The sequence below is a fragment of the Brachycentrus maculatus genome, unplaced genomic scaffold (genome assembly GCF_059751285.1).
Source record: "Brachycentrus maculatus isolate JH-2025_06_01 unplaced genomic scaffold, ASM5975128v1 h1tg000475l, whole genome shotgun sequence".
NCBI classification, from domain to species: Eukaryota; Metazoa; Arthropoda; class Insecta; order Trichoptera; family Brachycentridae; genus Brachycentrus; species Brachycentrus maculatus.
In genome coordinates, this window is record NW_028281222.1 from 1,478,488 (window position 1) to 1,538,178 (window position 59,691).

General features: G+C 36.3%; 1 protein-coding gene across 2 annotated transcripts; it reads right to left on the reverse strand.

The window, feature by feature from the left end:
* Positions 1-6,587: 6,587 nt before the first annotated feature.
* On the reverse strand, positions 6,588-57,985 carry hppy (MAP4K3-like protein hppy). 2 transcript variants are annotated; one of them, XM_088272095.1, is made up of 20 exons: positions 57,673-57,934; positions 52,881-53,188; positions 51,189-51,327; positions 50,279-50,351; positions 48,990-49,180; positions 48,167-48,277; positions 45,851-46,022; positions 44,594-44,705; positions 33,041-33,079; positions 21,033-21,979; positions 18,675-18,823; positions 17,570-17,651; positions 16,030-16,152; positions 14,707-14,850; positions 12,392-12,516; positions 11,685-11,817; positions 11,098-11,216; positions 10,273-10,426; positions 8,195-8,327; positions 6,588-7,399 (listed from the first exon to the last, which is right to left on the reverse strand). In XM_088272095.1, the coding sequence occupies exons 1-20, from the start codon at positions 57,778-57,780 to the stop codon at positions 7,300-7,302; spliced, it is 3,462 nt and encodes a 1,153-aa protein (XP_088128221.1). In that variant the 5' UTR covers positions 57,781-57,934; the 3' UTR covers positions 6,588-7,299. The 2 variants fall into 2 exon arrangements, with proteins under 2 accessions (XP_088128221.1, XP_088128222.1); XM_088272096.1 differs by lacking the exon at positions 33,041-33,079 and having other exon boundaries at positions 57,673-57,985.
* Between the last annotated feature and the right edge of the window lie 1,706 nt (positions 57,986-59,691).

Consider the following 59,691-nt stretch of genomic DNA (forward strand, 5'->3'; position numbering starts at 1 on the left):
TAAAATAATCAAAACCTGGTTTTATGTTTATTATTTGATTATAATCATTCAATGAAAATCATCTAAAAATAGGTATATTATACATTACTGGCTCCTACAACAGTATACAAAACCACACATAAAATTTTGTTTTTCAGTTTTTGTCATATCGTAGATTTATTATGTGGCCTTGCGGAGCCCCAGGGCTCTGAGAAGCACACTTCGAGAACCGCTGGCATAACACAAAAATATATATTTGAAAAAAAAAAAAGTTATTTAAGTTTTACAGATCCATTTAAAAAAGTTTAATAGTAATCATTACGAAGAGTATTTTGATGGCAGGAAATAATTTCTTTACTTCATATATTCTAATAAAATGCACCAATTTTTTTTTACATCCACTAGGCAGAACTGATATATATTACATCAACCGCAAATATCTCAGGTATCACTGTTAGATTAATAATAATTTATATACATAACTAGTTGATTTTTTTTTGTATTAAATATTTTCGTGATAAGTCACACCTAAGTTACTTTGCGGAAGACTTTCAAATATCTAACTTGAAAAATACTAGTATAATCATGTAATATGTTCAAATCATTATTTTACGTATTTGTACACATTTCAACTCGCTTCCAGAATTACGGGAGGAGACGCACGCGCTGTTTGTACAACCATAAGAGTCTAGAATATACATTAAATACACTGAACTCCCTTTTAACGCGTTCTTGAATTAACACGGCGGAAAAAAAGATAAAAATTCGAATATTCAGGTAACGCAAACAAACTAAAATGTCAATAAATGCAAAAATTACCAAACATAAAATAAAACTAATTTCTTTGGGATTATGATAAAGTAATATTCCTCTGATCTTGTAAAAGAAAAACACTTGTTTTTTACCACTTGAGTTTATTTTATTATAACGACTAGTTTCAGAAGCTATGCTTCCATCTTCAGGTCTAAATACAAACTGGAATAAATATAATTTATATTTAGACCTGAAGATGGAAGCATAGCTTCCGAAACTAGTCTTCTTCTTCTTCCTTTTCTAGATCCTAAGGATCTGTTTGTGCCTCCGCTTGTAGCTCTTGGGATGTTGACTCCCAGCCGTCTTTCCACCTTTTTGAAGGTCTGCCTGGGGGTCTGCATCCTTCATGGAAGTCTGTCTTCTGACATTCCAGTATCGCCTTCGTTGTTGCCCCCACCTCACGATATCCTCCGTCTTATACATGCTCCGGATGTCGGTATTTCTTACTCAGTCTCGCAATGTGTTTCCGGTTATGGATCGGAGAGTCTTCATCTCGGAGGTTCCAAGTCGAGATTTTGTTCTAGAAGTATCTGCTCTTGCCTCAATCCCATAAGTGGCTATTGGTCGAACACATGTTTTGTATATTTTCATTTTACTTTCTATTTTCATGTGTTTGTTCCTCCACACCGAGTTTCTTAAACTAGTCATTATAATAAAATAAACTCAAGTGGTAAAAAACCAGTGTTTTTTTTTTACAATTTCATCATATCTTACCACAAGTTGAATGTCGAAACAATAAATAAATTCCTCTGATCCATTTTTTACGTTTAAAGCATGACATACGCAAAGACTTGTATACAAGTCATCCGTGTTTCCAAAGAGAAATCTTAAATGACTTGATTGCGAGCCATCTAGAACTACGAAAAAAATCTAACTTGACACATATTACAATAATTATTTGATATAAACAAAGTCGGTACTAGCACATACAGTCCAGCACGGTAGCTGAATGCGCCAGCCATATCACTACGGAGGCGGACAAACTTCAGCGTGCGCAACGGACATTGAAACGTGGAAAAATACCCCAGAAAAACGCAAGTCGGATGATATCGATAAAAAATTATGTTATACATACAAAAAACTTAATCGAGCTTATCATTACGAAACAAAATATAATTAATTAATACAAGTTCACTAACTTTTGACACACTTTTCGATAATAATGTAAAATCCATTTCGACGGCGTACCTAATTATTATATTAAATAGATTAATTACACAATGACATGTTATTTTTTCACGATAATTGTAATTGCGCTACGTTCTCGTTTCAAACGAATTTCTATCTAAATCCATCAAAATGTCTATAACCTTTAAAAAGTAACACAAACAAAATGCGAATCGGTAAAATTTACGCACTGAAAAAAAAGTATAACCGATGGGCTGAACACTTGGTTACATGCTGGTGTTCTCGCGGTTTTGTGCGTTTAAAAATTGTTAAAATTTCCAAATAATCGCTTATTTTTTTTAGCTCTGAGGGTTGGCCAATCATCATGGCAACTTTAGCTCTGTCTGCAGACGCTTTAAACAGCGATTTGGTGCGACCACTCTTCCGTGTTCTTAAACAATGATATGAGTAGTCCACTTGCAAACCATGTTACGTTAAAAAATCAAGTTTTTTAGCCAATGGCGGCAATCGATAGAATATTAAATCTTCTGACGATTTGAGTTTTTTTGAGAGATTTTAGAAAGTTAACGGTCGATCGGGATAGCAAGTCTTGCAAGAGTATTGATTTTTCTATTCCACTTTATTCCCGACTTAAAAAGTTTTGGCAGATTAAGTTAAATATTTCTTACTCGGTCTCGCAATGTGTTTCCGGTTATGGATCGGGACCGAGACCGAGTGAGAAATACATTCGAAGCATGTGTAAGACGGAGGATATCGTGAGGTGGAGGAACATATAAACATAATGTCAGAAGACAGACTTCCACGTATCGCCCTCCAAGGCAACCCTGAAGGACGCAGACCCCCGGGAAGACCTCCGAAAAGATGGAAAGACAGCTGGGAGTCGACATACCAAGAGCGACATGCGGAGGCACTAACAGATCCCTAGGATCAACAAAAAGATAAAGAAGAAGAAGCTAAATATGGACGTTAATATTTTGAATTTTCTACCAATTGGCGCCATTAGCTAAAAAAAACTTAATTTTTTAACATAACGTGGTTTGCAAAGTGGACTACTCATATATTGTCTTCTTCTTGAGCTGTCTTAACCCTGCGGTCCTCAATCTGTCAATTTCGGATGCTGCCAACACTTCATAGCTTGAAAAATTGTAGGATATGTTGTACAATTTAATTTGAAAAGAAAAACTTGATTAAAGAAATGTAAATTAACACATTGTTGTCGGAACACGTATAATATCGTTTTTTTTTCTTAGTTGTGCATAGGAAGCGGGTCACGTATAAATACGTTTTTTTCAGAATCGTCTTGTTAGTTGTTTGCGGGGCATGTATATATGCGATTTTGAATGTAGGCGCAAAATAGCACATCAAAACTAATGATTCATGTGGTAACTTCAAGTGGAAACACTCTACACTATGCAGGGTCAGGTATCACACTCTCAACAGTGTCATAAATATTGAAGCTCAAAGGGGTAGTCAAATTTCATTATCATTTGAAGCTTAATTGCTTTGTTGGTTATTTAGTTATTTTAGTGTGATGTTGGTTGTCTTGCATGTTGGATGTTTTATCTTTTAAATTGCTGGGGCTATACATATTTTAAATTAATAGTTAATAATAATAAAACCCTTATCCGCACCCCAATGGAGCAAAGGGCACTGCGTCATATAAACGCAGTGTAATCTTGATCGTTTACGCATGAAGGAAAGGTGATCAGCTTACCGCTTCAGGTACCAGTCCAGGGTAATATTGAATAAATATAACAGTGAAAAAATCACTTATATTTATTTTACCCCCCTTGGGAATCGAACCCGGGACCTCCAGAACGGTAGCCGAGCGTGCTGACCATTACACTACGGAGGCGGACGGAAAATTATAGTTACATTGTTTTATTTTTAAACAAAAAAGGTTCCGGAACTCATTTTATATTTTTACTAAAAATATATATTCAAATCTCATTTAAATATTCATAACAATACCGTATTTTATCATTTTGACGAATCATATAAATATATTATTCATTGATTTGGCGTTTAATTTATAGGACTCCATTTTAATTTTTTTTCGAAAAAAGCAGATTTTTTGAGTATACTACTAAGTTGTATTTTATTAAAAAAACACAAAAATTTATATTGTGACAATTGTTTCGCCTAGTTATGTCATTTTCAAAAGAACATTCGTTTGAAAATGCCATAACTAGGCGAATCAATTGTCACAATATTAATTTTTGTGTTTTTTAATAAAATACAACTTAGTAGCCTCAAAAAATCTGTGTTTGATTTAAAATTAATACATAATTATATAAATATACATTGTGATTGTGTAAGCACAAACAATGTTTCGTCTAATTGATTTTGAAAATTAAATAAGAATATGTTATCCGTGAAAAAGGGTACCGGAACGCCGTTCCACCACGTTTTACATAGGAAAAAAATCCCTGGTTATATTTGAATTTGATAATAATAATAATAATAAAACACTTATCTGCACCCCAATGGTGCATAGGGCACTGTGTCATATTAACGCAGTGTTATCTTAATCGTTTACACATGAAGGAAAGGTGATCAGCCCTCCGCTTCAGGTACCAGTCCATGGTAATATTGAATACAGTGAAAAAATCACTTATATTTATTTTACCCCCCTTAGGAATCGAACCCGGGACCTCCAGAACGGTAGCCGAGCGTGCTGACCATTACACTACGGAGGCGGACAATAAACTTTGATAAACTATGAGTTTAATATTTTTTTGTATTTTATGAATAAATTTTCAATACATGTATCTAAAAAAAGGTATATTATACGCTACTAGATATGATGAATACTAGACAGAAACTTTCAACATGAAATATCAATATTTTCAAAGATATGATGATTGATACATAATTTTTGAAAAATACGTATAAAACGCCCGCTTCTGGCTCTAAATAGCGTGCAAATCCGCCCGACAACAATGTGTTAATATGTGAAATCAAACATGAATCAAAACGCTTTGAATATAAAACGATACAGATATATCTTTTTTCTAGTTCTAAAATCCACACATTGAGCAAATATTGAATATGAACTCTTGACCGAGGAAATGCCGCATGCGGAATTTTTAAGGTTACTTTAAAAATCTTTAAATTTCTTCCATTTGTAACCTTATGAATAAAAAATGAATGCTGAAATGCAGAGTATGAAAAATTAATCTAATTTAACTTTTACCGGGATGTGAAGCGAACCGACTGGGACACCAGGATTTTGACTAAAATCCGGGACTGTCTCGGTCAAATCGGGACGTCTAGCAAGCACAGTTATAGTGGATTGTCACACATTTACAGGAATGAAATACACATTATACTACAGTCAAAAGGAAGAAATATGCACGGTCATGCTTAAGTATAGGAGAGGAATTTATGGCGGGGTCATCTCAATTGAATTTTTTTTTTTTAATAACTCTTATCCGCACCTAATGGTGCATAGGGCACTGCATCAAATTGACGCAGTGTTATCTTGATCATTACTTACATGAAGGCAAGGTGATCACTCTTGCGCTTCAGGAACCAGTCTAGGGTAATATTAAATAAATATTAATAAAATAATAATAAAACCCTTATCCGCACCCCAATGGTGCATAGGGCACTGCTTCATATAAACGCAGTGTTATCTTGATCGTTTACACATGAAGGAAAAGTGATCGGCCCACCGCTTCAAGTACCAGTCCAGGGTAATATTGAATAAATATTACAGTGAAAAAATCACTTATATTTATTTGACCCCCGGGACCTCCAGAACGGCAGCCGAGCGTGCTGACCATTACACTACGGAGGCGGACATTACAGTGTTAAATCACTAATATTTATTTTCACCTCCCCCCCCTGGGAATCGAACCCGGGAACTCCAGCACGGTAGCTAAACACGCTGACCATTACACCACGGAGGCGGACAATTGAAAATTTACAATGTTTTTTCAAAAACAAAAATGGCACTTCACAATTTTCATCCAGTAGAAGACAGCTTGTTTTTTTATTATACTATTCATTAACCCTAGAATACTAAACTATCGTAATAATTACGCCGGCGAAATGATGATTCTCTCAGAAGAATGTGCGACAAAACGATGTATGATAGATGTGCGAATAGTGAAATAAGGAAGGAATGCAAAGCTGAGATAAGCATTATCGATAAAATTAAGAAAGGTGCGTTGAGATGGTTTGGACATGTAGAACGAATGAGTGAGGAAAGAACGGTAAAACAAATTTATGAGGCGAATGTTAGTGGGAAAAGAAGCAGAGGAAGACCGAGAAAAACATGGCACGATCAGGTATGCCAAATACTTGAAAGTGGTCAGGTTAGGAGTCGTAACAATCGGCGGGTATGTATGAGGACATGCATGAACGTGGAAGAGGCGAAGAATGTTTGCAAGGACAGAGTGGTGTGGCGCTCTATTCTCTCTGCCTACCCCTGCGGAGAAGCGGCGTGATGGTTAGTTAGTTGGTTAGTTAAATGATGATTCCCGGAAAAAACAATGATCGAGTCATTATATTATCCCGTACTTCACGGTACCTTCCTAATGTACCATTATTTTATTTTTATTTTAACGTGACCTCTTATTCCCAAAGAATGTAAGTATTACTTCTAAAATAATAAAAGTATTTGATTATCTTACTTATTCCTGTTTTATTTCTATGTCGTATTTTTTACAAATGTTTAGTAACATCCGCCTTCATAGTGTAGTGGCTAGCGCGCTAGGCTACCATGCTGAAGGTCCCGGGTTTGATTCCCAAGAAGGTCAAAATAAATATTAGTCATTTTTCAGTCTAATATTTATTGCATATGACTCTCGACTGGTACCTGAAGCAGAAGGACGATCACCTTTCCTTCGTGCATTTAACGATTAAGATAACACTGCTCCTATACGATGCAGTGCCCTATGCACCATTTGGTGTGGATAAGGGTTAGAATATGTTTAGTAACAACGTCACTTGTAGGATAGTTAAGTAATCTAGGGTTGAATTTGATCGCATTAAATTTGAAACCTCAGTTAAGTACGTAAAAGGCAAGACAGAGGGTCGACGATGTGTGGGCAGAAGGCAGATCTCCTGGCTCCGGAATATACGCGATTGGACGGGGATCAGGACTGTCGAGGCGCTGTGTAGAGCTGCCCGAGACAAGGACAATTACTCTCAAGTGATAGTCGACGACGCCAGGGGAACCAGACATGACACGACAGAAGAAGAAAAAGAAGTTAAGTACGTGGAAGATCTAAAAAACGAAGAGTGTCTAAAAAAAATTACAATTTGTTTGTGCGGTCACTTCCGGACAAGAGCTCAGTCGTATTTATTATACATACAATTGTTTTGGAACGCAAATAATTTAAAAATCCCTAAAATTATCGACGATTGGGGTTAGTAAGAGGCCTCGTGGCCCGCCAAGATGTAGAGATCATTGCCGTCCTCTCCCACCAGCGTGCCCGTCCTGAGGATGTGGGACTCCAGCGCGACCACTCTGCAAAGTAATCAAACAAAACATTAATTTTTTTTTTAATATTATTTTTTGATATCTCATCAAAGATGAAGAAGAATGTGGAAGTCTGGGCATTTACGGGGCTGACGACCGTCATAGGCTGGTGACCGTCATAGGCTGGTTTAAGTGATCACTTTACACACGTGTAACATTCACCAATTCTACCCATTATTGACAACCACACTACTAAAATTCTTGGAAGTTCTATATTATGTGAACCAATTTTGAAACATTAAATGTAACAAAATTAAACAGTAAATGCCCAGACTACCACATTCTTCTTCATCTTTGACGAGATGTCAAAAAATAATATGAAAATAACTCCTGTAATAAGAGATAATCCAGATTTTGTGTACAAGTATTTGGACACACTCAAAATGTTGTGATTAAAAATATGGACTGTAATCAAACAAAACATTAGAAATCTGGAGAGTAATTAAACAAAACATTAGAAATGTGAATGGTAATAAAACAAAACATAAAAAATATGGAAATTAATTAAACAAAACAAAAAATAACATTTTTATTTTCATTTAAATAACTATCCATAACACATACTAGGAATGGGCTAGATGTCATATTTCTTTATTATATTATTATTATTATTATAGTTATATTTCTACCTTTTCTTGATCCTTTACCGGGGCAAATGTTACAGACGCGGGTAAACTGCTCCAAACATTTTGTTTACTAAGTAACGACTTAATTTAAATAAGCCTATTTTTAATACGATCAGCCTTGTCTGATTGGGATACTAAACGAATGAAGTAGACTCACTTGTCGTGTCCGAGGAGGCGATAATTCTTGGAAGGGTCGCTGATCTCTTGCGTTATGGAACCATCTCGGAGCGACCTCCCCTGGACGCCGTGCGCGTGGAACGCCAACACGCTATCTCCACTCGTTGGGACCACTGAAAAAAAGGGACAAACATTAACATTTAAATTTTTTTCCAGTATTTTACAAAGATGGTGCTATATAAATTATCCAAAATCATTATAATTATTATTGACGTAGAAATGGGGAATTCAGTGAACACGAATTTCAACAATGCATTGGTAGGGTACTGGGTACTGGGTGCTGATAGCAGCCCAATATGGTTTACCAGATTCCATTACAAAGATATTAACGTAGAGAAACGTACTCCGCCATTTTGGCTACAATAAATACGACAGATCTTTTCCAATTTGATATTATTTTGCAAAAAAATTTGGATATTTCAAACGCTTTTTTAAAAACATAAAAATTAATTGAAAAATTAGTTGATTTTTATATTCTAATTCAACGCCCTTTTCAGGTAAGCCTAAATGTCTAATTCTCAACGATCAAAAGTCAAAAAACAGTGGGAACATAGCAATAGGGGGGAGGCTTTAGTCATTGTCATATTTTCAATAAGTTCCAAGGCATGGGACTCTTAATCTTTCCCTTACGATGCTAAAAATTTCCCCTTTACAACGGTGGTTTCGGCCAAAATCTGTGTATTTATCAGAATAATTTATGTATTAAAATAGTATTGATAAATGTACGCGAGAAGAACAAAGAGACGCAGATCATCGACTAATATTTTGTTTATAATATTGTCCCCACCACGTGTAGCTCCTTTAAAATCGTATATAAGGGGTGGCGGACAAAATTTTGTGTGCTCAGATTAAATAATATTCAAAACGTGTATACGCCGCGCTCGCTCTGTTTTTATATTGGTGTCGCTTTGTTCTTCTCGCCCTTGTGTTTGGTAATTTTTGATGTATTGGTGTAATTTTGTTATTTTCACATTTATAACTTTGTAATTTTTAATAAATAAAAGATTGTCTTCATTTGCGCGTTTCCGTCTTCCTAATTAAAAGTGTTCCAGTACTGTTAGCAGTAACAACGGTGATATGTATTTTGTACACCATATGAAAATGTGATTTAAAAATGTGAATATTCCTAAATGTTGCTTTTATTGACCATAGTTGAAGTTGAAATGTGACAATTTTGTAATGTTAGCTCTGGTAAGTATCTGAAAATGCGAAATGAGAAAAAACATTGCAAGTTGCTTATAATGGTTTGGTAGCTATGGCAGCTTGCGTATGGTAAAGGATGCCAATGTGATGCATGCGGATCATATGATGTTTATTGGCGTCTCCCATGCTCTACCAAAAGTAAGCAAATATAACTCTTTTAACCGGATCCACGCGACTCGCATAACCGTATGTGTTTTAATAAAACATGCCCCATACGCGGCTGACATAACCGTATGTGTTTTTACTTTGCTCCAAGTTTCGAACATCAGTTCAACTTGGAGGGATTTTTTCATGGTGTGGAACTTTGGATAAAATAATACGTCAATCCTTGGCCTTATGACATCTGTTGAAATATCTGACTAATAATTTGTAACATCACAAGGATAAATAAAAGAACAGATCTCTGATTTTTCTTGCGGTCGGTAATTAGTCCGCGCCATAATCATGCCCTTATCTGTCTCACTCTCGACGCTACGCATCACCAGTGGGTAAGAGTGACACACGATGCGTGCTTTGATTTATTTATGTTACGATCTTATTTGTTTATATTACGATATATTTCAAGAATAATGTGACACAAGTGTATTATAGAGTATCAAAAAGGAACAATGAATCCCATTGAACGTTTTTGTTTAGGAAAATAAATCGTTTCTTAACTAAATACGTGATAAAAGTAATCATTTTAAAAACGGCGAAATACCGCGTACGGGCATCTCTCAGGAAAAAAGTTGACGCGGTTAAAAGGTTAAGCATCTCCCACTTTCAACAACTCTACCAACAGTATGTTAAAGACGCTTTTCAGCATTTCCCGCAAACAATGTGGTAACTGAATAGAGTGTGGACGGCTATACCAACCGATGCTCTGGATGGTGAAGGGGAACTCCACCCTTTGCAGCAGCTGCCGGTGCCTCTTGGGCTTGGAGATCAGGTCCGCGGTGGGCCGGTTGGCCTCCCCGCTTATCGCGAGAGGGTTCACCATCTCTACTAGGTTGTCATGGCACACCAACACCTTCGAAACATTTAAATTTTTTAATTATTTCATATACACTCAGACCTGGTAGAGAAAGTCCAAAAGAAGTTTCTCAGGTATCTCTACATGAGAGAGTACGGCTATTATCCTCGGCTCTACCCGACCCAGTTTCTCCAGGGTATGCTTGGCTACAATAGTTTAGAGACTAGAAGGAATGTGTATTTAATTACGTATTTTTATCGATTGTTGCGCGGTATGATCGATAATCCTGAAATTATCCGGAGCATTGGTCTGTATGTTCCCGATAGTTACCTAAGACAGCGTCGGCATAGATTGTTTCACATTCCTATACACAGGACCAACCTGCCGATGGTTATGCCTGTAGGAAGAGCTACCGCTATGTTGAACAATATCACATTGGATATTGATCTGTTCCATGTGTCCGAAGGAGTTTTCCGAAGCGGGATTCTTCTACACCTTTAAGTCTTCTTGCTTACTTTTAATTTTAATATATACGCCTTGAATATTGTTTGTTATGTATATATTATTTTTTTTATTGAATAAATTGAATTGAATTTAGAGACTAGAAGGGATGTGTATTTGATTAGGTATTTTATCCATTGTTGCGCTTATGTATACGCTTTAAATTTAAAGTTTGTAATATATATGTTAATTGTAAATAAATTGAATTGAATAATATATGTACTCACGGCATCCTTCTCCAACTGTTTGATGCACACTATCTCGTGTAGCTTCTCTGCCCGGGGAATGACAGTCGAAGTTCCACTCATGTTGGGGTCCAGCTCGTCCGAGTGGAACCACGACGCACCTATGGCAAAAAACATATTAATATACAATATTTTGAGTGTGTGAACCCAACGTTAGAACCTTGAAAGTTTTGATGCGAATACCGAGTGTAAAGTGGTACGACTTTGTCAAAAATTAAGAGAAAAACCCAACAGCCCCTCATACTGGAAGTCCTGAAGAGGAGAAGGTGGACATGGTTGGGAAATGTCCTTAGAATGCCATCTGAGAGCATTAACCCTTTATATCTCTTCTTCCAACCCCGAGGATTCCGGCACCCCGGAAGGCCGCTGACGACCATTCACCGACTATACTCAGCGGAACTTGGAGATGCCGATATGACCTGGGAGGAAGCCAAGGAAATGGCATGTGACAGAGTGACTTGCAGATCTCTCGTGCTGGTCATATGCTCCGCCTAGGGAGCGAACATGGAAAAAGAAGAAGGAGAACCCCATATTACCAAGATCTGTTTAGTAAAAATGAATTTCCTTACCTGAATTCATATTTAAAAGATCCAATTTGAGAGGTTTTCTACCGGCTCCCACGCACACCAGCGGATACTCCTGCTCCGGAGTGATGATCATCTCAAACACCTTCAGCGGAGAAGGCAGGACACATTCTAGATGCTGAAATTACAAACAAACAATTCAAACATACAAATAGACAGATATCTGATAAAATTATCAATAGAACATACTAATAGACCTCACATACTAATACAAGAGTTTCTGCTTAGTAAAAAGCTTCTTTACATCTCACCAATAGATGTCTCTAGTGAAGTTCTAGTGATTCAAGAACAAGGTTTCTAAATTGGTTCATATATACAGAACTTCCAAGAATTTGAGTAGTGTGGTTGTCAATAATGGGTAGAATTGGTGAATGTCACACGTGTGTAAAGTGATCACTTAAACCAGCCTATGACGGTCGTCAGCCCCGTAAAAAATGCCCAGACTTCCATATTCTTCTTCATCTTTGATGAGATGTCAAAAAATAATATGAAAATTATCAATTTTTAATTCAAGTTTTCCTCGGTAAATACCGCTATTTCTTAAAATCCATTGTGACACGTGTTTTCATGCGTTCCGCATCATTTTCAAACACCGTATTTGAAGCTAAGTATGCATGGGGAGATGCGTGAATGTGGAAGAGGCGAAGATTGTTTGCAAAGACAGATTGGTGTGGCGTTCTATTGGTACATACCTTGAGCAACATGAACTTGTGAAGGGGGTCGTACCACTGCATCAGGAACAGCCCTTGGACCGTAGCACCGCATAAATATTTATACCCGTTGTAAGGGTTCCTACCCACTGCGCACTTTATACAACCTTGAAAATAAATATACATCATAATTTATCACCCCATTACATGATTTATCACAGCTTACTTTTTGTGGAAACAAAATTGGTTTATTTCCTTGTTTCTCTTTAAGTATTTTTCTAACTTAAATTTTTATAATAATAAAATAAAACCCTTACCGCACCCCAATGGTGCATAGGGCACTGTGTCATATAAACGCAGTGTTATCTTGATCGTTTTTTACACATGAAGGAAAGGTGATCGGCCCTCCGCTTCAGGTACCAGTCCATGGTAATGTTGAATAAATATTACAGTGAAAAAATCACTTATATTTATTTTACCCCCCTTGGGAATCGAACCCGGGACCTCCAGAACGGTAGCCGAGCGTGCTGACCATTACACTACGGAGGCGGACAAGATACATCATAATTTATCATAATTTATCACCCCATTACATGATTCATCACAGATTACTTTTTGTGGAAACAAAATTGGTTTATTGTGTTTTTTCTCGTTTCTCTTAAAGTTGTAACTTAAATTTTTATAATATTATAACTAATTGTAAGATATAAATGTATGAATGGAGGATAACGAAACGCCAATCCACATTCTCTATAATTGTGACGCACTCGCTCGCAAACCAAGTCACATCCTCGGAGGACCTCTACTGGACCCCGAGAAGGTGAAGCTCCTACCGCCAAGACAGGTTGTGAGCTACATGACTCACGTAGGTCTTGGAAGTGAGCTGCGATACAGAGGGAGGTCACAATAGACCTAATATGGTCGCAGTGACATAAGGGATGCAAGATCCCTTGATCTCAAAAAAAATATATATTTATAAATGATCTTCACTTCTAATATCGATGAATAACTATTGAAGAAGAAAAAAACATAATATGCATCGAAATTTTCTGCACAACCTTGAAGGAATCCCTAACATACCTTCCAAAATTAATCTGATACTTTTATAAATGACCTCAGAGATCCGACGAATCCGGTATTTCTCGCTAGAGCAGTGTTTCGCGGCACACTAGTGTACCGTGGTGATTAGCTGGTGTGTCGCGAAAAAAAGTCTACTTTTGTGAAGATAACACACCTAGAAATAGCTGAAAGCTATACGAGCGAGGCGCTTTGTTGCGCGAAGAGCGTGCAAATTGGGATTTTTGACTCTGGCTACTATTAACACATTAGTTACGGCAATGTTTTGATAAAACTGTATCTTGAGGCGGGCGACATGAGACAGCTGTTTTATTATAATACAAGAATGCTCTGAGGTTGAACTCGAAAACAATACAAAAACGGTTTAATGGTCTCTAACGTCTCAAAATAAAATCATGTTAGTCCACAAATCACAAAAGTAAAAAAAATGTTAAAAACACTAATCAAATATTAGAAAATAACAACACAGTTTAACAACCGCCGAAAACTCAAAATCTGCGAATAAAAAATGATTGATGGGCTTTCCCCACACGCGTTTATTGCTTTGTAAGTACCAACTGCCGACTTAAGTAAAGGACAATGATCTTTGTATTTTATTTCATTTTAGGACAAAGAAAAAAACGCACCGTCTGTATCCATTGTTTAAAGTTAATTTGTAACATTTCCTTCAAAACAGATTACGACCATTAGCTATGTTTTGAACCAGTAAATATCAGTATTATTTTTTATATTACAACGACATCTATCCACTACACAACAAAAGCAAAAAGGCCAAGAGATTAGAAGTTTATGACGTGTTTTTTGTATACTAAATTGAAGGTAGCCGAAATGCACAAAAATGTGCACCCCGCCACCACACAAGGTTTCTGAAACGCACAAATATGTGCACACCGTACACAATGTGTTAAATAAATAAAAAAAGAAGAAGCCTGAGGACGATCAACGAAGAGGTGAGAGCAACCTTATCAACAACTGCTCCAAATTTTTATCGCCTGTGCTAAGCTAGCAGGCTCACATTTCGCATTAAACATCATATGTTATATATGTTTTCGGATGATATTATTTTAATAATAAATCAATATTATATTAACTTTGTTTTTTTATGGTATACCTCTAAAATGTCTTTGGCAGGTGTACCTTGAACAGAAAAAGTTTGCGGAACACTGTGCTAGAGTATCGAAAGATTATGTATCTGATTTTGGTAGTCAAAGGGTTAATGGTGCTGTTAGAGTGTCGCCTCTGTTGGTGACTTCTCTCGAGTGACAATAGCATACACATACCTTTGGTATCAGGCACGCGTGTGGTGAGGGCAAACTTGCGTGGCACGAGCCGCTCCGGCATACGTTGCACGCGCAAGCTGAACCTGTTGGCGTGGCGGCCCTGGAGGGCTAGCAAGTCGTGCCGGTATAGCTGCTGACTTTTACCTGCAAGCAAATCCAGCTCGTCAATCGCCATTCAGCAAGACCTCTTCTTAGGCAAAAATAAATAAATAAAAATTCAGTATGTATTAAAAATTATATTTTGCTTTTTAGAATATATTATATATTCTAAAAAATAAAACACAAATTTCAATAAATATTAAAAAAAAAATTGGGCATTGCTGAACGTAGACTGAATTTTGTGATTGCGAGTAAGGCCTTAATTAATTCACTTTGTGGTAAATCTATCAATTTTTAATTTGGGTTTTACTCGATAAATACCACTATTTCTTCAAATCTAGGTGTTTGAAAATGATGCATAATGCATTGAAATAGTGGTATTTACTAAGTGTAACTTAAATTAATAAGGAAACGCCAGGATAAGGGAATATGCGAGATCGAATATGTCGTTAAGTGGGGAAGGTAACGAAGGAGACAATGGTATGTGAGGAGAATGGAACCATTCAGACTTGGGGGAGTCTGAATGGTTCCATTCTTGCACTGCATTGGACTCCCGGGCAGACCACCAAAGAGATGGATCGACAGCTGGGAATGGACATCGCAGGAGACTAATCCCTCTTAAAAACAGGTCACAAGGCCTACACCAAGAAGAAGAAGAACTTTTCAATTTCAATTCAAACCCTTATCCGCACCCCAATGGTGCATAGGGCACTACATTATACAAACACAGTGTTATCTTGATCGTTAACACACGAAAGAAATGTGATTAGCCCTCCGCTTCAGGTGCCAGTCCAGGGTAATATTGAATAAATATTAGAGTGAAAAAAATCACTTATATTTATTTACCCCCCCTGGGAATCGAACCCGGGACCTCCAGAACGGTAGCCGAGCGTGCTGACCATTACACTACGGAGGCGGACACCAAGAAGAGGAAGAAGAACTTAAATTAAAAAATAAATATTGTTGATGGCATGAAGAGATTCTGGAGAGACAATGAAGAAGATCCATCTGCACGCCACCAGTTTTTTTCTTCTTTAAACCTTTATCCGCACACCAATGGTGCATAGGGCACTGTATCATATAAACGAAGTGTTATCTTGATCGTTAACACATGAAGGAAAGGTGATCAGCCCTCCGTAGTAGTACTCCACCAGTAGTAGCCTCATAATGAGGTCGGATCTCTTCATAAGTCTCCTGATGCAAGTAGTAGGGGGTGATTCTCACCAGACAGGGACATGAGGACATCCTTGATGACGTGCATCCACACGGTTCTCCTGGGACACAGTTGCTCCATGGCCGTCTCGTGAAGCTCGTTCAGATTCAGCGTGTAGATGCCCTCCTCCGCACCTACAAAACATTCACCGATACAAAACTCTATTATAGGTTCTAGTTGAATACCTACTTAAATTAACAGAAGGGAAGCAAGATGAAAGCGGATTAATTTTAACACAGATTTATTTGGTTCTAGGAAATGACAGTCAAGAAATATTTAACGTAATCGCGTGAATCTAATGTAAGTGCGCTGCTGGAGGGGGGCGTGTTGATCACTGGGCGAGCGGTAGCGGAATGTGTCGCTCCAATGTTTGTTCGCACCGGGCTCGGCTTCGTTCGGCATTCCTCGGGTGCGTGTTCGGTTATGTTCGTTTGTTGTGTGTTGCCACACTATCAACATTTTGAATGAATCCAAAAATCCTCCGCTGCAAATCTGGGTTTGTCCACTAAGGAGTTATTATCTATTACAGTGGAACCTCTCATAAGGAGCATAATTCGTTTCAGAATCTTATTCGTTAAGCGAAACACTCATGTGAAATATTTTTTCCCATTGATAAATAATAAAATAAAACCCTTATCCGCACCCCAATGGTGCATAGGGCACTGCGTCATATAAACACAGTGTTATCTTGATCGTTTACACATAAAGGAAAGGTGATCAGCCCTCCGCTTCAGGTACCAGTCCAGGGTAATATTGAATAAATATGACAGTGAAAAAATCACTCATATTTATTTTACCCCCCTTGGTAATCGAACCCGGGACCTGCAGAACGGTAGCCGAGCGTGCTGACCATTACACTACGGAGGCGGACAAAATTTTCCCATTGAAATCAATGTAAAATACGATAATGCGTTCCATGCTGAGAGAATACTCAATTATTTGTTTTGACTGGCGCTGAAGTCCCAGCTCACGGGAAAAAGGTTGTCGTGAAAAAGGGACCTGCCCTTTCGTTAGGAGAGGTTTCACTGTAAATATTTCAACATAGATGAAGAAGAATACAAAATGAAGCGCATTAGACCACAGCCTTTTAGGCAACGTTAAGTACTGCATGTGTTTTTTAATAGATTTATATTATTCACTGACACTTCGTGATGGAATTGCATTTTTAATATGTTACATATTAGATTAAAACCCATATTTTTAGCTTTTCCACTTTATTTTTATTTGACCAGCGACCGGGTTTTGTCGTTACCGACATCATCAGACTGGTGGGAGGCTATACAAATTGTTATGTTATATATAAAACAAGGCAGGAGTTGATAACCATGATTTGATATAATTTATTGAGAAATTAATTTAATTTGAGTGAATTTAAGTATTGTATGATATTATAAATATTTTTTATAAAAGTTTTTTGGTATTGAGAGCACGATTTTATATAAAGTAATTTTTAATCTAATAACATATTACTGCATGTGTTACTGTTGCATTCAACAGATGGCGCTGCCGCTGCGGTAAAAAAGAAATATTTTCACCAATTATTTTACTCACCAATGAGTAGGTGCTGATCTCTCGTGTCGGGGTGTATCCAGGAGGCTGTGCAGTGTATCCTGAGCGGACATCCATTGAACACCTTCAACAAAATGTCAAACAGTAATTAAAGTGATCACTTAAACCAGCCAGTGACAGACTTCTACATTTCAACCGTCAATAGACTTATTCAGCCGTGTAGATATATCAATAAATAAAAAAATCCAAAAATTTTCTGGTTTAAAATTGTTACAATTATGTTATAGGTCTGTCACAACTTGCGGCGATGTATCCATCGTGTTTAATCAAAAGAAGATACAGCCAAACTCGGTTATTACGAGGAAGATGGGGCCGACTGCTTTTGCTCGTTAGCGTTACTCGTTTTATCAGAGAATAGGTAACAAGATGGTCCAATGACATTAGGAAAGTGGCGGGCCTGCACTGGAAAAGAGTCGCGTCCAACAGACAACTGTGCAAGTCCAAGAGGGAGACCTTTACCTTTGTTCAATACTGGACATGAGAAGAATGCTGAAGTAAGTATCTAGACCTCTCTTGCAGAGTTAATTGCATGCTTTTCCCAACTGCCTATTACAGCGCTTCATCGGTTGGAAATCTGTATAGTTCACTGATCTAAGGGTGAAGACTGACCGGAGCATTTCGTCGAAATGTAACATGTTACGATGCGAGCATTCAGGCAGTCAGTACAGCGAGCTGAGCTGCTCGCCGCTCGTTCTGAAGCAATTTTTAGTCAGTACCAGGGTTGCCAATCTGTGGGAAATATCCCAAACAGCGTGGATTTTTTTTTCTCCATCTGAAGAAAGCTGTAATTTATTAAAATCACATCTTCGTCGTCCGACATTTCAACTACGAATGCAAAATTGCGAAGATTCATACAGATTTTGGGTTATTGATTCTATACAAATTTAACACAGATTTCTAGACTGTAACTCAGATTTTTCGGTGTGACATGTGGCAACATTGAGCACAAGGCCACAAACGAGCACTGATCGCAGACAGTCAGCAATGCCGTAAGGTCATAATGTAACATGCTCACCGCGAGCGATGTTACGACGAAACGCTCCGGTCAGTCTTCACCCTAAGAATGCGTGTGTGCGAGTGAATTCACCTTGGAGAAGCAGGCGCCCATGTGGACCTTGGGCGTTGGGGGCAGGCCGTTGGTGTTGGGCCGCGGGGGGGTGAGCGCTCGCGTGCGGTGCCCGCGGTGCGACCGGCGCGGCGGCACGGGCGGCGATATCACGTCGGGCGCCTCGCCTCCTGGGAAACAACCGTACATTGTGCAATAGCTGGTAAGAAAAAAGGTAAAGCTTCCTGCTTCCATCATCCGTAAAGTCATTTAATTACAACATTTTGAGTGTGTCCAGATAGATTGTGCTTGAATCACTAGAATCTTACTAGAGACATCTATTGGTGAGATGAAAGAAGCTTTTTATTGAGCAGAAACTCATTTGTATGTGACATCCGAATCTTGGATTTTCATCACATACATGAGAAACGCTAGAAAATATAATTTTCATTTGATTATTTTAGCTTATACTTTGACTAGATAATTTATTTACAACATTTTGAGTGTGTCCAATTACTTTCTAAAATTAAACAACTTTGTTTTAACCACTTTTTATTATTATTAGTACACTTTAACCTAATGGTTTCGACAAGAACCTTGTCATCATTAGGGTTTATTAAATTCTAAAACATTAAAATACTCAATTACAATTAAGTTTATAAAATGTGCCACATAGTATCTGCGAAAAACATTCGAGAAATGTCCAAATACTTGTTCACAAACCCGGATTTTTTTAAATTTTATGAGATAATTTTCATATATTTTTTTTTGACATCTCAATTTGAAGAAAAATATGGAAGTCTGGGTATTCTTATTATTTAATGAGTCATTCATTTAGACCCTTATCATGATGATGATAAGGGTTTTAATATACAAAGTAAATATATTTTGTATATAAAAAGCATTAATAACTTTGTGTATGGTAATAAAACACTTTCCTTATCATCCATTGTTCACTTTGTGTAATACCACTTAATGGTGCTCTGAAATCAGTTATAGCAAATAAAAATCTATCAGCGAAAGCTAAACTGGCAGTGCACAACGGAGTCCTGGTTCCAACTCTAATGTACGGAAGTGAAACATGGAGTTGGCAAAAGAAGGATGAAAGTAGAGTGAATGCAGTCGAAATGCGATCTCTCAGAAGAATGTGCGACAAAACGATGTATGATAGATGTACGAATAGTGAAATAAGGAAGGAATGCAAAGCTGAGATAAGCATTATCGATAAAATTAAGAAAGGTGTGTTGAGATGGTTTGGACATGTAGAACGAATGAGTGAGGAAAGAACGGTAAAACAAATTTATGAGGCGAATGTTAGCGGGAAAAGAAGCAGAGGAAGACCGACAAAAACATGGCACGATCAGGTATGCCAAATACTTGAAAGTGGTCAGGTTAGGAGTTGTAACAATCGGCGGGTATGTATGAGGAGATGCATGAACGTGGAAGAGGCGAAGAATGTTTGCAAGGACAGAGTGGTGTGGCGCTCTATTCTCTCTGCCTACCCCTGCGGAGAAGCGGCGTGATGGTTAGTTAGTTAGTTAAACACTTATTCGTGACTGCCGGTTTCGGAAAATCATTCCATGATCGGGTCATTAAAATAAAATTATTTCGATTCGACATTTCGCTCACTCCTTTAAACAGTTTTTTTTAGTTGTGCACGTTTTCGGAATGCCCAGAAAATGTACTATATCCCAGCAAAAGCGGCATATTTTAAACTTAATATTTACCCGCTACAGGGCATAAAGTGTTGTTTTTGCATTTTGAAGAAAAGGTATTGTTTGATTATTTTTTTAAATATACAAAATTTTTTCAAATGGAGAAAAAACACTAAGGTTTTAACACCTGAAAAGATCTGTTGCACGATTAAAAGTTCAATAAGTGGCTTGATATTTATTTTAAATACATTTCATTATATTTAAACTTAAAAATGATCTCCTGAAAAATTAAGTTTTTTCATATTTGACGTTGTTGAAAGGAGTGAGCGATTTGTGGAAATATTTGATTGGCTTTTATCATTGTCAATCTAACTATGTTTTATGTACAAGCTGTATAATTCTCAAATAAATTAAATGAATAAGCCCTGTAAATACCAAATCTCATCTCTGTTGAGGATCTCGAAAAATCTACGTTTATTTCCATAATGGAGGGTATGAGGGGACAAACTCTAGGGGACGCCCACGCCGAGAGTACCTGGAGGACCTGTGCTGAGACTAGGACGTGCCCTGCTCATCATATGCACATTTCAAAAGAGCCGCACAAGACAGGGAAGAATGGAAGAGAATAAAAGAAGAAATTGCTGCAAACCAATCCCAGGATTGAAACCAGAGAAGAAGAAGGCTTCCAACACCCTGTGCATTATGAAAATATTTCATTCTAAATTTTAACAGTAATTTTTCTCACCGTTGCTTTCAGTCTTAGCTTTGTCCCTCTGACTATCCGAGAGGCTTCTCTGCCTCTGGCCGCTGCCGTCCAGGCGCTCCCTGCCCCGCCCGTGGACCTCCGCGGGGTGGGAGGCGCGGCTGCCCGGCACGCCCGCCTCGGGCAGGCTGAACATCTCGTCCGCCTCCCGCTCCACCTCGCACACGCAGAACTGGCTCAGGTCCACGCAGGCCATGCTGGAGCTGGCGGAATGCCGGTCGAAGGCCGAGTCGGAGCTGTGCCGCCCGTGCTTCTTGACCGCCGCGCTGCGGACGCGCCGATCGCCCTCGCTGTCCACGTTCAGCGAGCGGTCTATCCGCTTGCACAGATCGTCGTCGTAATTATGATTAGATTCGTTTCGGCTCTTGTCCGCTATGTGCAAGCTGTTGGCGATCTGCAGCGCCCGGAAGTTGGACATGGAGATCTTTTGCTTCTTGCAGGCGGCGCAGAACACGATCCCGGAGCTGCTGTCGTCTTTCGCCCCGTTCCGGCCGTCCGTGCCGCGTTTACACCCGACGCAAGCGCACCGCTTATCCGAAACCGATTGCTGCAGATCCGAAAGGCCTAAATTTGCATCAAATGATCGATTGGAGTTGGGATCTTTCGCGGGGCACTGACCGCAGTTGCAACCGTTTTCTATAGTCTTTATTTTGGATACTGACGGGGAGTTCACTATCACTTCGCTGCCTTGATCGGCGAACATGATGTCCGTGCCGTAGCTTGTCATCTTGGAGGCGAGGGGGTCGCCGCCGGAGACCGCGGACTCAGAGAGGTCTCTGGGCAGCTGGGCGCGGCTTTCCGCGGGCCCAGCGTGCAGGTAGTCGTGCTTGAGCTTGATGCACTGAGAGAGATGGCGATCGTAGAGGCTGTTGATTGGGGCCTGGTCGTTCTTCACCGACGGAGAGTCGCTCGTCAGCGGCAGGGTCGCTCTGGAAACCAAACAAAACAAAATGAGCATTGACCATTAAAAAATTGATTCGGCAGTCACTCTATGGTAAAATCTATCCATTTTTAATTGAATTTTCACTTGGTAAATACGAAAATTTCTTAAAATCTAGTACTTTGATGTCTTTTCGTGTCTTCTTCATCTTCAAACCCTCATCCGCACCTAATGGTGCATAGGGCACTGCATCATATAAAAGCAGTGTTATCTTGATCGTTAACACATGAAGGAAAGGTGATCAGCCCTCCGCTTCAGGTACCAGTCCAGGGTAATATTGAATAAATATTAGAGTGAAAAAATCACTTATATTTATTTGACCCCCTCCTCTGGGAATCGAACCCGGGACCTTTAGTATGGTATCCGAGCATGCTGACCATTACACACATTACATGTCTCTACATGTCATGTCTAACAAAGGTTTGACAAAACAAATGTGTTGTTGAAAACAAACTCCTTCGAGCACAGTCGTCCCTCAGTATTCGCGGTTATCCGAATTTGCAGACGATATATTTTAAAACACTGTTTGAAAACCTTCGTTTACAGTGCTATGAACATTATAGTATATTTTAGAGTGTCCCAATCCTTGTTCACAAATCTCATAATCATAATTGTCTCTGCTAAATAAAAGGGTTATAATACTTCACATACAGTGTGCATGATGACAAAATGATGCGGAATGCATCGAAACACAATGTGTCACAATGGATTTAAGAAATAGTGGTATTTACCAAGTAAAACTTAAATTAAAAAAGCATTAACAGTCGAATTTTGGCGGAAAATTTGATGGTGCAAGAAATCGTCACCAACAAGTGGAAACAAGACTGCCCGAACACCGCTCGGGTTAGTCAATAAAAACAGATACATAAATATATTTGGCTCGGGCAAATCAATGAGGAGAAGTCGGAATACGATTTTCCCGAACAGCACTCGGGCTTAATGTAAACTCACAACATTTTGAGTGTGTCCAAATACTTGTTCACAAAATCTGGATTATCTCCAATTACAGGAGTTATTTTCATATTATTTTTTGACATCTCATCAAAGATGAAGAAGAATATGCAAGTCTGGGCATTTGCGGGGCTGACGACCGTCATAGGATGGTTTAAGTGATCACTTTACACACGTGTAACATTCACCAATTCTACCCATTATTGACAACCACACTACTCAAATTCTTGGAAGTTCTATATATATGAACCAATTTAGAAACCTTGTTGTTCTTGAATCACTAGAACTTCACTAGAGACATCTATTGGTGAGATGTAACGATAACGGTCGTCAGCCTTGTAAATGCCCAGACTTCTATATTCTTCTTCATCTTTGATGAGATGTCAAAAAATAATATTAATATAAACTCCTTGGCCGAGTCACACTCGGACTAAACTGGGTACTGGTTCAAAAGAAACCATTTTCAACAGCATACAATTATATTCTTGGTGTCTCGGAGTGTTTTAAATGAATTCTTTCAAAAAAATATATTTAATGCCCTCAAAAAATTGAGTTCAGACCTCAAAAAGCGCACAAAACACATGAAATTAAGTTAAATTGTGTTGTGAGAGTGAAAAAAAATTGTGAAATGAAGTGCATATTCTCGGCAAACCTATTAGTCAATCTGCGGTTGATTTGATTTTGGATCATTTGGAATGCGAGGAAAACTACTGTACTTAAGTCTAAAATAAGGATATGTAAAGATATCGCTCACTCCTTTCAAGAACGTCATAAATCAAAAATCGACAATTTTCAGTTGTGCATGTTTTCGGAGTGCCCAGAAAATGTACTTTATCCCAGCAAAAGAGGCATATTTTTAACTTGATATTTACCCGCTACAGGGCACAAAGTGTTGTTTTTGCATTTTGAAGAAAAGGTATTGTTTAATTATTTTTTAAAATATTCTAAATATTTTTCAAATGGAGAAAAAACCTTCAAGTTTTACCTAAAAAGATCTGTTGCACGTTGCACAGTAAAAAGTTCAGTAAGTTGCTTGATATTTCTTTTTAATACATTGTATTATATTTTTAAACTTTAAAAACGATCTCCTGAAAAATCAAGTTTTTTGATTTTTGACGTTCTTGAAAGGAGTGAGCAATATGTAATATATAGTAATGTATTGCAAGTGGAATTAGCAAATATATATATATATATATATATATATATATATATATATATATATATATATTATATATATATATATATATATATATATATATATATATATATATATATATATATATATATATATATACACACACTTTAAGTAATGTATAAAAGAGGAGTATCATTTTATTCATCTTGACCTTTCAACTGCTAGTTTATTTTATGTATTAATTTTAAATCAAATACAGATTTTTTGAGTCTACTAAGTTGTATTTTATTAGCAAAAACACATAAAAAACTAATTTTGCGACAATTGTTTCGCCTAGTCATGGCATTTTCAAACGAATGTGATGATCAAATGGACTGACGGTCCTTATGTAGCTATACAAGTGACAGTTTTAACATGTGCAGTCACCTAGCTGCCAGTTATAGTGAAAATGGCAATTTTTAGTACACCATTATTACCCCGAGTGATGTCTCTGCATGTCATGTCCGGAATTAACACAGTTGCGGCAGTTTTAAGGTCAACCAAGACAAAAAAATCTTTCAAGCACAGCTGTCCCTCAGTATTCGCGGCTATCCGAATTCGCAGATGATATGTTTTAAAACGCTGTTTGAATCCTTCATTTACAGTGCTGTGAACATTCTTCTTCTTCAAACCCTTATCCGCACCCCGATGGTGCATAGGGCACTGCGTAATATAAACACAGTGTTATCTTGATCGTTAACATATGAAGGAAAGGTGATCAGCCCTCCGCTTCAGGTACCAGTCCAGGCTAATATTGAATAAATATTAGAGTGAAAAAAATCACTTATATTCATTTGACCCCCCCGGGGAATCAAACCCGGGACCTCCAGAACGGTAGCCGAGCGTGCTGACCATTACACTACGGAGGCAGACAGTGCTGTGAACATTATAGTCTTTAAAAACAAATTTTTGAGTGTGTCGTAATCTTTATTATAAATCTCATAATCATAAATGTTTGCTAAATAAAGAGCTTACTCGACTCAACCATAGATGCGGCCGAGAGCTCACACATGAACATGTCAAGTATAAGGTACATTAAAAAAAAATTAAACTCCTGCATGTATCATTAATCTCATGGCGCTGTACGTGTGGATTCACTAGAGCCATCTACTATTGGATTGGGAAAGCTTTTATTTAGCAGAGACCCTTTTACTTAGATGTAAGCAATGTACAGCGTCATTGTCAATAATGGGTAGAATGGGAAATGTTACATGTGTACAAAGTGAACACTTAAACCAGCCTGTGACAGGTTGTAGTCCCCGTAGATACCCGGGCTTCCATATTCTTCTTCATCTATGTAGAGATGTCAAAAAATGGAAATGAACCAATTAGTTTAATAAATTAATTTAGTTTTACTATTTACCTGTCGATGAAAACAATTGTAGTTTTCGAAACTAGTGAAATAAAACTCAATAAGTGGTATTGTACGAATGTGTAATTTTGTCAAATAATGTGGTATTAATGCTGTTTTCTATTTGAATATTTCCAATATACGAACATTCTGCGAGTCGTTGGCCAATGTTGGCTGATACCGGATCGTAACCGGTACTGAGGGATCGCTGTGCGCGAAAAGAAGGTTGAATCCGAACAGTGTACAAATAAAATAAATTATTACTAGGGAGTGACTACTTTTCTGGTGTATGTTGAGAATATGGATAGTGGTTGGTATATGTTGCTATATTAATAAGGGAACAAGCGTACATGGGAATGTGAGTGAATGACATTCGGTATTAGCACAAATTTAATATACGGAGGATTTATGTATTGTAAAACAGATCAGATAACTCACTCAACACATTTCGGTGTTTTTTACGCCTGCGGCCGCTGGCGCCGGGATTTGATAATTGTGTATATACAATTCGCTCACTCCTTTCAACAACGTAATAAATCAAAAATTGTAAATTTTCAGTTATGCATGTTTTTTGGAATGCCCAGAAAATGTACTATATCCCAGCAAAAGCGGCATATTTCAAACTTAATATTTACCCACTACAGGGCAGAAAGTGTAGTTTTTGCATTTTGAAGAAAAGGTATTGTTTAATTATTTTTTTAAATATACTAAATATTTTTCAAATGGAGAAAAAACATTCAGGTTCTACCTAAAAAGATCTGTTGCACAGTAAAAAGTTCAATAAGTGGCTTGATATTTATTTTTAATACATTGTATTATATTTTTAAACTTTAAAAACGTTCTCCTGAAAAATCAAGTTTTTTGATTTATGACGTTCTTGAAAGGAGTGAGCGAATTTAGACCTTAACCTTCCCCTCCCAGTGATATGTATTTACTACAATTCGACTTATTAAAAATTAGAATATCAATATGAAATATAAAAGATACGGGCTCATAATTTTGATATTCCTCCATAGTACAATTACGTGTTACATAAAAGTATATATGTATAAAGTTATTAATTTGCAGCGACGGAAATAAATTGTAAAAAAAATCGGAGATAGAATTACCAATACACAAACGTTTCTCAGTGTATGCGTGTGTGTCGCACTTTACGTGATCCAATGGTCAGAGGGTTTTTCAATGACAATTTATTTATTTCACTCCAACTACTGTGCGCCACAACCGCGTGAAAGCCATATTATTATTACGCACAATGTTTGTATGTATAGGACGCATAATTTTACTTTAGGTGAGAAATGGTTACAATTTAGGGGGTCTATTTTGCCCAACACACACAAAAACGCAGTAATAGATTTAAAGATGGATAAATCAGTTACAGAAAATAAAAACACAGTTTTAAGATTGATTCAAACAAGTAAGAGAAATACATTTTTAAAAAAAAGAGAAATGCTTCATTATTTTTTTTCTCCAATTATTAGCAAGCTTACACAATAAAAAAAGCTCTCACAAGGCGAAACAGCTGTCACAGTGTGGACATAACTAATAAAGTAATTTTTTTAGTCATGTCCAGTTGAGATGGTATGGGCACATAGGACGCAGAAAACCTGATCATATTATGAACTAAGATATCGCCATGGATCTTCCTTGAAAGGCATCTAGACGAAGACCAAAGAATTCATGAATGCTACAGTAAGAAAACGTGATTTGAAGGCATGGCCTAGGTGACGTTGTATATGGTAGAAGGACCTACAACCTGAGGACGAAGAGGATACCACGATCTAAATATTTTCTTGTACTGGGCTTAAGTAACACATCAAAGTTCAATTAGCCCCCTTCTACGGTAGTGATAATATAAAAGGGTATTTCGTAAGTCCGCCTCCGTAGTGTAATGGTCAGCACGCTTGGCTACCGTTCTGGAGGTCCCGGGTTTGATTCCCAAGGGGGGTAAAATAAATATAAGTGATTTTTTCACTGTCATATTTATTCAATATTACCCTGGACTGGTAGCTGAAGCGGAGGGCTGATCACTTTTCCTTCATGTGTAAACGATCAAGATAACACCGCGTTTATATGACGCAGTGCCCTATGCACCATTGGGGTGCGGATAAGGGTTTATTATTATTATTATTTCGTAAGTTATAAAATGGAAAAATCACAAAATTAGTGCTTCAAATATTGAGAATGCCAAAATGGTTATTTAACACAGTTCGACAATTAGAATGACAGTTTTTGTTATAGACTGCAGTAAAAACTCACTACTTTTCATTTCTGTATTTCTCATCCAACAAACGTTATTCATTTCCACAAAACTTAATGTATTTCCACAAAACATTCACAATGATTTACGATTTAAATGTAAAAACAAGAAAGAATTTTCTAACAGCGTGTCACTTACATTAATTGTGATACGAGCATTATTAGAGACCTCATATAGAGAGTGTTGCTTTTACGTAATATGTAATACAGTGGAATCCCGTAAATCCGAAGTGATTGGGGCTGTAGCCTGTTCGGATTAGCCGAGTTATTTGCAAATTTTTATATTTCAATCTACTATTACAGTATTTATTGATTTGGCGTTTAAATTGTAGAACTCCATTTTAATTTATGAATTAATTCTTAAATCAACCACAGATTTTTCAAGTCTACTAAGTTGTACTTTATTAAAAACATATAAAAATGAATTCTGTGATAATTGTTTCGCCTAGTTATGGCATTTCAAACGAATGTAAAGATAAAATAGACTGATGGTCCTTATGTAGCTATACAATTCTAGGTACGTCAGTCCATTTAATCTTCATGTGTTACTTGAGCCCAGTATAAAAAAAATTAAATCTGCATTTGGTCTACAATAATGAACGTATCGTCATGATTCATTGTTTCCCTGGCAGGTGACACTTATTGTCAAGATACTTCCATCGATACCACAATCTAAATATTTTTTTTGTACTGGGCTCAAGTGACATATCAAAGTTCAAGTAGCTCCGTACAGGAGTGATAATATAAAATGGTATTTCGTAAGTTTTAAAATGGAAAAATCACAAAATTAGTGCTTCAAATATTGAGAATGCCAAAATGGTTATTTAACACAGTTCGACTATTATAATGACAGTTTTTGTTATAGACTGCAGTAAAAACTCACTACTTTTCATTTCTGTATTTCTCATCGAACAAATGTAATTCATTTCCACAAAACTTAATGTATTTCCACAAAACTCACAATGATTTACGATTTAAATGTAAAAACAAGAAAGAAATTTCTAACAGCGTGTCACTTATATTAATTGTGATACGAGCATTATTAGAGACCTCATATAGAGAGTGTTGCTTTTACGTAATATGTAATACAGAGGAATCCCGTAAATCTGAAGTAATTGGGGCTGTAGCCTGTTCGGATTAGCCGAGTTATTTGCAAATTTTTATATTTCAATCTACTATTACAGTATTTATTGATTTGGCGTTTAATGTGTAGAACTCCATTTTAATTTATGAATTAATTTTTAAATCAACCACAGACTTTTTGAGTTTTACTTTATTAAAAACATATAAAAATGAATATTGTGACAATTGTTTCGCCTAGTTATGGCATTTCAAACGAATGTAAAGATAAAATAGACTGATGGTCCTTATGTAGCTATACAATTCTAGTTACGTCAGTCTATTTAATCTTCACATTTGTTTGAAAATGCCATAACTAGGCGAAACAATTATCACAATATTAATTTTTATGTGTTTTTAATAAAATACAACTAAGTAGACTCAAAAAATCTGTGTTTGATTTAAAAATTAATTCAAAAATACTATTACAGTTCTCAAGTAGCAATACAGGTACAGTACTGTACACTTTATTAACTAAGTAAATAACTGACTATCACGCTGGTTCCCCGCGGGGGTAGGCAGAGAGAATAGAATAGAACGCTACACCACTCTGCCTTTGCAAACATTCTTCGCCTCTTCCACACGGAAGACCCAAAAGAGATGGTCCGACGACATAGTCGCTGTGGGAGGTAGAAGCTGGCTGCAAGCAGCAACCGAAGAGATACGGAAGAGGCCTTAGAAGAAGAATGATGGAATGCCTGGTGCACCATCGAATGCAGATAAAGATCAGAAGAGGAGTTGCAGGGAATGAAACACCCTGTATTGGATAAACAATGGTTGACTGCGTACGAGTTGTGGTCTCTTGTGTTCAAATCAGATGAATTGATATTAATTGGTGCAACAGCGATTCTCAAAGTTTTCTGCGTTTATTTAACCCTTTCCCGTCCCCCAAAATAAAAAAAAACTAGGTAGACAGTTACATTCCAATTGGAAAAATATCTTTTATATATCCATATATATACATATATGTATATGTGTATATATATATGCACCATTAGGGTGCGGATAGGGGTTTTATTATTTTATTATTATTTATATATATCTTAGCTTCACCTGAAGCCGCCGCTTCACCGGAGGGAGAGGCAGAGCGAATAGAACGCCACACCGATCTGTATTTGCAAACAATCTTCATCTCTTCCACATTCATGCATCTCCTCATACATACCCGCTGATTATTCCGACTCCCGACCTGACCACGTCCAAGTATTTGAAATACTTGATCATGCCAAGTTCGTCTAACACCTCCTAGCGCTTAAAGGGTTAAGAATGAAATATGAACAGACTTTAAATATATTCTTGCTACAGTCAAGTTTCAGAACCATTTGATTCCTAGACTGTCAATGGCCACAATTACGATACATCCATTTTTGAATGACAAAATTATTTAAAATGTAGAATGAATGAAACAAGTGTTTCTTTACAACATTTTGAGTGTGTCCAAATACTTGTTCACAAAATCTGGATTATCTCCAATTACAGGAGTTATTTTCATATTATTTTGTAACATCTCATCAAAGATGAAGAAGAATATGGAAGTCTGGGCATTTACGGGGCTGACGACCGTCATCGGCTGGTTTAAGTGATCACTTTACACACGTGTAACATTAGTGTGATTATAATCCAGGATTCGGACCTCACATACTAATATAAGAGTTTCTGCTTAATAAAGCTTCTTTACATCTCACCAATAGATGTCTCTAATGAAGTTCTAGTGATTCAAGAACAAGGTTTCTAAAATGGTTCATATATATAGAACTTCCGAGAATTTGAGTAGTGTGGTTGTCAATAATGGGTAGAATTGGTGAATGTTACACGTGTGTAAAGTGGTCACTTAAACCAGCCGATGACGGTCGTCAGCCCCGTAAATGCCCAGACTTCCATATGTTTCTTTAATCATTCTAGAATGAATAAAACACTCTCCTTACCATCCATTGTTTACTTTGTGTAATACCACTTTTCTAAACACTTATTGGTGATGATAGAACGATTTTTCCGAAACCGGAAGTCACAAATAAGTTTTTATTTTTTATTTGTATATATTTATTTGAATCACAATTTATACATATTTAGAACTTTTTTTTTTGCGGAGACCCACCAAGCCACCTTGTGTGTCTTGTCGGTGGAGTTCTTTTTTAATACATTTTTTTATTGTGTTTAACGATTTTAACCTAATATAGACACAAAAAAGAGAAAAAAAATTAAGAATATAAACATTTTACAATTTCCGTAAAATTAACTCTTGATCATTTACCCATTCCTTTATTTTGCCTTTGTTCCGTATTTTATTTTGACCTCTAACATCCGTCGGCAACAAATTAAAAATGTTCGGAAAGACATATTGCAGTGTTCGACTCCCATATTTATTGTTAATTCTTGATTGAAAAAAGTGGTATTACACAAAGTAAACAATGGATGGTAAGGAGAGTGTTTTATTACCATACCACAAAGTTATCAATGCTTTTAATATACAGAATGTAGAATGAATATTTGATTCATTTTCTACCCATGTAGTGTAGTGGATAGCATGGCTGACTAGCGTGCAAAAGGACGCCGGGTTTGTCATCCAATTTGATACAAATCTCATCTTCTAACCACCGTCTTTTGTCCGCCTCCGTAGTGTAATGGTCAGCACGCTCGGCTACCGTTCTGGAGGTCCCGGGTTCGATTCCCAGGGGGGGTCAAATAAATATAAGTGATTTTTCCACTCTAATATTTATTCTATATTACCCTGGACTGGTACCTGAAGCGGAGGGCTGATCACCTTTCCTTCGTGTGTTAATGATCAAGATAACACTGCGTTTGTATGATGCAGTGCCCTATGCACCAGTGGGGTGCGGATAAGGGTTTGAATGAATCTTCTAACCATCCTAATCACTCCTCTTCAATTTTTAATTTGTTACCGGCAAAAGTAAGAGGGCAAAAAAAATAGACCAAAGACAAAATAAAGAAATGGGTAAATGATTAATGTCCGCCTCCGTGGTAGTGTAATGGTCAGCAAGCTCGGCAACCGTACTGGAGGTACCGGGTTCGATTCCCAGTTGGGTTGAATAAATAAAAGTGATTTTCACTCTAATATTTAATCAATATTACCCCGGACTAGTACCTGAGGCGGAGGGCTGATCACACTGCGTTTATATGATGCAGTGCCCTATGCACCATCGGGTACGGATGAGGATTTGAAGAAGAGAAGAAGAAGAAACGATCAAGAGTTAAAATTGTAAAAGTTTTTAAAAAGTTCATGTTTTTTTATAAATGATGTAAAAATAGATAAATATATTTTTTATATATTTTTTGGTACCATAGAATAGGGCTACTTAAACTTTGATGTGTTACTTGAGCCCAGTACAAAAAAATATTCAAATCTGTATTTGGTCTAAAACAGAGGTTCCCAAACTCTTTTATCTCGTAGACCCCTTGCCTTACATGATATTGATTTTTATCAAATTCATTAACTTCAAATGTATTTTGTCAGCCGGTATATGTAGTGTTACTCACTTTGAACCACACATGTTAGGTTTTATACATTTATATTTTAAATTCAAATTAAAACATAGACCCCTTGCAAGTTGTCATAGACCCCTGGGGGTCGATATAGACCACTTTGGGAATCATTGGTCTACAATAATGAATGTATCGTGACAATTAGTGTCACCTGTGAGGGAAACAATGAATCATGTCGATATGTTCATTATTGTAGACCAAATACAGATCTAAATATTTTTTGTACCGGACTCAAGTAACACATCAAAGTTCAAGTAGCCCCGTTCTACAGTGTGTGAATAGAATTTTACCAACAAGACACATAATGTGGCTTGGTGGGTCTCCGCAAAAAAATAATATATGATAATTATGTACATCCGAGTGTGATTATTTTTTTCTATGTATCAACTATAGTTGACCCCCCTGTACTATAACAGGGGGGTTTGAAAGTGAATGATATATCATTAACGGCACGTTTCCGAAACATAATTCCTCACGTTATCAAAACGTAGCTGTAAAAACACACAGGCTTAATGCATACCCAGACGACAGCACCTACTGCATTGCATATAAATAGATTTTGTAAAACGAAAAGTAAGCGAAAACCCAACACCAAAATGTTAGTGATTCATGCAAAAGGACGGCATGCATAAAAGTACAGTAAAAAAAAATTATATAAATAATATACAAAAAAAATTACACAAAATCAAGATTACCTTAGCATCAATTCTTCGTCTATATATTGCAAAAGACTCCTAAAAAAATACAGAAAACCACAGATGACATATCTCAAACAACCAGAGACAATAGACATACCATAGATAATAATAATAATAATGATAAAATAAAATGACACTGGGCGGCGCCTTCTACTTTATGGTCCAATATCTTAACCGGGGATTGTAGTAATGGCGGATGCTCCCATTTGTCAATTTTTTCAATGAATACCATAATTTGACCCTTCAGGCAAATAAGCATATTGAAAAATATCAAGACATATGGCAATTTAAAATATATATATATATCGAAGGCAATGTAAGAAAGTGTTTTTTTTTTGTAAAAAGTGAAATATTCGTGTTTTTATTATTTACACAAATATTTCAATTTCATACTATTTCTGTGAGCCTAAGCGGCTCATAATTAGAAATAGGTATCAAATTGTGGTAGAGTGGGTTCGAACAGAGAAACTCTGACCTAAGAGTCACTAGCGACACTAACCACGGGACCACAACCCGACACTTAAAATGTAAACTTACGACTGACTAATATTATTTAATTAATGTGCCGTAAGGTTACAATGTGGCATTAGATATCACCTAGCCTAGCCTTCTTCTTCTGGCCCAAATGGTGCATAGGGAACCGCTTCAGAATGATGCAGACAGCTAATTGAACCTAACCTAACATAACCTCAACAGCTGTTTGAAATTTCTCTTTTGGCAATATCAACATAACTTTCAAAGTCTCGTACTTACGTAAGTCAGTTAATTATTTAGTAATGATAATGGATACGAGATAAGGAACATCAGGATAAGAGAAATATGCGTGTGTGAGGAGAAAGGAACCATTCAGACTCCCCCAAATTACACTGCACAACCAACCCCAAGGTAGACGAAATCAAAGGTAGCTGAGAATCGATGTCACAAGAGGCTAATTATAATCCCTCTTGAAAACAGGCCACAAGGCCTAAACCAAAGAGAAGATCTCTTCTTCTTCTTTTTGTGGATCGTAAGGATCTGTTTGTGCCTCCGCTTGTCCCTCTTGGTATGTTGACTCCCAGCTGTCTTTCCACCTTTTCGGAGGTCTGCCTGAGGTTCTACGTCCTTCAGGGTTTCCTTGAGTAAGTTTAAGCTGAAGTTGATGCTATTAAAACTTGTAAAATAACTATTTCATTTCGTCGATTCCCGCTCCTAGTACTATATACTTAGAACAGAGACCACAAGTTATGTTGTAGAAGCAGAGTAAAGAGGTGATTCTTGAGAGCTTCCACTCTTATACCCCCGAGCTAAGATATTAGACCTTCAACCCTACAGTGATGCACATATAAATCCAGAACATTTTAGCTTAGTATTTTTGTATCAGGGAATAATGTATTTAAAAATTTTCCATACTTTGAAACAATGTAGATATAATAAAAGAACAAATTTATAGCTTTTTCCGCTTTTATTATTTTTTTTTAATTTAAAAAAAGTTAAATATTTGTGTTTTTACTATTTACACAAATATTTCAATTTCATACTATTTCTGTGAGCCTAAGCGGCTCATTATTAGAAATAGGTATCAAATGTGTGGTAGAGTGGGTTCGAACCGAGAAACTCTTGACATGAGAGTCCGCGACACTAACCACGGGACCACAACCCGACAGTTTTGACCAGTGACCGGGTTTCACTGTTACCTATAACATCAGATTGGTGTTGGTAATGACAAATTCTGGTCACACAGTCATATAGTTGTCGTTTCATTATATAAAATGCAGTTCCACCAAGAAATGTCAGTACAAAACTAAAAACATAGGTCTGATAGACAGAAATTTTGTAAGAATGACATCCAAAGATATTGTTTGTGAAAAAGAATGGATTAAAATATTATATTTTGGTTTATTTATTCATAATAAATGAATTTAAAAACTTAAAAATTGTAATTTAATATTAATATTTTTTTTTTAAATAAATATATATATATACATATTTGTCCGCCTCCGTAGTGTAATGGTCAGCACGCTTGGCTACCGTACTGGAGGTCCCGGGTTCGATTCCCAGGAGGGGTCAAATAAATATAAGTGATTTTTTCACTCTAATATTTATTCAATATTACCCTGGACTGGTACCCGAAACAGAGGGCTGATCACCTTTCCTTCATGTGTTAACGATCAAGATAACACTGCGTTTATATGATGCAGTGCCCTATGCACCATTGAGGTGCGGATAAGGGTTTAAAAAAAAAATAAAAAAAAAAAAAAAAAAAAATATATATATATATATATATATATATATATATATATATATATATATATATATATATATATATATATATATATATATATATTCTTAACACATTTTTGTCGGGCAGTTTTTTTCATCAATCCCGATCGTAATTATACTCAGACAGTCTGCAGCCCGACCCTCAGTATACCAATCACAAGTAGCCGCAACACCCAATTCCCATCTGTACAATGTTTGCAGGCGTCTCTCGCGCTCTACCAAAAGTAAGCAAATAGAACGCTTATAAGCATCTCCCGCTCTCTACCAACAGTATGTAAAAGACGCTTTTAAGCGTTTCCCGCAAACAATGTGTTAAATAAGAAAAAGGAATAAAATTATTATATATATTAAAAAATCTATAAGTTATCTAAAAAAATAATTAAAAGAAAAGGAAAAAAAAATTACTGGTAAAAAAAGAATTAATATCTAATATCGCTCACTCCTTTCAAGAACGTCATAAATCAAAATTTGTCAATTTTCAGTTGTGCATGTTTTCGGAATGCTCAGAAAATATACTTTATCCCAGCAAAAGCGACATATTTTAAACTTAATATTTACCCGCTACAGGGCAGGAAGTGTTGTTTTTGCATTTTGAAGAAAAGGTACTGTTTAATTATTTTTTCAAAAATACTAAATATTTTTCAAATGGAGAAAAAATCTTCAGGTTTCACCTGAAAAGATCTGTTGTACAATAAAAAGTTCAATAAGTGGCTTGATATTTATTTTTAATACATTGTATTATATTATTGAACTTTAAAAACGTTCTCCTGAAAAATCAATTTTTTTGATTTATGACGTTCTTGAAAGGAGTGGGCGATATGTAAAAAAGCATGATATGTTGTAATGTCAACTAGTAACCAAATGACGATGATTGATGATGATGTTGTTTTTTTTGTTAATGATGAAGAATTACCCAGACCAGAACTTATCCAGAACATCCATTATCCTGATTGACCGGGAATACATGGCAAAACATCAACATAATGGACGAGGAAAGAAGGGAATCTATAATTAACCATTTTTATTGGAATATAACCTCACATGCCCATTCGTGCGTTACACGCTTGTACTTCCAGCTGTTGTAAGCGTCACTTTTGAGAAATTTAACTTGTGAATAGTTCTCAATATATTGTATTGTTCGCCTCCGTAGTGTAATAGTCAGCATGTTCGCCTACCATTCTGGAGGTCCCGGGTTCGATTCCCAGGGGAGGGTGAAATAAATATAAGTGATTTTTTAAATCTAATATTTATTCAATATTACCCTGAACTGGTACCTGAAGCGGAGGGCTAATCACCTTTCCTTCGTGTGTTAACGATCAAGATAACACTGCGTTTATATGAAGCAGTGCCCTATGCACCATTGGGGTGCGGATAAGGGTTTGAATGAAAAAAATTTTTTTGTTCACAAATTCTGGATTATCTACACTTATTACTGGACCTATTTATATCAAGTTATTTATAATATATTATTAGATTGAAACCAATATTTTTAGCTTTTCCACCTTATTTTTATTTTTCAGCGACCGGGTTTCGCCGTGACCGACCGGGTTTCGTCGTGACTAGTCTGATGATGTCGGTCACGACGAAACCCGGTCGCTGGTCAAATAAAAATAAAGTGGAAAAGCTAAAAATATTGGTTTTAATCTAATAATATATTAAAAATGCAATTCCATCACGAAGTGTCAGTGGATAATATAAATCTATTAAAAGGTTATTTATATCAAGTTTTTTCTCTCTCTTTTTTATCTCTACCATAGATGAAGAAGAATATAGAAGTATAGGCATTTACAGGGTTCCGATCAGTCAAAGACTAGTTTAAGTGTCACTTCATATATCTGAGATATCTCTACATGAGAGAGTGCGGGTATTATCCTTGGCTCTACAGCCAAGTAGAGTTTCTCCAGGGTATGCTTGGCTACAATACTTTAGACATGTGTATTTGATAACGCGTTTTTAAGATTGTTGCACGGTATGATGGATAATCCTGAAATTGTTGGGTAATATATCCAAAATAAAACAAGGTTTGTTGGATTGAATTCTACATTTATTTATGTATATGTAAATATGTGACGCGTTTCGTCTTCTTAGGACATTATCAAACACTCCTTGAGTGTTTGATAATGTCCTAATAGAAGACAAAACGTGTCACGTATTAACATATACATAAATAAATGTAGAATTCAATCCAACAAACCTTGTTTTATTTTGGATATAACACCCAACAATTCAATATGGAATTCTACCAGCTGTCGGCAGTTACAATAAATAATCCTGAAATTATCCGGAGCATTGGTCTGTATGCTCCCGTTAGTTAGCTGAGACAGCGTCGACATAGATTGTTTCACATTCCTATATACAGGACCAACCTGCCGATGGTTGTGCCTGTAGGAAGAGCTACCGCTATACTGAACAATATCACGCCAGATATTTATCTGTTCCCTGTGTGTGAGGGGGTATTCCGAAGCGGGATTCTTCTACTACTTTGACAAGAGTCTTTCTACATTTATTTATGATTGTAATTTATGTAAATAATATGTACGCCTTGAGTGTAAGTTTGTTTTTTTTTTTTAATTATTTATTGAATAAATAAATTGATATTGGAATAATATGTGCAACATTCACCACAAGGCGAATACAATAGGTTTTTACAAAAAACACATCTCCATTTTTACCTAATAGCTAAATAGTATTTATATATAATTTATATTTGAAGCAATAACTTTGTGATTTTCCATTTTATAATAAAAATGTAACTTTGTTTTAAAATCACTATAAATATTTTATTAATTATAATGTCTACCAGTTTCGAACCGTATTAATCAATCTTGATAAAGAAGCGGTTAGCTTCGAAACCGGTAGACATTATAATTAAGTTATAATAAAATATTTATAGTGATTTTAAAACAAACTTACATTTTAACTATAAATAGTATTTGATTAAAAAAGGTCTTTATAAAGTAATTGAACCGCGTAGAATTCCTCGTTCCCCATTTCAATGCATGATTTGCCAATTACACAGATTCCCCATATGTTAATATTATATAACTAATTTCAAGAAGTGAATATGAGATAGGATGATGATGGGATGAATCAAACATGACACAAATACATTGTGGGGTAATTACTACAACAAGTTAACTTCGTAAAATCTGAAAATTTTCAAGTAAGCTACTAAAAATATCACTTTATTTTCTGATCTGTATATGGACCAAAGATGGACGACATAGTCGCTGTGGGGGTAGAAACTGGCTGCAAGCAGCAAATATTTATTTGATATTACCCTGGACTGGTCCCTGAAGCGCAGGAGTGATCACCTTGCCTTCATGTAAGTAACGATTCAGATAAAACGATGCAGTGCCCTATGCACCATTGGGTCCGGATAAGGGTTACGAGAAAATTAAGGTGCATCTTATGGTCTGTAGCATCTTATAGCCCGTGAAATACGGTGACACAAAAAGATTTAAAAAAAATAATAAAAATTATAAAATTACATTTATCAAACTTCTCACAACTTCATGTTGGGTTGTGGTCCCGTGGTCAGTGTCGCGGACTCTTGAGTCAGAGTTTCTGGGTTCGAACCCACTCTATCACAGTTCGATACTTATTTTTAATAATGAGCCACTAAGGCTTACGGAAATAGTACGAAATTGAAGTATTTTTGTAAATAATAAAAAACACAAAAATATCTCTTTTTAAATATTATTTTAAACAAATATTTAAACTTCCTATGAGATCTTATCGAAGAGTTACCTAATTGTATTAATTACCACACGATTTGAAAAAAAATCTACAAAATGAACACAAAAACAGTCAGCAAATGCAAGATAATAGTTCCACTGTTACATGACCAAAATTACTACACATAGAAACTCAACATGCACACAATATAAAACAAACAAAACAAAACAAAAAAAAAAAAATGATACATGGAAAAAATATGTATAAAACACAAAATGAGTATTTCGAATCATTCAAATAAATTTTTCGCATACAGTCTTCTCATTTTTGTGCTACTCTATGTAGTGGCGTGCATAGAATTTTTAATCGGGGTAGGCAGTAGTTTGTCCGCCTCCGTAGTGTAATGGTCAGCACGCTCGGCCACCATTCTGTAGGTTCCGGGATCGAGTTTTTCAACTTTTTCACATTTTTTTGCCCATTATGCGAGTTGTTAGTTCTGAGAGGTTCCACTGCATATACAATGATATAAAATGTGACGCGTTTCGCCTTATCAAGACATTATCAAACTGACTTAAATATTTGTAAAATGTCCTTATATACTAACAATAATTGCTATTATTCAATATTATTAGATAATATTTAATAATAGCTGTAATAATACTATGTGTAACATTCACCAATTCTACCCATGAAAGAGTAGAATTAGTGAATTTTACACATGTTTAAAGTCATCATTTAAACCAGCCTATGACGGTTGTAAGCCCAGACATCCATATTCTTTTTCATCTATATAGAGATGTCAAAAAAAAAAACGTAACTATATATTGATATATCATCCATAGGGTGAGTAATTTAGTACCTGGTAGAATAAACAATAAAAAGTAATCTAATATTAATTAAAAACTATGTAATGCAGAAGCGCTGAAATGCCAGCTTGCTCTTGTGAGATTAATGATCAATTTAACACTATGCTGATTCGATGCAGTACCCTATGCACCATTGGATTCGGAAGGCTTTTTTTTAGATGGGAATTGCATTTATTATTTACCTTGCACAATGTACAAGGTTTATAGATCATTGACCTTTCCAGGAGTACAATAATTGATGTCCGACTTTCTCTGAGGAGTGGATTTTTTTACATTAAATATGTATTTTTTTTTAAATCTTTGAATCGTGAAGATAGAAAATATGTAAAAATAATTTAAATAAAAAATAAAGCTCTTATGAGGAGAAAAAAGGTTTTATTTTATGACAAAGTTAAGTACAAATATCCACAGATGTCGTTACTATGTATATAAATTACACCATACCAACTGACAGATAGACTTCGACGTTCGTTAAAGTCGATACTCCTTTGAGGAAAATTCGCACCGACGTTCATTTATGTCCATACTCCCGGAAAGGTTAAGTGGATTTTTGTTTCTTCTAACTAAATAAAGATATTTTATTTAAATCTGTGTTGGGAACAGGAGAGCTAATCTAGTGGCCTTCTCAGCATTTGCTCATTGCTGAGAGGGAACCACGTTGCACTCCTCAGGAGAAGGCGGACTGTTGACTGTCGTCAGCAGACCTTCCGTTCCGCTAGAAGAGGGTTCGGCATTTTAGGAGAAAAGGCTGTATACGAAAATACGACTGAACCTTCCTGCCAACCTTATACTAAATGTAATAAAACACGCATGCAGTAAACTGATGACGAGGTAAGATAAACCCATTCAAAAACATGTTATGTCAATAAGTCGTTTTAAATTTCACACGGTTACAGACAAACGAAAAGGTTTGAGGGATGCCTCGTTAGATGGACGCGAAAATGTCCTCTATAACGATTATACCTTAGGCTCATTTTCATAATTTGTTCGCCGGTAATGGCGCACTCCCTAACACGCTGTCTCACTCTAAAATAAGAGAAGAATAGTGCGATGAAAGGAGTGGAAAACATAAGAAGGAAACAGTGCAAAAAAAGGGAGAAAATTGTGTGGTTTATACTCAATTTTACAAAACGATTCAAGGATTACAGTAAAAGCTCATTAATAAGAGCAAAGATGATTAGATTTTTTGAATAATTAAAAAAAATATTGTATGATTTCAATCCCTCATTTTTCGTAGAAAATTAGATTTTTTCCATGATTTGAAAAATATTGAATGACTTCAATCCCTCATTTATCAGAGATAATTAGATTTTTGCCATGATTTGAAAAATATCGCATGACTTCAATCCCTCATTTATCAGAGATAATTAGATTTTTGCCATGATTTGAAAAATATCGCATGACTTCAATCCCTCATTTATCAGAGATAATTAGATTTTTGCCATGATTTGAAAAATATTACATGACTTCAATCCCTCATTTATCAGAGATAATTAGATTTTTGCCATGATTTGAAAAATATTGCATGACTTCAATCCCTCATTTATCAGAGATAATTAGATTTTTGCCATGATTTGAAAAATATTGCATGACTTCAATCCCTCATTTATCAGAGATAATTAGATTTTTGCCATGATTTGAAAAATATTGCATGACTTCAATCCCTCATTTATCAGAGATAATTAGATTTTTGCCATGATTTGAAAAATATTGCATGACTTCAATCCCTCATTTATCAGAGATAATTAGATTTTTGCCATGATTTGAAAAATATTGCATGACTTCAATCCCTCATTTTTCATAGAAAATTTAATTTTTGCCATGATTTGCAAAATATTGTACAATTTTAATCCCTCATTTTTCATTTTAAAATATCGTCAATTTTATGATGGAAAATATACGTAATTTGAAAAAAAAACAGTTACAAAAAAAAACATTTTACCTGAAATTCAAATGAAATGGATAAAAACACATTTAAAAAAAAGAAATTCAAAACAAGTTTTAATCATTTTGTATACATAATAATGGATGTTTTTTTCTTTTTCAAAATGTGTATTTTGATTCCTTCAACTTTTGATTAACAAGCTTTTACTGCAGTTGATAATTGAGAAAAAAATTGTGTCAATATGTACATACATGGTTTTTCTGTTATTGCAAAAAATGTACTTTTTGAATGGTCTAAAATTAGACACTGGATTACCTCAATGTAACTGATGATACAAAATATCACTGCATTATTATATGAAGGCAGTGCCAATATACTATTGTATGTATGTGAAAAGTGAGTATGGATAGTAATGTATGTAAAAACAAATAAATAATAATAATAATAAAACCCTTATCCGCACCCCAATGGTGCATAGGGCACTGCGTCATATAAACGCAGTGTTATCTTGATCGTTTACACATGAAGGAAAGGTGATCAGCCCTCCGCTTCAGGTACCAGTCCAGGGTAATATTGAATAATTATGACAGTGAAAAAATCACTTATATTTATTTTACCCCCCTTGGGAATCGAACCCGGGACCTCCAGAACGGTAGCCGAGCGTGCTGACCATTACACTACGGAGGCGGAAAAACAAATAATAAAACAAAAAAAAATTAATAATAAAACCAGTAAAATAGGATTTTTCAATATAAAATAATTAGTACATTTTTATTATTTTATTTTTAACATCAAAAGTGTTTAGTAACCACCATTAAAAAATTAAAATGCAATATTTTGAGTGTGTCCAAATACTTGTTCACAAAATCTGGATTATCTCCAATTACAGGAGTTATTTTCATATAATTTTTTGACATCTCAAATCAGCCCCGTAAATGCCCAGACTTTCATATTCTTCTTCATCTTTGATGAGATGTCAAAAAATTATATAAAAAAATAAAATATTATAATGGTTTTGTTTGTGTTTCCGTACGGCGTCAGGCCTCATACTCTTTTGGGAATCTATTTAAATGATATGTATTTATCTTAAAATACAATATTGTTGACCCGAGTAGTGTAAAACTCCAATTACAATTCAATGAAATAAAACAAAAAGGTACATTTATTTGTGTTAGTAGGTGTAAGTCTAAAAGCAAACATCAGCCCTCGAATTGATAATCATTGATGGTCATTGAGCGGTCAGGATATTAGTTATTTTATTAAAATTAAACATTTGAATATACCACTTTAATGAGTTTTATTTTATTAACGACTAGTTTCGAAAACGCCATATCGCTCACTCCTTTCAAGAACGTCATGAATCAAAAATCGTCAATTTTCAGTTGTGCATGATTTTGGAATGCCCATGAAATGTACTACATATATCCCAGCAAAAGCGGCATATTTTTAACTTAACATTTACCCGCTACAGGGCAGAAAGTGTTGTTTTTGCATTTTGAAGAAAAGGTATTGTTTAATTATTTTTTTATATGTACTAAATATTTTTCAAATGGAGAAAAATCATTCAGGTTTTACCTAAAAAGATCTGTTGCATAGTAAAAAGTTCAATAAGTGGCTTGATATTTATTTTTTATACATTGTATTATATTTTCAAACTTTAAAAACGTTCTCCTGAACAATTAAGTTTTTTGATTTATGACGTTCTTGAAAGGAGTGAGCGATATGTTTTCATCTTCTGGTACAAATTAAAACAAATTAAGCTTAAATTTGTACCAGAAGATGAAAACATCTGTCGTTTTCGAAACTAGTCGTAAATAAAATAAAACGCATTAAAGTGGTATAGTCAAGTGTTTAATTTTAATAAAATAATCATGTCATTCCACAAAGTTAATGCTGAATCAATAAATAATATAGGATTTTAGTTGTTAAAATTCAGAATGATGATTTTCATTAACCGGTATTTTAGCTGTCAAGCTTTTGAGTTACATGTTTTGAGAATTTAGCTGATTTTTTGTGAGGTTTTGAACCGAGGTTTTGCATACTCACATTTTATTTACAACATTTTGAGTGTGTCCAAATACTTGTTCACAAAATCTGGATTATCTCCAATTACAGGAGTTATTTTCATATTATTTTTTGACATTTCATCAAAGATGAAGAAGAATATGGAAGTCTGGGCATTTACGGGGCTTACGACCGTCATAGGCTGGTTTGAGTGATCACTTTACACACGTGTAACATTCACCAATTCTACCCATTATTGACAACCACACTACTCAAATTCTTCGAAGTTCTATATATATGAACCAATTTAGAAACTTTGTTCTAAATAATAATAATATATTTATAATCCGGGATTCGGATCTCACATACTAATATAAGAGTTTCTGCTTAATAAAAAAGCTTCTTTACATCTCACCAATAGATGTCTCTAGTGAAGTTCTAGTGATTCAAGAACAAAGTTTCTAAATTGGTTCATATATATAGAACTTCGAAGAATTTGAGTAGTGTGGTTGTCAATAATGGGTAGAATTGGTGAATGTTACACGTGTGTAAAGTGATCACTCAAACCAGCCTATGACGGTCGTAAGCCCCGTAAATGCCCAGACTTCCATATTCTTCTTCATCTTTGATGAAATGTCAAAAAATAATACACATTTTATTTAGTGGCTTATTACCTTATTAGCTTTAGTGGCAATTGGGCAAGATCCAGCTGACAAAGCTTTGACTATTGGGAGTTTATGTGAAGAAATTTTGAGTTATAGCATAAGTGTACGGGTGATGATGAATGATTATCAAGACGAAGGCAAGCCACGGGTTATACTTTGGTCAAATGTGAATGAAACGGAAGAGCGTACTTACTTTTCGTTTGGTAGAGTGTCGGGAGGAACAGGACACGAAGCCTGGACTCCGCTTAACAAGTCAAGCATGTCCCATCCCGCGTCTTCGGACCGATGTGCGCAACAAGGCTTCACTGTAGGAAAGAAAAATGATATCATTGATCGATTCAGCAGTCACTTTGTGGTAAAATCCATCCATTTTTAATTGGTAAATATGTATGTTTGTCCGCCTCCGTAGTGTAATGGTCAGCACGTTCGGCTACCGTACTGGAGGTCCCGGGTTCGGTTCCCAGGGAGGAGTGAAAATAAATATTAGTGATTTTACACTCTAAGCCCAGAAGTGATCGCCTCGCCTTCGTGTAAATAACGATCAAGATAACACTGCGTCAATATGCTGCAGTGCCCTATGCACCATTGGGTGCGGATAAGGGTTAGAAGAAGAAGAAGCACATTTTTGTGCATTTCAGTACTTTCCATCTTCATACGCAAAGAAAACGTCATATTTGCTTTGCTGTGTAGTGGATAGGTGTAATCATAGTACAAACATGATAATCTATTCTTCACTGGTTCAAAACCGGGTTAAAAGTCTTCGAGGAAGTACTGTAAATTCATTTTTTAAACAGACAAAATATGATTTTTTTAACTTCGTCCAAAATACAGCGTGTTTAGCTACCTAGCATGGTAGCTAAACACGCTATCTAGTACGCTACAGAGGTGGACAAAAATATGCACCCCGCCGCAACACAAGGTTTCTGAAACGCGCATAAATCAAAATTTGTCAATTTTCAGTTGTGTATATTTTCGGAATGCCCAGAAAATGTACTATATCCCAGCAAAAGCGGCATATTTTTAACTTAATATTTACCCGCTACAGGTCAGAAAGTGTTCTTTTGCATTTTGAAGAAAAGGTATTGTTTGATTATTTTTTTAAAATATACTAAATATTTTTCAAATGGAAAAAAAACCTTCAAGTTTCCTTCAGAAAAAAAACCTTCAGAGAAAACCTTAAGATTTTACCTCAGGTTTTACCTAAAAAGATGTGTAGCACAGTAAAAAGTTCAATAAGTGGCTTGATATTTATTTTCAATACATTGTATTATATTTTTAAACTTTAAAAACATTCTCTTGAAAAATCAAGTTTTTTATTTATGACGTTCTTGAAAGGAGTAAGCGATATGTGCACACCATAGCCAATGTGCTAAGCATCATTCAACCGGATGGGTAAACACACCTTTCCTGTCCAAAGTGTGTAAAAAAAGGCATATATGTATATTGAGACCTGCTCTCTTGATGGTGTCCGAGTCCCCCTGCGTGGAGAGGTCCCCGTCCGCGTCTAGGTCGATGGCGGGCGCGTCGTCCAGCACTCCGCCGGCGTGCAGACTGCGCGGGCGCGATCCCCGCGGCTTCACCGTCAGCTTGGAGGCGATGCGGTGCGGCACGTCCGGTATCGCCTGGACCACACAAACATTCCTCATCAGTCCAGTCACTTTCGGCATCTCAACAAGGATGAAAGAGGATAGAATTTGATTTTAAACAATGTTAGGGGAACATTTTTTGATATCTTAACGTGGCTTGAAGAAGAACGCCAGAAATGTTGTGTATATTATATAGCATTGAATATTAATTATAGCGCTATATTAACACATTGTTGTCGGGCGGTTTATTCATTAACCCCGACTATAATTAGTGTACTAATTAGGGTTGTATACTAATCACAAGTAACCGCAACACCCAATTTCCATCTGTACAATGTTTTTTGGTACAATGTTAAAGACACTATTAAGCGATTCCCGCAAGCAATGTGTATAACCTTGACGTGGTGAAACCACGTTTATCCTTTCAGGCTGGCTAAAAAAATCAATCGTCAATCCATTTAATTAATTAGTCTTAGGAAAAAAAAAAATTCTGTGCGCGCAAATATTTTTATGGCTCCGACCTTTTATAATTTACCTGTCGTAAAACTAAAATGTATTTAAAAGGTTTGAATCATAAAAAACTGTCGCCAACCCGCTGGCCTTTATAAAGGGATGTTTGCCGGTGGTCTTGATTATTATTATCCTAAGAGCATTCTTTATTATATTATAAATAAAATTAAGTTTGCTAATTGAAATGTCTAGACGTTGAAAATTTTGGGGGTGGATACAAGCGCACCGTCAGCCAATGAAAAATGGTTTCGAGGGCGTGATCTTCAAGGAGAGAAACCGAATATAACGGGAAGAAATCAGTGGAATCGAGGACTTGGAAGCCGGCAGTTGGTCGGAATAGCGACTTGGAAGCCAACAATTGGAAGGATCAGTTGGAAGGGATCCATCGGATCAGAGAAGACCGACCAGTCGGACTGGTCGGAATAGTCAGTTGGAAGAATCAGTCGGGAGAAAGGACTTGGAAGCCGAGACTTGGAAGCCGGGGGACTTGGAAGTCGAGGACTTGGAAGTCGAGGACTTGGAAGTCGAGGACTTGGAAGCCGACAGTTGGTCGGAAAAGAGTTGGTCGGAATAGTGACTTGGAAGCCAACAATTGGAAGGATCAGTTGGAAGGGATCCATCAGATCAGAGAAGACCGACCAGTCGGACTGGTCGGAATAGTCAGTCGGGAGAAATCAATTGGAAGCATTATTTCGGGAAATCAGTGGGATCGAGGAGTTGGAAGAAGGAGTCGGGAGAGATCAGGGGGATCGAGCAGTCGGGAGAAATCAGTTAGAAGGAGCATACCTACACCAGGTTTTAAGACTTAAGTGAGGAGAAGAGCGGGAGCTCTACGCAGGGAGAGAGAAGATAGAAAAAAAAGGAGTTACTCATCCGGAGTATCAAAAGCAAACCCACGCCGGGTCATAAGCCTCAAAATTAAGAGCTGAAGCTCTACTAGGAGAAGAAGAAGACAAGAAGCAAGAATCATCGCATGGCGGCCCGTCATAAGAAGAACCTCATCCCAGCATCCAACGGCGCAGCTTTTTTCACAAAGAATCACGGCCACCCCAGCATCACGGCGCATCCTTTCCACCAAAGGTTAGAATAAGTTTAATTTAAGATAGGGTTAATTAATTTTAAGCTAATTTAAGATAGCAATTTAAGATTGGTTTAAGTTGAAGTCGCCTTCGTATAATTTTGATATTTTTAATTAAATTTATTTAAGTATATTTTTTGTGCTGAATTTTCATTAATCTCCCTACCCCTCCTTCTAAAATTCCCAAGGCATATCAGCTTGATAAGGTGGGCGACGTCAACCTTTCCAAGAGTACAAAAATTGATGTCCGACTTTCTCTGGGAAGTGAGTTATTTTTACAAGAAATTTTTTTTTTCATTAAATCGATGTATTATGAAGATAGAAATAATGTTAAAATATTTTTTTTTTAAAAAACACCTATTCGATATATTTTTCAATTATGACAAAATTACTTACAAATATCCACAGATGTCATTGCTATACAAGTTACATCATACTAACTGACAGACGGACTTCAACGTTCATTAACGTCCATACTCCTTTAAGGAAAAATTGCACTGACATTCATTTACGTCCATACTCCCGGACTGGTTAATAATAGCAAGGAATTCATGATATTGGTATATAATGACGATATATTAATTGGTCTTACCCCGTCTTCATCAGGATCAGCGTTGAAATTATATAGACTAGAAGGATTGGAGACTCGCTGTAGCAGTTCTATGGCCAATCTCTTGGACATATCTGACTGGAAGAACGAGTGCTGGAACAGGAAAACAAAACATTACAATTTGTTTCGGGTCGTGGTCCCGTGGTTAGTGTCGCGGACTCTTAAGTCAGAGTTTCTCGGTTCGAAACCACTCTAACACAGTTTGATACCTATTTCTAATGATGAGCCGCTTAGGCTCACCGAAATAGTATGAAATTGAATTTTTTTTTGCATAGTAAAAACGCAAATAATTCTCTTTAAAGAAAATTTAAAATGTTTTTTTTTTCCCATTTTTCAATCACATTTTCATACGGTGTACAAAACACATATCGCTCACTCCTTTCAAGAACGTCATAAATAAAAAATCTACAATTTTCAGCTGTGCGTGTTTTCGGAATGCCCAGAAAATTTACTAAATCCCAGCAAAAGAGGCATATTTTTAACTTAATATTTACCCGCTACAGGGCAGAAAATGTTGTTTTTGCATTTTGAAGAAAAGGTTTGTTTAATTATTTTTTTAAATATATCTAATATTTTTCAAATGGAGAAAAAACCTTCAGGTTTTACCTAAAAAGATCTGTTGCACAGTAAAAAGTTCAATAAGTGGCTTGATATTTATTTTTAATACATTGTATTATATTTTTAAACTTTTAAAACATTCTCCTGAAAAATCAAGTTTTTTGATTTATGACGTTCTTGAAAGGAGTGAGCGATATCACCGATGCACGTGGAAGTTTTCAGCAAAGACGACAAGTTGCGAAGGTACCTGCAGCAGCTTGTCGGCCGTGGGCCTCTTCTTGGGGTTCTTGGTGAGCGCGGTCTTGAGGAAGGAGTGGAAGACGGGCGACCAGCGCTCCCGGTCCCGAAGGCTGGGTGGCTTGAAGCCCGACTTGGACATGAGGAATAGCGCGCGCATGGGATGCAGGTCGAACATCGGCGGCTGCAGCTCCGCCAGCTCTGAAAACCGTCATACCGTCAACATAACATAAAGTCAAAATATAATTTATATTTAAAGCACTTCTTCTTCTTTCTGTGCCACTTCTAACGAAGATCGGCGATCATCATGGCTATATTAACTTTTGATGCTGCAGCTCGGAAGAGAGATTTGGTGGTTCTGCCAAACCATTGTCGTAGGTTGTTCAGCCATGATGTCCTTTGGCATCTTTGAATTCTTCGCCCCTCAATCTTTCCTTGTATGATTAGGTGGGGAAGAGGATATTTTTCATTTCTCATGACGTGTCCGAAGTACATCAGCGCACTCTGCTTGATGGTTGGTAAATGTATGGTTGGTTTGAAGCACTAACTTTGTGATTTACCATTATATAATTAATATGTAACTATGTTTTAAAATCACTTTAAATATTTTATTTTAACTTAATTATACCGGTCTACCGGTTTCGAAGCTAACCAGTAGACATTATAATCAAGTTATGATAAAATATCTATAGTGATTTTAAAACAAAGTTACATTTAAATTATAAAGTTAAAATAATGAGGTAAGCATTTTTTAAATTTTTGGGTAATATATCCAAAATTAAACACTGCGAGTGTTTGATAATGTCTTAATAAGATGAATGCGTCACATATTATCATATACCATATATGTAAATAAAAGTAGGATTCAATCCACTAACCTTGTTCGATTTTGAATTTATTACCCAACAATTTCAAATGGAATTCCACCAACTTTCTGCAGTTACAATAAATGGGGAAAGCATTATCGATAAAATTAAGAAAGGTGTATTTAGGTGGTTTGGGGATGTGAATCGAATGAGTGAAGAAAAAATAGTATATGAGTCAAATGTGGTTGGTAATAGAAGCAGATCAAGACCGAGGAAAACTTGGCGTGATCAAGTAAATCAAATACTCGAAAGCAGACAGATCAGAAGTCAGGATAATCAGCTGGTATGCACGAATGAGGAGAGGCGAAGAATGTTTGAAAAGACAGAGTGGTGTGGGATTGTATTCTCTCTGCCTACCCTTGCGGAAAGAGGCATGGTGATGGGCGTTCTTTTATAAGATCGGAATATTTAAAGAATATTTGTATTTTTTTACCGATTGCGGTGATGCCACAGGCCCATATGTCACAGAGTTGATTGTAGCCGCCCTTCCGTTCAACAGCTGCCACCTGCAATAAAATAAAATTAAAATTGTATTTAATTTTAAGGAATGTGTGTATATTGGTAACATATCGCTCACTCCTTTCAACAGCGTCATATATAAAAAATCATCCATTTTCAGTTGTGCATGTTTTCGGAATGCCCAGTAAATGTACTATATCCCAGCAAAAGCGGCATATTTTTAACTTACTATATACACGCAACAGGGCAGAAAGTGTTGTTTTTGCATTTTGAAGAAAAGGTATTGTTTAATTTTTTTTTTTAAATATATTAATTATTTTTCAAATGGAGAAAAAATACTCAGGTTTTACATAAAAAGATCTGTTGCACAGTAAAAAGTTCAATAGGTGGCTCGATATTAATTTTTAATACATATTATTATATTCTTAAACTTTAAAAACGATCTCCTGAAAAATATATTTTTTTGATATATCACGTTGAAAGGAGTAAGCGATATGTGCTTTCCATTTTTTTTCCATTTTTAATTAATGTTTTACTTAGTAAATACCACTTTTTCTTAAAATCTACTGTGACACGTTTTTCGATGTATTCGTATCATTTTCAAACACCGAATGCAGAATGCATAGAAACATGTGTCAGAGTAGATTTTAAGAAATAGTGGTATTTACTAAGTAAAACATTAATTAAAAATGGATAGATTTTAGCACAAAGTGACTGCCAAAGTGAATCAATCAATGAAATTATTTTTTTCCATTAGACCAGTGTTCCGCAAACTTGACTATTCAAGGTACACCTACCAAATTAAGAAATTTCAGAGGTGCATATTTACCTGGTAACATATTTAACATATTATGTTAGAAGAGGAAGAAGAAGACGCGACATACCTCCGGGGCCATCCAGTAGGGTGTGCCGATGAAGGATTTCCTCTTGTTGATGGTGGCTGTGATCTGGGCCGATACTCCAAAGTCTGCCAACTTGACATCACCATTCTCCGTAAGCAGTATGTTGGCCCCCTTGATGTCTCTGAAATTGTTATGAAGACATTTCATATTATACTTTTCATTTAACTTCTGAATACTTGGTGAATACCACTATTTATGTGTTTATTATGATGATGTTAGTTACGACAAAACCCGGTCGCTGTTCAAATAAAATTAATGAGGAAAAAACTATATAGTTGTTATTTTAGTCATACATAATTTTGAGTGTGTCCAAATACTTGTTTTTTAGTCATACATATTTGGACACACACTTAAAATAATGTATAATATATAGTTGTAGTTTTATTATATTATATTTGTGTCGGGTTGTGGTCCCGTGGTTAGTGCAGCGGACTCTGGAGTCAGCGTTTCAGGGTTCAAACCCACTCTACCACAATTTGATACCTATTTCTAATAATGAGCCACTTTGGCTCACAGGAATAGTATGAAATTGAAGTGTTTTTGTAAATAATAAAAAATTATATTGCTTATGAATAAAAATATACATAATTCATGCGACTATTATTAAACCATATTCGCTTCCTAGGTGAAGCATACGGAGTCCACAAACTGTCTCCAGGCTTTTCTGTCCGCTGCCAGCTACCTTGCATCCTCCCAAGTCAGATCCGCATCCCGAAGTTCTGACGAGAACTGCTGACGAATTGTCAGCAGTGGTCGGGAACCTGATGCCTTGTAAAAGAGGCAAGCTTGATGGCGGCTCTCGGGAGGCATGCGGAGTACATGGACAAGCCAACTGAATCGCCTTTTCTTGACGACAGTTGTGACCAAGATTTGCTGCGTCCTACGCCTTATCTCTTCATTCCTCAAAAAGTCAAACCACCGCACGCCTAAAATTTTATATTTTATATTGATATTCTCGTTATTAAGAGTCCAGTTGTAGTAAATCAGGAATGTAGAAAATTATCCGGAACATTGGTCCCATTGTATGTTCCCGATAGTTACCTAAGACAGCGTCGACATAGATTGTTTCACATTCCTATTCACAGGACCAACCTGCCGATGGTTATGCCTGTAGGAAGAGCTACCGCTATGTTGAACAATATCTCATTGGATATTGATCTGTCTGAAGGAGTTTGCCGAAGCGGGATTCTTCTACACCTTTAGCAATAGTTCTTGCATATATTTTATTTTAATGTATTTTTAATGTATCCGATATAAATTTTTTATAGTTAAATTCAATTTATTTATTTTCAACTAACATATATGTATATGTTAGTTGAAAATAAATAAATTGAATTTGAATTGAAAATTATTCTGATCTATAAAAAATATGCGTAGGACTCTCGTTTAATCATATTATACCTAAGGAACTTCATTGCTTTATGTATTTTAATATAACGATTAAAAAAAATTATAGTTTGTAATGTATATATTAATTGAAATAAATAAATTGAATTGAATTGAATAATTACATATCAACGGGAAGGGAAGGTTAAATTACATTTTCATATGGTGTACGAAATACATTACGTCACTGTTGCACGTGGGAGTTTTTTAGCACCGCAAGGGAAAGGTTAGATATTAGGTTACGTTAGACGTTAGGTTAGGTAAAAATCAAAGCTATGTTGAGTTCACCTGTGCATCTTGCCCATGGCGTGCAGGTAGGAGAGGCCGGTGAGCGTCTCGCGGCACATGTAGGCGATCTGCAGCTCCTGCAGCGGGCCCGTGATGTGGTAGATGTCCTGCAGGCTGCCGCCGCCGCAGTACTCCATGGAGATCCAGAGCTTGTCCCGGCGCAGGTAGGAGCCGTAGTAGGCGATCACGTTGGGGTGCCGGCAGTCCTTCATCATGAGGATCTCCTGCTGGATGATGGCGAAGTCGTCGCACGGCTCCAGCTTGATCACCTTGATGGCCGCCAGCTCCGAGGACTGCAGCCGCCTCGCCTGGACACCAAAATCACAATATAATCTTCAATTTGCGGAATGTTGACAAACATAAAATTATGGATTTTGAAAGAGATGAATGGGTGTAAAATATTAGTAAATGGTAGAGTTATGGAACACATTGATTTCATTTTTTTTTTAACCCTTTCCGGTCCCCAAAACAATAATTGAAAAATCCAGGCACAGTTAAACATTCCAATGCACAAAAATTCATTTGTCTTCTGCTTCACATACCGTTGTAAGATAAGAGTGAAAAAAAAGAACTTTTAACTTAACAATACTAATGAAGAAACAAATGTCAAATGACATTCGACATGGGGGGGAAAAAACGGCGAAACCTAAACCTACGGCGAAAAAATTGATGTCTAATGAGATTCGGCACTGGACCAGTAAGGGTTAACATTTATTTAATTTACTGCAGGACCTCTATAATCCGAACACTGAAAATTTACAATCTGTTCGGATTAGTGGAGCATTCGGATTACAGAGAATGCCCACTCTAGGCATGTATTAACGGGATGATTGGGTGTTCGGATTACAGAGATCTTCGGATTAGCGGAGGTTTGGATTAAAGATGTAGTTGCAAAAGTTTTTTTTAATATAATTTTTTTCATTTTATGGTCTGGTCGATAATCCTAAAATTATCCGGAGCATTGGTCTGTATGTTCCCGATAGTTAGCTAAGACAGCGTCGGCATAGATTGTTTCACATTCCTATACACAGGACCAACCTGCCGATGGTTATGCCTGTAGGAAGAGCTACCGCTACGTTGAACAATATCACATTGGATATTGATCTGTTCCACGTGTCTGAAGAAGTTTTCCGAAGCGGGATTCTTTTACATCTTTAAGTCTTTTTGCTTGCTTTTTAATGTATACGCCTTAAATATATTGTTTGTAAAGTACATTTTTTTTTTATAAATTGAAATTGAAATTGAAATTTTGTAGACATTTCTACTTTACAATCTTAAAATTAATTACGCTGATCTCACCAACAAAGAGACTAAGCTCTTGTGCTTGTAGAGAGACTTACACTTATTATTTATTGTTTATGTTTGTGGGTGATTTTTAGTATAATTTTTTTTGTTTTTTTTTCTCTTCAATTAACATATACATAATTAATTTAATTATTTTTTAGCATTTTAATGTTTTAATTTTTTTTATATCTGTGATTATGTATTAGTATGATTTCCTATATTTGGAAAGCGTGTTTTCAAGGATTAAAAAGATTGATACAGTGTTTGAAAATGATGCGGAATAGATCGAAATACGTGTCACCATAGATTTTAAGAAATAAAGGTATTTATTTACAAAGTGGAATTTAAATTTAAAAAAGTAAATTATTTCGATCAAAGTAAGTAATATTTTCTAGTAAAATGATTTTCTAGTAAAATTAATGAAATAACAGATAATAATAATAAAAAAAGTCGGAAATTCGACTCTACAATTTCTGAGCACAGTAAAAAATTCAACTCCCACCACTAAAACACTTAAAGGAGTAATTATTTTTAATACACGAGATGTTTTTACAACACCTGTAGTTTATTTGGAAAATACTGTTGATTTAATTATTTACAATTAAAAGCAGATTGCTTTGATAACATCGGTGTTTATTATGAAGCAAATTGTGTATGTTGAAGTCATTTGCGATGCATATTTTTTAAAACAAGTTAATTGCTTACTTAATTTAATAGATCAATATAATAAATTCAATATTTTTATTATATTTATATAATTTTCTAATTATTGATGTTTAATAAACAGAGATAACCTCCTCAGTGTACATATACGCACACAGAGAATTAATTAGGGTAGGTAGTAAGGTAAGTAAGTTTTGAAAATAGATGCCTGAGGCGAAAACTGGGTATAAAGTGGTATGATTTCGTCAGGAATGACGATGTGAGGAGAAGAACTCAACAGCCCCTCATACTGGAAGTCCTGAAGAGAAGAAGGTGGACATGGTTGGGACATGTCCTTAGAATGCCACCTGAGGGCATCAACCCTCCATGTCTCTTCTCCCAACCCTGAGGATTCCGGCGCCCCGGAAGTCCGCTGACGACCATTCACCGACTATACTCAGCGGAACTTCGAGACGCCGGACTGACCTGGGAGGAAGCCAAGGAGATGGCGCGTGACAGAGTGACTTGGAGATGACTCGTGTTGGCCATATGCTCCACCTAGGGAGCGAACATGGAACGAAGAAGTAAGGTAAGCTTTCGAAGTGGAGACATCGTATGGTATACGGATGGATCGAAAAGATGGTCGTGCAGGATCTGGAATCTTTGGCATCCACCACAAACTGAACAAATCAACTTAACTGGGAGAATACGCCACTGTTTTTCAGGCTGAAATGAGAGCAATCATGGAGTGCGCCCACATGAACCTATACCGATCATACTATAACAAAAAGATCTACATCCTCTCAGACAGCCAGGCGGCGCTTAAGGCCCTAGGCTCCGTTGAGATAAGATCTAAACTAACCTTTGAATGCATAGAGGCTCTATACCGCCTGGGCGAGAGAAACGCGGTGAGGCTGGTTTGGGTGCCCGGGCATTGTGGTGTCATAGGCAACGAAGCTGCCGATAAACTTGCAAGAACTGGTGCTGAGAGGACACCAATAAGCCCTGAGCCCATATGCGGACTGACACTCAGCACTATCAAGTTTCGTCTAAAAAAAACTGGGCCATGGACAAGAGCCCAGAGATCTGGTCCAACAGCTCAGAGATGAAACACGCAAAGGAAATGATCATGGGGTACTCGCGGGAATTCACCACAGAAGCTCTAAAGCTTAGCAAAAAATAAATGAGGATCCTAACCAGGACCTTGACAGGACACTGCAGACTAAGGAAACACATGACAAAAATTAGACTACATGACTCCCCAGTATGCAGATTTTGTATGGAGGATAACGAAACACCAATCCACATTCCCTACAATTGTGACGCACTCGCTCGCAAATGAAGTCACATCCTTGGAGGACCTCTACTAGACTCCGAGAAGGTGAAGCTCCTACCACCAAGACAGGTCGTGAGTTACATGACACATGTAGGTCTAGAGAGTGAATGGTGATACAGAGGGAGGTCATAATAGACCGAATATGGTCGCAATGACATAAGGGATGCAAGATCCCTTGACCTCACAAAAAAAGGTAAGCTAAGTACTACTTAGTATGGTGGGGTAGGTACTGGTTGCGTTTTTATATGTCACGCGGGTAAGTTAGGATAGGCACTGCTTTTCTGCCTAAATGGAATAATGTTATGAGTTATGTCTAAGCTAAACGAAATCTAGAAAGACCGGGGTGTGAGTAACAACACCAAGATAAAGCTAGTCAGGAGTTTGGTCCACTCCATTTTTCTCTATGCTGCTGAAACATGGACTATAAAAGCAGCAGAAAGGAGAAAAATTGACACTTTCGAAATGTGGTGTTGGAGGCGCATGCCCCGAATTCCATGGACAGCTAGACGCACCAACGAGTCCATTCGCCAGGAACAACACTTGGATGGCTTGACTCTGGCTGTCTACAATGTCTGTACACGACGGATTCTTCAGTTCTTTGGACAGGTAGCGCGTGGCAATGAGGATAGCCTGGAACGACTGGTTGTGATCAGTAGCCTGGAGGGGAAGAGAGGGAGAGGAAGATCCCCACACGATGGACTGATATAGTTAAGGCAGCAGCAGGCACCTCGGTGGTTGGAGCTATACGTGAAGCGCAATTAAGGGATAAACTAGAGAAGAGTCATTGCTTTAAGGGGAGTCATTGCTTTAAGAAGAGTCATTGCACAAGGGTCACAACCCTCAGTAATGAGGAATAAGACGGAGAAAAAGAAGATGTTATTTACTTTGCCATTTAGTTTGGAGCTGAGAACCACTTTTATACTATTGGTGACTTTTTTTCGATGTGGGGTCAATATAAAATACTACAATCTTAATTAACATATAAAGCTAGGTTAGGTTAGGTTAATTAAGGTAAAAAAATAATATTCTCAATGATGAAACCAACCAAATATTAGTAATATAATATGCTAAAACAATGACACTTTATAATATTTTACTGAAAAAATTGAGTTTTTTTTTAGTTTGTTGTATTTTCGGATAGGTTATAATAGATCGGTACTGAGCAGCTGAAATAATAAACTACATGATCGGATTGACATGTGTAATGACTTCATTCACACCGTATGAGCATGGTAGGTTTTAAAAAGCCATGTGCAGTCGAATGTGAACGAATATCGACCTTGATTGCAATCGCAAGTACTGAAGAAGGTTCGTATTGATATTACGATATAATAATAAAGAAAACAGTGTAATTTTTTAAGACACCGAAACGTCAAAACCAAAACTGTCATGGCAGGGACACTCCCAAAAAGCGAAAAAACCGCGCTCATCGAGCTCCCAGTATACCGCCAAATTAATTAAATAAGTTAATTAACTCGTTGTTTAATTTAAGCTGGCCTTATTGGCCCGGATGGAGCGAGGTGATAATACCTTGTAAACATCTCCGTAAGTTCCCGAACCTATCCTTTGGATGAGTTCATATTCGTCCTGAGGATTGCGCCGCGATATGTCCGATATAACACTCGCATTCTGCGCCATGTTTACACAATTCACCCAGAACTCATTTAAACGCGACAAGGGGGCTCGATTTTACACGTAAAATAAATCGGAAACATAGGAAAACAAGAACGGGTCCCCCCACATCCGCGACATAACTACACTTTGTTGCGTTGGCACTGCTGCATCGGGTGAATGGGGTGAACAAAGCGAGCAAGGTTTGACAACCTCAAAATGACGGCCCATTAAAAGTATAAAGTACTTACCTACTTTAATAATTATAGAAGTACCTTACATGTTTACAGATAGTCAGCAAACCAGTGACCCCATAAAGAGAATTGTGAACCCTTTATCAATGTAGATAAGTATTGTTCTTTGTACATACTATTCGAAGAAAAAATAAATATCCATTTAAAAAAAATTACATTACTTCTGACAACATGGATTGACCGGTTTCGTATCGATTAAGTTGCTAGATTTAAATTTTTAGAAAAGGTAAAGTTAAATTTACTGTGTTTATTATAACCCCAACTACGTTTAATCATACAAATTATTGATTGATTATTATTAAATTAATTATTAATAATCTTTATTGTTTTGTACAAATTGGCTACGGCCAGTAATAAAAAAAATCTGTAGTTGTTAAGGAGGGATAATCGATAGCCCGCAACAAAATTTTCATTAAACTCGGTAACATTTAATGTAATAGAATTTTATGCTTAAAACACCGTTTTGTATTGAAAATCTAAGTTTTTTCGAAATAAATATATGGGCTTGAATTGAACAAAGTTATTGAAAGTTAAGGAGTTTTTAGATATATGTATATTCTAAAAAAAAAACAAATAAGAATATATATTCATATGAAAAAAATATAGGGAAAACATGTGCCCTTGCGCAGCCGGCCGCGTACTGAATTGTACATTTGCGAGTACACCATTTAAGTAAAATAAATAAGTGAGTCATTCTCAGTTTCAATAAAATAAAAAAATTACTTAAGTCAAGAATCAAAAAATGTAGATATATAGATGATCACATATATCACAGCTATAGTAGATCACAGCTATAATTGATAGACTGAAAAGGTTCCCTGTGCACCACTGAGCGCAGATAGGGGTCGGATGGTACACGTAATTTAAAAAAAAGAAACAAATTATCCTTACTATTATGAATTTCTTGGTATAAATTAAAAATTAATGAAATAAATAAAACACAGTTTATTAAAAAATAATTTACTTAAAAAAATAACTAAATTATTACATTGGTCCTCCATTACATTTTTTTTTACTTGGTCAAAAATGATATTTATAATAATATTGGCATATTTTTTAAAAACTAAAAATAATAAGGTAGGCATGTGAAAAAAGATATTCTACTCGGGCGGATGAGAGATATACTGCAGTTGTCTAGTTCACAAATGACAAATTAGATTGACGTACGATGTCATTTGTGAAAATTTTAATATCTTCCGATAGTGTGATTGATTTTGCGCCACCCTGTAGTATAAATGTACTAATGTGCAAAGGCAAATAGCCACAAGTTAAAAACAGTAATTTTGAGATTAACGAGTTTATAGTCAACTTAAAATGATGTTTTTTGCCAACAATGTATCAAATTAATACAATTTCGCGGCTATTTGGATAATGAATATCTCGGTAAAGGAAAGAGATGGAGAAAAATCTGTGATTGTATATGATAGAGGCTAGTTATAAGCATGCTTTGAGGTATATTACGCCAACTTGAGTTACGGCTAGTTGCCTTTACACATTAGTGTAGTGAAATTTTTATGAAAAATTCATTTTTAAAATCAGGGGTGTAATTATTGAAATAAAATTATATTAAGTACACTAAAAAATTAAAATTAACACACCGTGACAGAGTTAAGATGCGACTGACATGATCTCAGCCATGTGATGATGCCAGTCACTCAAATTAACGTTATCTTCACGTTTCTCC

What these genes read in the sequence shown, in the direction of transcription:
- hppy (XM_088272095.1), bottom strand. Translation starts at nt 57,780, where the DNA reads ATGGCGCAGAATGCGAGTGTTATATCGGACATATCGCGGCGCAATCCT. An exon ending in GACACTCTACCAAACGAAAA is followed by an intron (nt 33,080 to 44,593) that starts GTAAGTACGCTC and finishes GTATTTTTTTAG; the next exon opens with GAGTCTTTTGCAATATATAG. An exon ending in AACAGTTGGAGAAGGATGCC is followed by an intron (nt 10,427 to 11,097) that starts GTGAGTACATAT and finishes AATGTTTCGAAG; the next exon opens with GTGTTGGTGTGCCATGACAA.